The sequence below is a fragment of the Cebus imitator genome, unplaced genomic scaffold, assembly GCF_001604975.1.
Source record: "Cebus imitator isolate Cc_AM_T3 unplaced genomic scaffold, Cebus_imitator-1.0 Scaffold30, whole genome shotgun sequence".
NCBI classification, from domain to species: Eukaryota; Metazoa; Chordata; class Mammalia; order Primates; family Cebidae; genus Cebus; species Cebus imitator.
This window is the reverse complement of record NW_016107345.1, coordinates 5,192,228-5,264,316: the sequence shown is the minus strand read 5'-3', so window position 1 is coordinate 5,264,316 and position 72,089 is coordinate 5,192,228. Positions and strand designations below refer to the sequence as shown.

At 36.5% G+C, this 72,089-nt stretch overlaps 1 protein-coding gene across 2 annotated transcripts; it reads right to left on the bottom strand.

Annotated features, from left to right (window-relative positions):
• Positions 1-13,107: 13,107 nt before the first annotated feature.
• DIPK2A (divergent protein kinase domain 2A) lies at positions 13,108-42,441 on the bottom strand. 2 transcript variants are annotated; one of them, XM_017523776.2, is made up of 3 exons: positions 41,241-42,441; positions 19,608-19,911; positions 13,108-15,978 (listed from the first exon to the last, which is right to left on the bottom strand). In XM_017523776.2, the coding sequence occupies exons 1-3, from the start codon at positions 41,895-41,897 to the stop codon at positions 15,647-15,649; spliced, it is 1,293 nt and encodes a 430-aa protein (XP_017379265.1). In that variant the 5' UTR covers positions 41,898-42,441; the 3' UTR covers positions 13,108-15,646. The 2 variants fall into 2 exon arrangements, with proteins under 2 accessions (XP_017379265.1, XP_037592768.1); XM_037736840.1 differs by lacking the exon at positions 41,241-42,441 and adding an exon at positions 38,651-39,741.
• Between the last annotated feature and the right edge of the window lie 29,648 nt (positions 42,442-72,089).

The window sequence follows — 72,089 nt, the reverse complement described above, 5'->3', positions numbered from 1 at the left end:
TAGTGAAGGCAAGTATTGAGGATCACATCACAGACATATATTTTTTAAAACATCAAGTTGTCAGAAACTTGTCAAGAGAAAACAAAAATTATCCACAAAGAAAAAAAATCGTGCCAAAAATTTGAACAAAGCTAAAAAATCTGCAGACATAAATTTTTTTGCAAGTAGTACTGAATATAATAGAGGACACGTAAACTCAAAAGGTAATCTCATCGAGATAACTTATTTCCTAGTATTTGAGTTAAGAGTATTTTGAAAGGAAACATGAAACAGATATGAACACTACTTTTAGCTGTTGTCACACTTTAGATTTAGAATTTTTATTAAAATCATACATGAAGAATAAATAACAAACTGCTTGAATTCAGAATTTTTATAAAGACACTTTTTTATTCCCATAAGACACACCAAAAAGGCAGTAAGTAGATGCTTCTTAAACAAAATGGTATTAGTTCAGTAAAAGTACTTTGAAAAAATAATTTCTGGGAATTTTAAGTGGGATCAAACAACTAAGCTATTTACTTAATAGCAAAGGAAAGGGTTACTTATTCCAAAGACATGATATGAATTACTTTTTCTTCAGGGACTAAATTACCTAAATATGCTTTTGACAGCCTGGATAGCTTTTTGGAACTAAAGCATTGCTAAAGATCTACAGAACTTAACAATTTTCTCCATGATTGCCAAGATTCATCTAAATTTTCAAAATGTAACAGCATACTTATAGCTCAAAGCTTAGCTTTATGAATCCAGTAAAGAATGGACAAATCACTTCTCACTAAAATATCTGTACTTTAGAAAAGTATGCATTCTAAGAATGAGAATCAAGTGAAAAATTTAAGGATGTTTCTATATCTTCCAACTTAGATTTTTTATTGTGGCTACCATTAAAAATCAAATAAATCCAGCTGGGTGTGGTGGCTCACACCTGTAATTCCAGCACTTTGAGAGGCTGAGCGGGTGGATCACTTGAGGCCAGGGGTCCAAGGCCAGCCTGGGAAACATGGCAAAACCCCATTTCTACTAAAAATACAAAAATCAGCCAGGAGTCGTGGTGGGCACCTGCAGTCCCAGGTACTTAAGGGGCTGGGGCAGGAAAATTGCTTGAACCTGGGAGGCGGAGGTTTCAGTGAGCTGAGATCCTGCCACTGCACTCCAGCCTGGACAACAGAAGGAGAATCTATCTAAAAAAGCAAGAGAGAGAAAGAGAGAGAAATTCAATATTTACGGTTTTAAGTATTTCTTCACCCACTTCTTTTATTAACTATATCTTTTTAATATCCATCATCCCACTATGATAGATATAAAAAGCATATCCATTTTAAATAAATCTTAAAATGAGTAAGAGTTCCTCAAATATTGATGACTGGAATTACGAAATATTATTTAGTGAGAGGAGATTGAATAAGAAATAGGATGTACGTGAAAGAAGCCCTGAACTGAAGCAGGATACCAAGGTTCAAGGCCAGGTACTACCATCAGCTGCCCCAATTGCCTGAGCAGTCTGACCTTCACCATTCCTGATCTTCTTTCTTAGGTACCAAATGAAGAACTAGATTCAGTGAATATTTTTAAAACTGTTTTTCAGAGTAACAGAGTTCTGAGAAAGTGCCTATTTGGGGGCCTGCCCTAGAGGTGCACAAGGTGATGGCTACCACATCAGTGAGAGTAGGTTTGTATTTATCTGGCATATCTATTGGGAATTCATCAGAGTTTTTGTTTGCATACAAATTTTCCTCTGTCCACAATAATTTCAAAAGCTATTGGACTAAACTTCTCACATCCTTTTCCAGTCCTAACTTTGAAAAGAGCAGAATTAGTTATGTAGTTTTAAAGTTTCGGCAGTAATCCCTCAATGTGATTGAATTATCTCCACTAAACAGTGTCCTATGGCTGCCTTGCCATGGGTTTAAATACGGTTCTTAACCCAGGTGTTGCCCGGATTTTGGTGGTTCTTCACAGAGATGGACAGTCTATGTGTCAGAGAATGTAATTTTAGTACCAAAAAATAATCCCCAAGACTGGAGAGAAGGGGATGCCTTTCTTGTAAGTTCTGTGTCAGCACTGACATAGCAGGTCCCAGCTGACCAGGCTCACACCTGTGATCCCAGCACTTTGGAAGGCTGAGACAGATGGATCACTTGAGGCCAGGAGTTTGAGGCCAGCCTGGGCAACATGACAAAACCCATCTCTACTAAAAGTACAAAAATTAGCCGGGCTTGATGGTGGGCACTGGAGAAAAAGAGCAAAAGCATCAAGTGAAAAGGTGCAGAAAAAAATACACAATAATCCAGACACAAATTGAGACAAGAAAAAAAAAGATGACAGTAATCAAAAAGTATGGAAAATATCCTGGTTTTTTAATTAATTAATTATTTTTTTAGAGACAGTGTCATGCTCGGTCACCCAGGCTGGAGTGCAGTTGAACCATCAGGGCTTACTGCAGCCTGGCTCTCCTGGGCTCAGGTGATCCTCCCACCTCAGACTCCTGAGGAAGTGCTGGGACTAGAGGTGTTGCCACCATACCCAGCTAACTTTTGTATTTCCTGTAGAGATGGGGTTTCACCATGTTTCCCAGGCTGTTCTTGAACTTTGGGCGCAAGTGATATGTTCACTTCAGCCTCCCAAAGAGCTGCAATTACAGCACTTTAGGGTGAGCCATCACACACAGCCAAAAAGTTTCCGATTTTAAAGCTGAATCCAAAAATTAAAATTAAATTCACAAAGAAGCCAAATGGGGATCATGATGGTTGAGAAAACGCCATGAGGTGGAAGTTCTATCTAGTCACTTATTTACAAATGGAACCTCTGACTACCATCTGATATGCTAAAGATCCAGCATCCGGAATCTTTATGAAAACCACATAAGATTTAAATGTCTTAACACAATAAAATGGGTAAAATTAAACAAGATATTTTCAAATATAAATCTGCTTGAAATTCATATTTGAAATACATTCAACATGAAATTTTCAAAATTGCCTGACTTCATATTTGTATAAAGAAATAGTAGCATTGTTTATCATGTGACCTGCAACAGTTTTAAGTTGGCTAATCTATAGCCTTATTGGAAATATTCTAAAAAATCGTGTGGGGTGAGTTATAAGAACCTCCTTGAAAGTAAAAAATTCCTAGGCTGGGTCAGTGCCAAGATCATTTATATACTGCTACACCAGACCTTAAAGATAGAGATAGAAGCATAAATCAACCACTATTTTATATGCTCACAGTTCAGTGGGTTAGCAATTTAGGCTGCCTCAGCTGCACAGTTCTGTGGGTTTTGCCTGGGGTCAGTCATGTGGCTGCAGGTATTAGGTGGTTCAGCTATACAGGTTGGTCTACGATGGCCTCGTGGCCATCGGGCCAGTATCTGGCAGTAGATAGATGCTCCCTGTTGGCTGAGCCACATGTCTCCAGGTAGTGTGCTCAAGCTCCTTCTCAGGAGCAGCAGTGTGCCAAGCAGGCAAGAGCAAAAATTCCCAGGCCTCTGGAGGCTTAGGTCCACAAGTCACAGCATTCTGGCACATTCCATCTGCCCAAGCAAGCAACAAATCCAGTTTTAGATTCAAGGGCTGGGAAAACTCAATCTACCTCTTTATGTAAGAACAGTCACACTGCAAAGGAACCTGTGTATACATAAGATGGGCCTTCTATCTTTACAAACAATCAACTACTAAGTCTTTAGTGTGTATTTCCCCAGTCATATCTGGAGTGCCAGCTCCCAATAATATCAACTGGCGTTTAAAGAAAAGGTGCTGATGTAAGTCACCATGGAAAGTACTATTTTGACTGGAAACCCTAGGACAAAAGACTAAATGTACATAAACACTGTAGTTAGGTTGGTAAGCACATTCAAAATGCATACAGATGTATTTTGTGTATATACATAACACACATGTATAATCACTACATTGCACAAAATGAAAATAAATACACCAAAAGTAAACATACAACAGATAACCTTAGTTAATAGTCCTCTACATCTCCAATCAGGCTCTTCTGATATAAACATATACATATATTTTATTGTATGTAGGCATTTAAAACTAAGAACAGGGGTTGGGTACGGTGACTTCTGCCTAGCACTTTGGGAGGCTGAGGCGAGTGGATCATCTGAGGTCACGAGTTCGAGACCAGCCTGGGCAACATGGTGAAACTCCATCTCTACTAAAAATACACAAATTAGCCAGGTGTGGTGGCATGTGCCTGTAATCCCAGCTACTTGGGAGGCCGAGGTGGGGGAACGTTGAACCCATGGGCCGGAGGTTGCAGTGAGCTGAGATTGTGCCACTGCACTCCAGCCTGGGTGAAAGAGCAATACTCCATCTTAAAAAAAAAACAAAACAAAAAAAAACTAAGAACAAAATTTTACATCCTGTTGAGAAACGTACTTTCTTCATGAAGCATGTTTATTTATCAAGCTTAATCTTCAAAGCCCCAAGTATCTGAACCTATTTTTTTTCTTAAAGATAGTTTCTAAATTATGTAAACTTCAGGTCCTACAAAACCTGCATACACTCCTGTTTCTAAATGAATAAATATGTATCTGCATTATCATTTTAAGTGGCAGACAGTAACATACCATTTTACTGCATAAAGGGACCATCCTTTTTTTAATCAATCCCTTAGACAGATGTTTAAGTTTTCTAATTCTGTGAACTATTACTCAGCACTTCAGCCTGGCTGTTGAGTTAGCATCCTCTGAGACGCTTTCTCCGTGTCCTGAAGCCCTACACTCAGTCCAGGCTCCTTGCTACTGCTCCTTACCCTGGTGCTCCTGACCTGTAACAGTCTTGAGGGGAGAAAAGAGAGTAAATCTGGGACAGTAGAAAATCAATACAGGTTCTTGAGGAGAAATTAGTGTGAGGGAGCAGTGTATTGTAGAATGTTATGACAATCAATTTATCAATAAATAAGTAATAGGGTGTTTGCACTGTGCAAATGTAACTCTCAGAGTAGCAGGAAAAAGAGAAACAGTAAATCTGCAGACCCCTGCGGTGACAGTTGCAACTCAGAGGCAAAAGTCCCCTTGATATGGTTACTGGGAGACAAAATTTCTTTAAAATGAAAAATAAAGTAAAAAGAGAAATGGGGAATCTGCTGAGAGAATAGAGGTGGGGTATGTTGGCACTTTAGGCAGGCAGCCCTGCATGCCACCATATTTTTTCTTCCAGCAAAAACACAGGGCCTCCTTATGAAGCAAAGAGTCACAGCTTTTTTGATGAGGGAAAACTTCCAAGCTCAGCAGACATATCTCACACATTGAAGCATACCAAAAGTAAACAGAGAAGGTGAGAAGAAAGCAAAAAATCAGCAGCACAAGGGCCCAGTTTAAACTTGAGAATGAAGCTTTGTACCTCACTAATCAGACACTGGACACACAAAAGCACACTCTGGGTAGTCTCACAGCAGAAGAATGGCCCGTCCCCATGCAAACCTGAAAGGGAAGAGAGGACTCACTCTTCCCAAAACAACTGCACGCAGGAGAGTGGTGGGCAAAACCAAACTGCATTACTGGAGCTTGCAGGGTTTGTGTGGCACTGTAAAAAGGGCTTGGGAGCATGAAGAATCAGAGAACCCCAAATTCTAATACCATCTTCATAGCTTACTGGCTCTGTAGCCTTGGACACGTCCCTTAACCTCTACGAATATAGTTTCTTTATGTGTAAAGTGAAAATAGCATACCTATCTTGCTTTAAAGATCAAAGTATGTAGCACAATGTCTGTCACTTAGAGTATGCTTATAAGGAGTGGTATTCTTTATTTTTTATAATTTCAACTTTTATTTTAGATTTGAGAGTAAATGTGGAGGTTTGTTATATGGGTATATTGATGCTAATACATCTAAAGTTATTGTTCCTTCTCTCTCCATCTCCTCATACCAGCCTCTTCACTTTACAAGCCCCTAATGATACCTACGGTTTCTCAATCTCTCTCCTCTTCTCAAGCAGTCATTTAACACTTACCCACCTACCATTTCAAACCTTTAAAAAATGAATTGTTCACTATCTCTGGGCCTAGGCCTACTCCTTAGATTTACTTACAACAGTATCTTTGTTTCTAAAGTGTAAATGAAGAACCTCTGGCAGCTTTTACAACTGTTACGACATAAACCTGCATGGATACTGTTGACAGATGGGTCACTCCCAGTTCGCTCAGTCAGTACTGCTTCCTAACTAGCACTGTAACAAGGATGGACAACTTTCTGCTAATCCCCACCGTGTCAATCAAATGTTAAAGATAAAAGATGTGTGAGAGGTTAGTGGTTTCTCAAAAAGTTAAATGTATAATTGTCATACAACCTAGCAATTCCACTCCTAGGGAATTGAAAACAGGGACTCAGATACCTACACAACAGGATTCATTGTGGCATTGTTCACAATAGCTTAAAGGTAGAAACAAACCAAGTATCGATTAACAGGTAAGTCAGCAAACAAAATATGGTACATTATGCTAAGCGAGAGAAGCCAGGTAGAAAAGAAAAATGCTGTATGAGTTCACTCATGAAATATCTAGAATAGGCAAATTCAAAGAGGCAGAAAGTAGATTATAAATTACCAGGGGCTCTATAGAAAAAGGAAAAATGGGGAATTATTGCTTACTGGGCACAGTGTTTCTGATTGGAATAATAAAATATATTGGAAATAGACAGTGGTAATGGTTACACAACATGTGAATGTAATTAATTCCCCTTCATTGTATTAGGCTGGTGCAAAAGTAATAGCCGATTTTGCCATAATGGCATAAATTACATGCACAATGTCGTACTTTTAATGTCAAAACCACAATGACTTTTGCAACAACATAATACATTAAAATTGCTAAGATGGCAAATTTTGTTTTATGTATTTTACCACAAAATAAGAAAAAAAGACATACTGGAAAAAAAGCACTATAAGTCATCAATTATATTTTTTTTTTCAAATTTTAACATATACGAAACCAACATTTGTTTTACAATAAGTGGTGTCTGCTTGTTGTTACCCAGGCAGTAGTTGAGAGGCACCAATGCCTGCACATGTCCAAATCTGGTTGTTATTCCAGTTGTTACTGGAAAAGTACAACCCCTAACATTTCAGTCAACAAACTACTCAAAAGCCATTTAAGAAGGAAAATATTGGACCTAGTTCTTTTTTTTTGTCTGAAACATTCCTACATCTACTGGGAAGTTCAAGAATGTACCCACATCAAAGCTTCCACAGTTGGTGGCTATGGCGTGAAGAAAAGTTTTAAGAGAGTACTAGAGCAATCTTCTGAAAAACGTGGTTTCACTGGTGTTCTTGATAGCATAGGGATGATACATAGTGTTGAAAAACATGTACATGAGGGCTCTGGACAGAAAAGTGAGTCAAGAGCGTAGGTGAATTCAACATAGAATGTTTTGCAAATACCTTAGCCATTTTGATTTTGCTTTTGCTTTTATATTCCCTTTTCAATAAACACAAAGAAGCTTAAATGAGCTTTTTAAATAAGTATAAAATAAAAATTCTAAGTGATAAGATCTTATTACATCTGCTTTTAGGATGGGCAAACGATAAACCAAGCAGTTCACAAAAAAATTAAATGGCCATCAAACTCATGGGAGACATGGTGAGTCTCATGAAGGTTGGAGCTAATATTAGGGGAAGATACTGACTTTCTGCTTCTCAAGTTTTAGTGGAAGGACTTCCTATGAGTAGGACTCCCAGTCTGTATTTTCCCCTTCACCAGTGACTCATCTAAAGGGTGAAATTGAGACAAAGAACTGGGCATGTGCAGTCAGTCACTCTCTCTTTCTCTTCCCTTTTAGTATGACTGTCTCATGAATCACAAATTCTCTGCTTCTTTATGTGTGTTTCTCAAGGAGAGATTGCCAATGTTAGGAGGTCTCTGGTTTTCCCACTGTGACAAAAGCAGAGAGGATTATTTCTGGGACACAGCATTAAGAAAACTACTGTTACCTTGGACACAAACTACACTGTTTAACTTTTTTTTTTTTTTTTTTTTTTAGAAAGAGGTTTTCTTTTTTTCCTTGCCCCAGGTTGGGGGGGAGTGGAGTCATATAGACTCACTGCAACCTCCTCCTCCTGGGTTCAAGTGATTCTCCTGCCTCAGCCTCCCAAGTAGCTGGGACTACAGGTGGTGCCACCACACCCAGCTAATTTTTGTATTTTTTAGTAGAGACAGGGTTTCAACATGGTCTTGATCTCTTGACCTCATGATCCACCCGCCTTGGCCTCCCAAAGTGCTGGGATTACAGGTGTGAGCCACCGCGCCCGGCCTACATTGTCTAACAGTTTTAACATGGCATAGATGACATTCCCTAGCTTCTTTATTCCTACATCTGTTTCTTGTTCTAAATCAAGGAGGAAAGTAAGGGGATGTTATTAGATTTTTCAAGCCTCATGAACAAATAAAGCAGTTTCAAACTAAGCAGTTGCAAACAGCTGCCTGTTTTACAGGTAATATTGATAATACTTATAAAAATAAATAAATAAATAATAGCCAGTGCTGGCTTGGCCTAGAAGTAGCCCATTCTTATACACTGTTTTGGGAGTCTACGTTGGCAAAGATCTTTGGGAGAGAATTTGGAAGTAATTTACATGATTAAATATGCACACCTAATTGCAACTAAAGCAAAAATTGACAAATGGGATCTAATTAAACTAAATGGCTTCTGCACGGCAAAAGAAACTATCAACAGGGTAAAAAGACAACCTACAGAATGGGAGAACACTTTTGCAAACTATGTGTCTGAAGGACTCTAATATCCAGCATCTATAAGGAACTTAAACAAATTTACAAGAAAAAAAAAGCATTAAAAAGTGGGCATGAACAGACACTTTTCAAAAGAAGAAATACATGCAACCAACAAGCATATTAAAAAAGCTCAATATCACTGATCATTAGAGAAATACAAATCAAAGCCACAAGGAGATAACCATTTCACACCAGTCAGAATACCTACTACTAAAAAATCAAAAAATAACAGATGCTGGAGAGGTTACGAAGCAAAGGGAATGCTTATACACTGTTGGTGAGAGTATAAACTGGTTCAACCATTGTGAAAAGCAGTGTGGTAATTCCTCAAAGAGCTGAAAATAGAACTACTGTTCAACTCAGCAATCCCAAATACACATGCAGGAATATAAACCATTTTATCACAAAGACACACATGAATTTGTACGTTCATTGCAGCACTATTCAAAAATAGGCAAGACATGAAATCAACCTAAACGTCCATCGATGGTAGAGTGGATAAAGAAAATGTGGTACACACCATGCAATGCTATGCAGCCGTAAAAAAGAATGAAATCATGTCCTCTGCAGGAACATGGATGGAGCCGGAGGCCATTATCCTTAGCAAACTAAGAAACAGAGAATCAAATACTGCATGTTCTCACTTATAAGTGGGAGCTAAATTATGAGGACACATGGACACAAAGTGGGGAACAACAGACACTAGGGCCTACCTGAGGGAGGAGGGTGAAAGAGGAGCTGAAAAAATAACTATTGGGTACTATGCTTAGTACCTGGGTCACAAAATAATCTGCGCAACAAACTCCTGTAACGCAAGTTTACCTATGTAACAAACCTTCACGTGTACTCCTGAACCTTAAATAAAAGTTTGAAAAAATATGCACATTTTGACCTGTAAATTTTCTTGCAGAAGTACTCATACATGTGCAGGGTTATTTGCATAATGATATTCTTAACAGCATGTTTAATAGTGAAAAGTTGGACATTAACCAGATAAATGATTAAATGAAATATGGCATATTTTTATGCACAAATACTAGGCAATAATTTAGAATGCAGGTTGGCAAACTGTGCAGCCTGTTTTTCTTTTGGAGTTTTGTTTAGCATAGCCATCCAAAAGAGCAAAGTAGTATCTGGATCCACCCAAGGATTTCTCTCTTTGCCTTATAGCACCCTTGATCCCTCCACCACCTCCTTGCCTAAGACACGTTCTGCCAAGCCAAGGAGAAAAACTCAACCTGATTCTCTGCCATTTTTACTGCTACTGTTTCCTTCCAATGATGAGGGTAGAGATGGAGTGACCCATTATTTGATTTTTAATGAGCTTGCACAATTTACCATGTTAGCTTCTATTGTGTTTTCTCTTTGGAGAACATTAAGATTTAAGTTAGACTTACTCATTTCATATACCGTAACATATTTAATATAACATATATACACTTTAACATAAATTTATATATACCTAATTAAAATGTATATAAATTAATTTATAACATATTGTTAACTTATAGTAAAATGTTTCCTTTTGATATTTCAACTAAAGATAGAAACCTTAGCTTCAAGAATAATTTGACAAAAGTAATAGTCTTGGAACAGTCCTCTTCCCCTCCAAATTTATTCTTTTTCCCCCAGCTGATTATAATATGCTTATCCTATGAAATGCTAGGAAACAGAAACTTAAAATCTTCATGCCAAATCCTATCTTTGGCAAATTCATCTAAACCACAGAAAGTTTTCTGAAAGTATCTGCTGAATGCCTCTCTCCTGCTAAAACTAGTTTAGTCTTGAATTACAAAGAGGTAAACATCATTGGTGGCTGTGCCCTGCCAACTAGTAAGAAACCAATTATTTATTTCTTGAATAAAGTCCCTTCTTTCTCTCTGAGTAAACCATCAATGTTTATTTATTATTAAAATATTCTTGTATAACACTTCACAGCTTACAAAGTGCTTTCCTATACGTTACCCGATCTGTCCAATGACCCTGTAGTACAGTCAAAGAAGAAATTCTATGTGTGGACAACTGTCTCACAGATGTTAAATGATTTGTCTAGAGCCACAAGTGGCAAGTGTCAAAGAAGAGATTCACTCTCTCTCTCAGAAACATCTAAGTATTCATTTAAAGTAGTTCGAAGATATCTGTTTCCTCTTTTTACCTGCCTTTTATTAAATGGCATCAGAGAAATATTCTCTCTCCCTTGAAAACAAACGAGTATCAACTGTTTGAGATTTCTATTTATGGTTTTAATGACAGCAATGACTTTAACTAATAAGGAAGATACAGAAATATCCTCAAAACTGCATTATATCTCACAAAAAGTACACCAATCTATTTAGGTTTATATGACAAAAACCAGCCTGTAATCTTATTCTCCTTCCCCAAGTATTTGAAACTAATTTGTCTGAAGGACCTATTAAAGGACCACAGAATACAGTGTCCCAATGAGACGAAAAAAAAGTCAAATAAACTCTGCCCACGGTATTACCATAAATATATAAGCAATGTTTTATAAAGCAACTCTAAAAAAATTGACTTTCAGAATTGCTGATGACACTATTGAAAACACACCTTTTAAGGTAAGTCTCAGAAAATATATGAGTGGGTGTGTTTTCCTTATTACTCCTCCCCACTCAAAAATATTACTAAGTGATTCTTCAAAAAAAGGAAAGAAAATTTACATGGAGTCTTGGGAGTGGTATTTTACATGTCAAGATGCAAAATTAAAATGGATGAGCTTACCCAAGATATTCACCTTATCGTTCAGTTGTTCAAATTTCAACTTTTTCAAAAAGTTGATTTATTTGAATCAGGATACAGGTAACACTTGCATTTTTGTGTGTTTCTTATATATTGTAATATAATGGTCCCTCCTCTTTTTCCCTACAACTTGCTAAAGAAAACCAAGTCATTTATCCTGTAGAATCACCTGTTCAGAATTTTGTTGACTGCACCCCCATGGTGGCCTTTAACATGTTCCTCTGTGCCGTTCACTCTCCATTTACCGATAGGTGTAGGGGCTTGACTTGATTCAGGGTTTTTGTATTTTGGCCAGGCACTTCATAGGTGATGCTGGGTACCTGTTGAGTCTTACCAGAAGACACATTACTGTAAGATTGACCAGTGGGGTCCGGTGTTGCCATTCTCATTTATCCTTACAAGGTTTCTCATCAGCTTTTCAGCTAATAGTCTCTGAAGCCATTGATGATCGTTGCTTAGATTTGTCAATTTAACAGGAATTGAAGAACAGCAATATTCTAACACTCCTTCTGCACTTGTTAATTGAAATATTTCTAAGTATTCTACCAATGTTTCCCCTCATAATTTGGTGATCCGGAGGTATGGCAGGATAAATGTTTTTCTCCAATGTAGCAGTTTTCGGAATCCTTTCAAAGGTGACTGAGGTAGTTTGTTATTTTTGGATGCTGGTTTTAGTAGCATTTTGAATGCATAGATTTACATATTTATAATAGCATGTTGCAATAATTGCAGTTATGTCGTACTGATCATGAAATTGCTCCATCTGTACAGTCAGTGGTACTGAATCCCTGAAGTTGGATCCAGAGTTTTCGAGAAAAACAATGGTGTTTGAGAGTTTTCCTGCTTTGGTAATACTGAGTTTTTATTTTTAATTTTTTAGATGTAAAATAGTATTGTGAGGCTGGGCATGGTGGCTCACACCTGTAATCCCAGCACTTTAGAGGGCAGAAGAAGGCGGATCACTTGAGGTGAACAGTTCAAGACTAGCCTTGCCAACGTGGCTAGAAACCCCGTCTCTACAAAAAATATAAAAATTAGCCGGGTGTGGTGGTGGGTGCCTATAATTCTAGCTACTTGGGAGGTCTGAAACACAAGAATCACTTGAACCCAGGAGGCAGAGGTTACAGTGAGCCAAGATCATGCCACTGTAGGCCAGCCTAGGCAACAGAGTGGGACTCAGTCTCAAAAAAAAAAAAAAAAAAAAAAAAATTAGTATTGTATTTTGCTAGCGGAAAATGCCTAATATAAACCCAATGATACATCTCAGATTTGCTTCAAAATAAGCTGGAGGCAAGTTTGGCCACATGTTAACTTTTGAAGTTAGTATAATGATAGTTATACTATTGTTCATTATGTTATTCTCTTGCATACATTTGAACATTTCCATAAAGAAGTTTTTTTTAATTCCATTTAAATGGTAAAAGTTTTTTAAAATTCAGTACTACAGAAAAAGAAAACACACATAACCTTAAGCCATAAACATCCAATCAGATAGTTCCCTCAAAATTTTAATAAAGTGCATGCAAGAGGAAAAAAGTAACTTATCTACACAAACTCACTTTCCACTCAAGAAAAATGTGGATATCTGAAGTTAAGAAATAGTCTGAAAAGTGTGATTCTTAAAGTATTCTTTATTAAGATCATTAGAAGTTGTTGAAACAACTTTATATTATAAAGGCACAGGGAGACAGTTCGATAAAATATTCAAATTAACAGTAACTTACAGTACAAAAGACAATTTTAATGCACATACAAACCCCAAATGTCTGATTCAAAAATATTTTACTGCGTCTATTAATGGGCAATGATTAAAAATATAAATTGCTGCCATATAATAAATATCTGATAGTGAACATCTTGATAGCAAAGTGAACAAAATACTTATTGCTTTTTCACTTACACATTTTTTCCCTGTAATTTTAAATCCCTAATTCTTTTACTATCTTCTCAACTTTTCCCAAAGATAAAATAAATTTCACATAATTTCATGGAGGGGAAATGGTAGTTATAAAAAAACTACCTCAAGTAGCAATCACTGCTGGCAGTGTTTTCTCACTTTCTGTTCTGCAATCGCAATCACACTTCCAAAAAGAAAAGCAAATGTTCACTAAACCATAGACAGACGACCTCTTTGTGACTGGTATTGCAAGGTTTATAATGAAAACTTATCAAATATAAAAGGTGCTCCCTTTTGAAAAAGTGTATTTTATTTGAAGTTTTGAGTAAGAGGTGAGTGTCTGACAATTTTAACTACTCCCCTCAAAAATTTCCCAAAGTTGCAAAAAGGGTCAGTTTAGTAAATTTCCCAGCACTTATATGCTTCATTGAGGGCCAGTTGATATATGCAATGCACTAATGTGTAAAAATTAACATAATGCAACTATTTTATGACGGAAAGCTCTTACCTTTTCCTTTCAGTTTTTAAACTGGCATTAACTTTATTGACTTCATCCCATCCTATTTTTATAGCAACTTAATTTTAGATGGTACAAGTTGAATTTCCATCACAAGACAAAATAACATGAAAGCATTATCCTTGTTAATGCTATTTCAACTTAAGAAATATCTACATTGAAGTATTTGCTAATAATTGTAAAGTTACTTAACCGTATGTCATGTTCAGACAGTATGTAGCAGCTAGTAACGTGCCTGGCACAGAGTTGATGCTTAATAAATAGTTACTGAATAAACGAAAAAGAAAAACCTGGCTTTGGTTGTGCATACTTTAATCACTTTCTGATTTAGAATAAGATCAGTCTAGAACTCACTACCGCACACTACATCAAAACTTTGCTGTAAACAAAAGTAACAACTTCAAACAGAAAAATATTACCTGTTAGTGATAGTCAACTTATATACTATAACATTTTTTTAACAAGTCCACACATTTCCATCCAAATACTTAAATTTGATGTTTGGATGTATAACCATTAGGTAAAGAAGACCAAAATGGGCTGACTGGCTAACTTGTCTTCTTTACAGTAATAATGATTAGTTCATCAATAAATAAAAGGTTATGATGCCTGATTAAATTCAAACAATGGCTACCATGTAAATTTTGCAAAACTACCCATGAATAAAAGGTAGGATAACTTTAAATTACTTGAAAGCGGTAGTTTAACTTTCAACAGAAAGAATAACCAGGAAGATCTGAATTTAATAATGACAGAGCTAAAATACTGGAAGTAGAGTGGTAAAAATAAGTATGTGATCAACTCTATTTTAAATCCTAAACATGAGACTAGGTGTAATATTTCTTTGGCATATGCATTACTATCTTGGACTAGTTAACACTTTTTAGATACTGGATTGTATTTTTTTCTGAATCGAAATGAACATCAAGGTATAGATTGCTAGTATATTCTTAAAGCCTTTAGTAAAGGATAAAATGACATTTTGCAACATATGCCATACTTCATGTTTAGTGTACACTTGCAATTGTTGGCATTGAGGGATATAACTTTTAAATAACCTGAAATGATATCATGCAATGGTGAAACTACAGAAGGTGGTGAAAAGAAGTATTTACATAATATTTAGGTTTCTTTAAAAAAAAAAAAAAAAAAAAAAAAAAACAAAGCAAACCTGGGAATCCTGCCCTAACTGTAAGTAGCACTGAATGAGAACTAATCAAAATTTAAATGAACACCTACAGTAACCTGAATGTTCAAAATTTAACTTAAATAACAGAAATGGGGAAAAAACCCTACATATCAGAAGGAAAATGTGGCCTATAAAACAGGCCAATCTAACTTGACATTCAAAGTAAATGCAAGAGATTCACAAAATCATGATAGTAAATGCAAACTAAGTACCAAGTATCCTTTGATACACAAGCCAATGTACTATCAGACTCATTTCCAATAGCTTAACAATATTCATTAATCCACTCAAGCATTCCGGGGTAGGGGAGAGCAGCTGCTGACAGCTCAAGCCTCCAAAGTATAAGAACATACTTTTTTGCAGAAGCATCATGTGATTTTTGAAGTAATGTCTTATTTTGATGGATGTTAACATTAAGATCTATCAGTGCAAGTTTATCATCCTCTGAATGTAATACTTCCAAATTTCATTTTTTCAGATAGTTTTTGGTGGTTTAGTTTTAGCTAGTGCTGTTTAAATGGAGAAAAAAAGAAATGTTCACCATAGACTACCTCACATTGTTACTTAATTGTGCCAGATATTCACGCAGTTCTTTTGCAGCCTGGAATCTGCCATAGCGCTTCTTTGGGTTGGCACACTCATCCAGCAAGGCCTCGAGGCGGCCATCTTTGGCAATTTCACTTGGTGGATCATGAAGGAGTCCTCCAGAAGTGCCACGCCAGGTGGCATGTCTGGATAAGAGGTTCTGACAAACAGCATAGTAATTGTGGTCCACAGTGGCACGGGCACAAAGAATTTCTTTTGAAAATGATAAGCAAGCCTCCTTATCACAGTCATCAAATTTGCTTTCATACCACACATCCCAATTTTCAGGTTTATCTGTGAAAGGAGGAAAAGCAGAGGTAGAAAAAAAAATTAAAATATAGTTTTCATTGCTTCCAAAAATGGAATATTTCACTAATTAATAGTATTCGTTCTATACTTTTAGGCAAAAGTATAACTTTAAACATTTAAATATATAAATTCATACAAACATTCACTGGGAACTCATCAATGCCAGGCAGAAGGATTCAGAAAGGCCCCTACCACTTACAGGTTTAGCCTAGTGACTTTCCATCATACACAGAAAGTGCCATAAAGAAATAGGACACAATGTTACAGGAATAGTGGGGAATTAGCACTTTTCCCTGGGGCTGTAGAAAGCTGCAAAAAGGAGAACATCTTATTTAGGTCCTAAAAGATAACAAATCTGAAAAGAAACTAGGAAAAACAGCATTTTAGGTTCACACCACAGTGTTATACAAAGGCATGGACTTGAGAGATCAGTCCAGTTGGTTCACGAAGCAGTAAGTTCACTGTGCAGACTGTGAGAAAGGTGCTTGGCAAGGAGATACAGAAATTAAGTTGTAACTGTGTAATCATAACCATAATTTATTTTATAGAAAGATAATTCTGGGTTGAAGATTAAAAGGATTAAGATCATGACAGCAACTATAGAAAGCCCAGAATGAAAAGCTAGATTGGAGAAACATTTCAGGCAAAAATTAGTAAGTATATGACATATGGTATATGACATAAGCGTATGACATTAAGTATTTGACATCATAGTGTCAATATTTTGTATATAAACAAAATAAACATAAAGGAGCTATAAGGTGTCAGAGGGGCATGTCATATGTGCAACTAGAACTAGACTTGAAACTTATGACTTTGAGGTAAGAGGGATAACAGGCTTATAGAGAACACATAAGCACACATGTACTTGAAGGAGCCGAGGCTTGAAAAACAAATTAGCTAGCTGTATACAGAAGAAGGAAGAGGCATTTTTGGAAGAGGAAACTGCATATGGGAATGCCCAGAAGTGGGCCGATTCATTCAGGAAAACAAAAGGCCGTTGTAGCAGAAGCAGCAAGGGCAATAGACAGAGGGGTATTAAAAACGAAGCACTCGAAAAGGCTGGGCAGGGTGGCTCACATCTGTAATCCTAGTACTTTGAGAGGCCAAGGTGAGAGGACTGCTTGAACACAGGAGTTTGAGACCAGTCGGGGTACACAGTGAGACCCCATCACTACAAAAAATTTAAAAATTAGCCAGGCATGGTGGTGTGTGCCGGCAGTCCCAGCTACTTGGGAGGCTGAGGCAGGAGGATCACTTGAGCCAGGGAGGTCGAGGCTGCAGTGAGCTGTGATTCCACCACTGTACTCCAGCCTGGGTGACAGAGACCCGGTTTCAAAAAAAAAAAAGAAAAGAAAAAGAATGAGAAGGAGGCCAAGTCACACAGATTATGCCCTGGTTAAGGGGTTTGGATTTTAATTGAAGAACAATGGGAAGTCATTAAAGCTATTTAAGCAAAGGAGTAGTAAGATCAGATTTATGTTTTCTGAAGGTTATTATTTCAATAGAAGGAAGGTTACTATTCCAAAGGAGGAAAGAACTTCAAAAAGTTGATAATAATCACAATTACTTCACAAGTTTCCCAGTTAGGTGGTTGCTAATGGCAAGGCAGATGTCTAAGACAGGTTTTAATAGACTAAGGAATGAACAGAGGCCGAGGAAGCAGAGAGGCAATAAATACTTTTAAAAAAGTGGACAAACAAGGAGAAGCAGAAAAGTCTTACATATTCTTTTTATAGGAAGGCAAGAGAAGTTGGATATTAAAGGAAGGAGGTGGGGCATTGAAGAAGATAACGATGCAACAAGTTCTGAAGAAGAATCTATCTGAAAAAGAAAGATGAATGTGTGTTGTTTTAATAAGGATTAGACAATAAAGAAGGATACCGAGGGAGTTGCCACAGCAAAACCTCAATTTCCCTGTGAAGAAATAAAATAAAGGTCATTTACTAGAAAGTGGAAAGAAAAGAGAGTGAATGAATAGACAGAGGCTTTTGCAAAGTGGCTATTTAGAGGACCCATGAGACATTTGCAAAGAACTGACCAGAGTTAAAGTAGCACTAGAGCAATGCTCACTGTATGAAATGCAAGAATACAGAAGCTATATGGTTGGATTCATCTAAGGTCAGGAATTAATAACAATTATTCCAGGAATGTCTGCATAAAATGAATTATAAAATTATTTTACAAACACTGGAATAATTTTAAGTTTAGGACAACTGCACAAGTCTATGAATACACTAAAAGCCACCTGCTTGTGTATGCTTTAAAAAAGAAACCACAGTATATGCTGCTACGACATTCACAGATGTAGGAAGAGGTAAATAGGGAGTAGAATACTCCATCAAGGTGTTCACTTCCTATAGGAGGATCTACATGGCAAGACAAGAAATAATCAGAAAGTAGTCTGGTAAGTATAAAATCTGAACAAAGGAGTGGGAAAAATCAAGTATTTAACAGGGTCATGCTAAGATCATGCAAAAAGTAAATGTTAACTTAATATATGGCTCTCACATAAACTTTTCCCCAGGTGCCACAGATTTTCAACCTTTGTTTATCAAAAGATACTCATATCACTTTTATCGGAAGGAAAAGAGGGGATTAAAAAATGTTAAGACCCTCACCATGGAGCAACAACCCTTTGGTTTCTTTTTCTAACTGAAGTGGTTATAGACCTACAGGCTTTGTCCTTGATGCTTTAAAATTCTATGGCATTTAATTTTCAGACCACTTCAGACACTACCCATCTACAGAACTCAAAAATAAATGGAAAAGCAAAGTTTTCGGTGAGATGTAATAATCAGAATGTCAAACAAAACCCAGAGCTGCAGTGCCAGGAATCATCAAAATGGTCAAAAATAAAACAAAACCATTATTGTAGTGACCCCGCCACAGAACAACAGAACATCCCTGTAAGAGGTCCCATAGAAAAACGAGGCCTCTGTGAGAGCAATACAGTTACTGTGGTAGCCTGTAACAATATATTAAATTTATTTCTGCATTAGATTCTTAAACCACAGAATATAGCACACAGTATGCAAAAGACATATACATACACATAGAATATATCTGTGTCCAACTGAATACAAAGAATATTTTGCTAAACATGGAGAAACTGTGACTAAAAGTATAGAAATACAATGATTTAGTATAATTGGTTCCCAACTGCTAATAGTTCAACTTACGATTTTTCATTGTTGCAATGGTGCAAGTGATACTCATTCAATACAAACCATATTTCAAGAACGCATACAACCATTCTGTTTTTCATTTTCAGTACAGAATTCAATATATTACATGAATATAATTATATTCAATAGTTTATTATAAAATAGACTTTGTCTTAGACTATTTCCATCCTAAGCTATGATGTCCCATAGGTTAGATGTATTTCAAATTACAGTATTTCCAACTTACAATGATGTTATCAAGATGTAACCCCCTACTAAGTCAAAGAGTATCTGTGTTTGTTTATTGACAGTGGTTATATAACGCAAAGAAAGACGCTTAAAGTTGCCATCTAAGGAGGAAATTCAAAACTCATTTCATACGAGTATAAACATTATTTTCACATAGGAAAAAATGAGTATAAAAAAATCTAAAAATTATATACTTACTTTGTCTAATTAATCTTTTGTCAGCAACCAAAACATTTTCAGCATCCACAATGATTACCTTCCCATCTCTAGGACCAACTGCAAAATTGTCAAAGCTGACGTCCAGGAGGTAGAGTGCAAATTCAAAGTCATTGTTTGTAAGCTGTTCTGCTATTTCCATTAATTGCCAAGCGAGGTCAACTCGTTTCTCCCATGGCGCATTAAAGTAACTCCAAAGTTCTTCTCCAACATAATTTACAGCCACCATTCTTCCACAAGCTCCAAGATACTTTGCAAACGGCCAACCTTCATCAGACGGAAAACTCTACGAAAGAATTGTCTTAATATTACAAGAGATTCTGAAGATATCCTAGGTCTATCCTCAGATTCTTTAGTAGAGATTGCTACTAGTATGAATTTGGATTTTCTTATTCCATTCAACAATTTATTAGAGATTAACTTCATTTTTTCCTAACTCATACCAGTACTATGGACCTGAAAAAAATTTTAAATAGATAACTTTACATTATAAAGCTAAATCAGGATGACAAGTCTTTTTCTCAAAATCTAAGAACCAAACTGATCAATAAAAGGGAAGATACTGTCTTTATTACCAAATCTAAATGTATTCATGCTTTCCTTTATCTTCTTCAGTTTTGTAAATGTAATCAACCAATCTATTTATTTAGAAAGACAGCACTGCAGCCTATTAACCAGCAGTTATTTACCAGTTATCAGGGCACTGTGTTATGGTGGCAATTAAGGATGAACCAGTCTCCATTTAGCCACGGGGTTTTATTTTAAAAGAGCATGCAGACACCAAACAAATAATTATGAATATGAAAAGTGTTAGTTACTAAGCAGTGGTACAGGTCCGAGAGAAGCATTTAGTAGGGGCTTACCTAGGCAGGAAAGCAGGTGGTGGACTTCAGGGAAGGATTCTTTTTTTTTTTTTTTTTTTTTTTTTTTTTTTGAGACAGAGTCTCGTTCTGTCTCCAGGCTGGAGTGCAGTGGTGCCATCTCAGCTCACTGCAACCTCCACTTCCCAGGTTCAAGCCATTCTCCTGCCTCAGTCTCCCAAGTAGCTGGGACTACAGGAGCCTGCCACCATGACAGGTTAATTTTTGTATTTTTTACTAGAGGCGGGATTTCACCACGTTGGCCACGATGGTCTCGTCTCGATCTCCTGACCTTGTGATCCATCCGCCTCGGCTTCCCAAAATGCTGGGATTACAGACATGGCGAGCTACGACACCCAGCCCAGGGAAGAATTCTTGAGAGGTGTCTTTTACCCTACATCCAAAGGTTGGGAAGGGACAAACTGATATCCTATTAATGTAACCTCTACTCTGAGCATATTAGGTCCACGTTCATCTTTTTCCCCTTTCCCAGCCACATTTTCTGTTCTCCTTGGCCCAGCCTCAAAATTATTCTCATCTTAGCAAGGTTTTCTAATGGATTTTAAAACTACTAAGAGGATTATCATCCTAAATAATAATAAATAAAAGTCTTCCATGACCATGAACAGTCATTTTCACCTTAGGTAAAATAATAGGCTTTACCTAAGATACTTTCCACTGCTAAAATACATAACTAGAAAATGAACATTGGAGAAAAAAAGGAATCAATAAATGTGTGTGTTCTGACTGCTCTATCAACCAGCCGTTCCCCCATCTCTCCCCTCTTCCTGGGCCTCCCTGTTCCCTGAAACACAACAATATTGAAACTAGGCCTATCAATCCTACTATGGCCTCTAAGTGTGCAAATGAAAAGAGTTGCAGGTCTCTCACTTGAAACCAAAAGCTAGGAACAATTAGGCATAGTGAGGAAGGCACATCTAAAACTGAGATAGGCGGAAAGCTAGGCTTCTTAAACCAAACAGCCAAGCTGTGAATGCAAAGGAAATGTTATAGAAAGAAATTAGAAGTGCTACACCAGTGAACACACAAATATTAAGAAAGCGAAACAGCCTTATTGCTAATAGGGAGAACGTGTTAGTGATTTGGATAAAAGATCAAATCGGTCACAACATTCCCTTAAGCCAATACCTAATCCAGAACAAGAACCCAAGTCACTTTAAATCTATGAAGGCTCAGAGTTCCAAAGAAAAGTTTGAACCTAGCAGAGGTTAGTTAACACAGTTTAAAGAAAGATTCATCACCATAATATAAAAGTGCAAGGAGAAGCAGCAAGTGCTGATGTAGAAACCATAGCAAGTCATCCACAAGATCTAGGTAAGATAATTAATGAAAGTGACTAATCAATAGATTTTCAATGTAGATAAGACAGCCTTCTATTGGAAGAAGATGCTCCCCAGGACTTTTACAACTAGAGCAGAGAAGTCAATGACTGGCTTCAAAGCTTCAAAAGGGCAGGCTCTGATTAGGGGTTAATGCAGCTGGTGACTTTAAGTTGAAGCCAATGCTCGTTTACCATTCCAAAAATCTCAGAACCCTTAAGAATGATGCTAAATTGACTTGCCTATGCTCTATATATGGAACAAGAAAGCCTGCAAGAGAGCACATTGATTTACAGCATACTTTACAAAATACTTTAAGCCCACCATTGAGATCTACTGCTCAGAAAAGAAGGTTCCTGTTGAAACATTATTGCTCATTGACAATGCACCTAGCTACTCAAATGCTCTGATGGGGATGTGCAAGGAGATTCATGTTGTTTTCATGCCTGCTAACACAACATCCATTCTGCAGCCCACAGATCAAGGAGTAATTTCAACTTTCATGTCTTATTATTTAAGAAATACATTTTATAAGGCTATCACTGCCATACACAGTAATTTCTCAAATGGATCTGGGAAAAGTAAACTGAAAATCTTCTGGAAATAAATTGCCATTCTAGATGCTATTAAGTGTATCTGTGATTCCTGGGAGAAGGTCAAAATATCAATATTAACAGTGAGAGGTTGGAAGTAGTTGATTCCAAACACCATGGATAACTTTGAGGGGTTCAAGACTACAGTGGAGGAAGTAACTACAGACAGAGTGAAAATAGCCAGCGAACCAGAATTAGAAGTAGAGTTTGAAGATGTGGACACTAAACTACTGAAATCTCATGATCAAACTTGAATAGATGAGGAGTTGCTTCTTATGGATGAGCAAAGAAAGAGGTTTCTTGAGATGGAATCTAATGGTAAAGATGCTGTGAATATTGGTGAAATGACAACAAAGGCCTTGGAATATGACCTAAACTTAGTTGACAAACAGCAATAGAGTTTGAGAGTACTGACTCCAATTTTGAAAGAAATTCTACAGTGGGTAAAATGCTATCAAAAATATGGCAAGCTACAGAAGAATCCTTCACGAAAGGAAGAATCAATTGATGCAGCAAACTACACTGTCATCTTATTTTAACAAATAACCGTCCACCCACTCTGATCAGTCAGCAGCCATCAACATTGAGGCAAGACCCTCAACCAGCAAAAAGATTACAACTCACTGAAGATCTGGCTCAGATGATCATTAACATTCTTTAGCAAAAAAAAAGTATTTTTAACTAAGATATGTATATATTTTTTAGACATGATGCTTACATACTTAGTAGACTATAGTATAATGTAAACAGAACTTTTATATGCACTGGGAAACTAAGACATTCATGTGACTCACATTATCATGATGTTTGCTTTATTGAGGTGGTCTGGAACTGAACTCTTAATATCTCCAAGGCATGCCTGTATCAACATGGCCTACTCTATTGCTAGAAATTGAATAATCTACAATGTAGTGACTACAAAATGAGGCTCTTCTTGTAGCTCTTAGAAAAATGGGCAATATTAATTTTGCCCTGAGTTTTATAAAATTGTCCAAACGCAATAATATCCTTGCATTAGTTTTTACCAACTTTAAAACAAAAAACAAATTGAGAATTATACTTCACCCAGAATTACCCAATTTCAATTGCTCCCTTTCAACTACATCAATGCGCAATAACTGTACTTGTTCTTTGTGTGTATAACCTGTTTCTCTTAAATTTTAATATTGTAGCTTTGTGATGAAACCCTAATAATATAAATGAAAAACTTAGATATATATGAATCTTTAATTATAGTAATTTAATTGATTCCATTTTAGTTAGGCAATCGTATCTATTGGTTCTTTAGAAATCAGAGGTAAACACAGTTCTAATTTTGTACCTGAAAATTTTAAAATTTCTTTTGGGAATCAAAAAAAACGAGATTACTCGTGTCCAATGTGCAGGACAAAAACTGTTGAGGAACCAAACACCATTCTCAGCTATTTCCCCCAATTTAAAATACCTCCATGACCATGAAAGTTTTGTTAAACAATCACAAAAGATTTAATTATTTCCCAGAAACATTCCTATATAAAGACTCTGACATAAAAATAAAAGGACTAAAATAATATGGAAGATTACAGTTTTGTCATGCAAAAAGTGAAACAAAAAACTCCTCCATACATTATTGGTATATTATTCACATGCCATATTGTAGAACAGATACAAACATATCTTTGTGAAAATAAAATGGTCTTTGACAACAGGAGAAAAGGGGAACTTTGCCAACATATGCACATGTACAAATGCTTCCCTGGTTTTGGAACCTTTCCAACTGACAAACGACAGTCAAAACTATACTTCATTACCCAAGTCCCCCATAGAAGAGGGTAAAATATATGAACAAATGTCACATTGAGAAACTTTATATCTATAGAGTGCTTTCTGACAGTGTTAACTGAAATTCTGTTATGCCTCATTTTAGGAAGAGCACTATAGTTCTTTCATATAGTTTGCTACCTAATCTTCTGGAGGAACTTTAATAAATGAATTCACACCAATTGCTCAGATGACAAGAATATTTCATTGTCTAATCAAAACAGTCAAGATTTCATTACTAGTAATATAATTCTATCAAACACAGTGTAGTCCAGAGAAAATGCTCAAGGAAAGCCAAAATAATTGTAATTTGTACTTAATGCACTGCTGGCTTAGAACCAAATTACCACGGTCAAGCAGTTTGAGAGACAAAATTTATATACATTAGAACTTCGGTTTATTAAATATATCAAGCAGTAAGAAAACAACTTATTCCTGATTACCAAACTCTCACAGTACATAAAACACATTAGGTAGGATGGAAAGTTTACTGCTAAGGTCTACATTTTTCTATTTAAAACAAAATTTAAAAATCAGATTTTTCAAATTGTCCAGCACAAGCATGTAGTTTAAAGTAATCTGAAATAAAATGTGATTTTAATAACTTATTTACAATTGAAAAAATGTACAAATACTTTCTAATTGAAGAAAGGTATATTTAAATTTAGAATGATACAATCCTAAATGCATTGAAGACACTTCACTTAATTTTGCAAGGCTTTTAATCAGGATTGAATTTATGTCATAAAGTGTAATATGTAAAGTTCGTAAAAGTAAATATTAGTTTAAGGTTGTTGTTACAAAGGCCCAAAACAGTTATATATTTACTTTTCTATAATTGAATTTTTTAAAATTAAGTTAGTAACAACTAAAAAAAATATCTTTGGAAAAGCAGCACGGTGGTTAGGCGCGGTGGCTCATGTCTGTAATCCCGGCACTTTGGAAGGTCAAGGTAGGCAGATCATGAGGTCAAGAGATCAAGACCATCCTGGCAAACATGGTGAAACCCCATCTTTATGCAACATACAAAAATTGGATGGGCATGGTGGCACATGCTTGTAGTCCCAGTTACTCGGGCAGCTGAAGCAGGAGAATCACTTGAACCCAGGAGGCGGAAGTTGCAGTGAGCCAACATTGCGCCACTGCACTCCAGCCTGACAACAGAGCGAGACTCCTTCTCAAAAAAAGAAAAAAAAAAGCAGCATGGTTAACTGCTGAGAACTGAAGAAATATTAAATGCTTTCACTTTTAATTTACAAAGCAAAATTTGTTTTGAATATGAAACCTAATACAAATCACCACGACTAGGCATCTTTTTAAAATTTGGTAACAAAACCACAGCCTACTTCTTAGATGGCACACAACTCAAATAATACTAATAACAATATTGTATGAACTGACAGTATTTTAAAGCCAAGATTTCTGGAACAAAACCACTAAGGTAACCTTAAGAGAAGATGATATATAATATACAGAATGAATATTAAAGACTGGACAATTTAGCTACCTTATTCTTCTTATAGGAATGTAAAATTTCATAAAATTTCTATATTTAAAGGCCAATATACTATATAAGTAGAATAATGAACTTAAAATTACAATGCTAGATTTTGAAGTCCTTTCCACCCCCTACCTCTCACTAGCTATAACCGTGGCAAAGCAGCAACTTCTTTGAGCTTTGGTTTCTTCCTCTGTAATAAAACTGGAATAATATTTGTATCACCAAATTCATCAGGGCAATATAAGGATCAAAGAAAAAAGAGGTGAAAGGTAATTTGTAAATTTAATACTACTGAGAGTAAGGAATTGTTTACCAAAGTATTTATACGTTCTTTTTTAAAAAATTATATTTTAAGTTCTGGGATACATGTGATGAATGTGCAGGCTTGTTACATACGTATACCTGTGCCATGGTGGTTTGGTGCACCCATCAACCCATCATCTACATTAGGTATTTCTCCTGATGCTATTCCTCCCCTAGCCTCCCAATCCCCCAACAGGCCCCAGTGTATGATGTTCCCCTCCCTGTGCCCATCTGTTCTCACTGTTCAGCTCTCCATTATGAGTGAGACCATGTAGTGTTTGGTTTTTTGTTCCTGTGTTAGTTTGCTGAGAATGATGGCCTCTAGCTTCATCCATGTACCTGCAAATCATCCTTTTTATGGCTGCACAGTATTCCATGGTGTATATGTGCCATATTTTCTTTATCCAGTCTATCACTGATGGGCATTTAGGTTGGTTCCAAGTCTTTGTTATTGTGAATAGTGCTGCAACAAACATATACGTGCATGTGTCCTTAGAGAAGAATTATTTATAATTCTTTGGGCATATACTCAGTAATGCGATTGCTGGGTGAAATCGTATTTCCCGTTTCTAGATTCTTAAGGAATTGCCACACTGTCTTCCATAATAGTTGAACTAATTTACACTGCCACTAACAGTGTAAAAGTGTTCCTATTTCCCCACATCCTCTTCAGCATCTGTTGTTTCCTGACTTTTTAATGACTGCCATTCTAATTGACATGAGATGGTATCTCATCGTGGTTTTGATTTGCGTTTCTCTAATGACCAGTGACAATGAGCTTTTTTTCATATGTTTGTTGGTTGCATAAATGTCTTCCTTTGAGAAGTGTCTGTTCATATCCTTGGCTCACTTTTTGATGGGGTTGTTTTTTCTTGTAAATTTAAGCTCCTTGTAGATTCTGAATATTCACCCTTTGTCAGACAAACAAATTGCTAAAATTTTCCCCCATTCTGTAGGTTGCCTGTTCATTCTGATGATAGTTTCTTTTGCTGTGCAGAAGCTCTTTAGTTTATAGATACCATTTGTCAATTCTGGCTTTTGTTGCCATTGCTTCTGGTGTTTTAGTCATGAAGTATTTCCCCATGCCTACGTCCTGAATGGTATTGCCTAGAAGTTTTCTTCTAGGGTTTTTACGGTTTTGGGTCTAATTTTAAGTCTTTAATCCATCTTAACTTAATTTTTGTATAAGGTGTGAGAAAGCGGTTCAGTTTCAGTTTTCTGCATATGGCTACCCAGTTTTCCCAACACCATGTATTAAAATAGAGAATCCTTTCCCCATTGCTTGTTTTTGTCAGGTTTGTCAAAGATAAGATGGTTATAGATGTGTGTCATTATTTATGAGGGCTCTGTTCTGTTCCATTGGTCTATATATCTGTTTTGGTACCAGTCCCATGCTGTTTTGGTTACTGCACACTTGTATTACAGTTTGAAGTCAAGTAGGGTGATGCTTCCAGCTTTGTTCTTTTCACTTAGGATTGTCTTGGCTATATGGGCTTTTTTTTTTGGTTCCATATGAAATTTAAACTAGTTTTTTTCTAATTCTGTGAAGAAAGTAAATGGTAGCTTAATGAGGATAACATTGAGTCTATTAATTAATTTGGGCAGTATGGCCATTTTCACAATATTGATTCTTCCTATCCATGAGCATGGAATTTTTTGTTCGTTTGTTTGTATCCTCTCTTATTTCCTTGAGCAGTTGTTTGTAGTTGTCCTTGAAGAGATCCTTTGCATCCCTTATAAGTTGTATTTCTGAGTATTTTATTCCCTTTGTAGCAATTGTGAATGGGAGTTCACTCATTATTTGGCCCTCTACTATTGGTGTATAGTAATGCTTGTAATTTTTGCACATTAATTTTCTATCCTGAGACTCTGCTGAAGCTACTTATCAGATTAAGGAGATTATGGACCAAAATGATTGGGGTTTTCTAAATATACAATCATGTCATCTGCAAACAGAGACAATTTGACTTCCTTTCTTCCTATTCGAATATCCTTTATTTCCTTCTCTTGCCTGATTGCCCTGGCCAGAACTTCCAATACTATGTTGAATAGGAGTGGTGAGAGAGGGCATCCTTGTCTTGTGCTGGATTTCAAAGGGAGTGTTTCCAGCTTTTGCCCATTCAGCATGATTTTGGCGGTGGGATTGTCATAAATAGCTCTTATTCCATTGAGATACATTCCATCAATACCTAGTTTCTAGAGAGTTTTTAGCATGAAGGGGTGAATTTTATCAAACACCTTTTCTGCACGTATTTAGATAATCATGTCCTTTTTCTCATTGGTTCTGTTTATGTGATGGATTACGTTTATGAATTTGTGTATGCTGAACCATTCATGCATCCTAGGGGTGAAGCTGACTTGATCATGATGTGCTGCTGGATTTGGTTTGCCAGTATTTTATTGAGGATTTTCACATTGATGTTAATCAGGGATATCAGCCTGAAATTTTCTTTTTTTGTTGTGTCTCTGCCAGGTTTTGGTATCAGGATGATGGTGGCCTCATAAAATGAGTTAGGGAGGAGTCCCTCTGGTAGAATTCAGCTGTGAGCCCGTCTAGGCCTGGACTTTTTTTGGTTGGTAGGCTATTAATTGCTGCCTGAACTTCAGCTCTTGTTACTGGTCTGTTCAAGTTTTCAACTTCTTCCTGGTTTAGGCTTGGGAGGGTGCAAGTGTCCAGCGATTTATCCATTTCTTCAAGGTTTACTGGTTTGTGTGTACAGAGTTGTTTGTAGTAATCTCTGATGGTAATTTGTATTTCTGTGGAGTCAGTGGTGATATCCCCTTTATCGTTTTTTATTGCATCTATTTGATTCTTCTCCCTTTTCTTTTTTATTAATCTGGCTAGCCGTCTATTTTGTTGATCGTTTCAAAAAAACCCAGCTCCTGAATTTATTGATTTTTTGAAGGATTTTTTTGTGTCTCTATCTCCTTCAGTTCAGCTCTGATCTTAGTTATTTCTTGTCTTCTGCTAGCTTTTGAGTTTTTTTTTTTTATCTTACTCCTCTAGTTCTTTCAATTTTGATGATAGGGTGTTGATTTTAGATCTTTCCTGGCTTCTCTGGTGGGCATTTATTGCTGTAAATTTCCCTGTAGACACTGCTTTAAATGTGTCCCAGAGATTCTGGTATGTTGTGTCTTCGTTCCAGTTGGTTTCGAAGAACATCTTTATTTCTGCCTTCATTTCATCGTTTATCCAGTTGACATTCAAGAGCCAGTTGTTCAGTTTCCATGAAGTTGTACTGTTCTGAGTTAGTTTCTGAATTCTGAGTTCTAATTTGATTGCACTGTGGTCTAAGAGACTGTTTGTTATGATTTCTGTTCTTTTTGCATTTGCTGAGGAGTGATTTACTTCCAATTATATGGTCAATTTTAGAGGAGGTGCCATGTGGTGCTGAGAAGAATGTATATTCTGTGGATTTGGGGTGGAGATATCTGTATATGTCTATTAGGTCCACTTGGTCCAGATCTGAGTTCAAGTCCTGGATATCCCTGTTAATTTTCTGTCTCGTTCATCTGTCTAATACTGACAGAGGAGTGTTAAAGTCTCCCACTACTATTGTGTGGGAGTGTAAGTCTCTTTGTAGGTTAAGAACTTGCCTTATGTATCTGGGTGCTCCTGTATTGGGTGCCCACATATTTAGGATCGTTAGCTCTTCTTGAGGCATTGATCCTTTTACCATTCTGCAATGCCCTTCTTTGTCTGTTTTGATCTTTGTTGGTTTAAAGTCCATTTTATTAGAGACCAGTATTGCAACTCCTGCTTGTTTTTTGCTCTGCATTTGCTTGATAAATCTTCCTACATCCTTTATTTTTAGAGGACCTGGTACCATTCTTTCTGAAACTATTCCAAACAATCCAAAAAGAGGGAATCCTTCCCAAATCATTTTATGAGACCAACATCATCCTGATACCAAAACCTGGCAGAGACTTAACAAAAAAAGAAAACTTCAGGCCAATGTCCACGATGAACACAGATGCAAAAATCTTCAATAAAATACTGGCAAGCCGACTGCAACAGTACATCAAAAAGCTTATCCATCACCATTAAGTAGGCTTAATTCTGGGGATGCAAGGCTGGTTCAACATATGCAAGTCTATAAATGTAATCCACCACATAAACAGAACCAAAGACAAAAACCACACGATTATCTCAATAGATGCAGAGAAGGCCTTTGACAAAATTCAACAGCATTTTATGCTAAAAACTCTCAATAAACTAGGTATCAAAGGAACATATCTCAAAATAATAAAAGCTATTTATAACAAACCTACAGCCAATATCATACTGAATGGGCAAAAACTGGAAGCATTCCCTTTGAAATCCAGCACTAGACAAGCATGCCCTCTGTCACCACTCCTATTCAAGACAGTCTTGGAAGTTCTAGCCAGAGCAATTAGGCAAGAATAAAAAAATAAAGGGTATTCAATTAGGAAAAGAGGAAGTCAAATTGTCTCTGTTTGCAGATGACATGATTGTATATTTAGAATATTTAGAAGACCCTATCATTGCGGCTCAAAATCTCCTTACTGATAAGCAACTTCAGCAAAGTCACAGGATACAGAATCAGTATGCAGAAATCACAAGCATTTCTATACACCAATAACAGACTAACAGACAGCCAAATCATAAGCGAACTCCCATTCACAATTGCTACAAGGAGAATAAAATACCTAGGAATATAACTAACAAAGGATATAAAGGACCTCTTCAAGGAGAACTACCAACCACTGCTCAAGGAAATAAGACAGGACACAAACAAATGGAGAAACATTCCATGCTATGGTTAGGAAGAATCAATATCGTGAAAATGGCCATACTGCCCAAAGTAATCTATAGATTCAACACTATCCCCATCAAGCTACCAATGACCTTCTTCACAAAACTGGAAAAACCACCTTAAACTTCATATGGAACCAAAAGAGAGCCTGCATAGCCACGACAATCCTAAGCAAATAGAACAAGGCCAGAGGCATCATGCTACCTGATTTCAAACTATACTACAAAGCTACAGTAATCAAAACAGCATGGTACTGGTACCAAAACAGAGATATAGACCAATGGACCAGAACACAGGCTTTTGGGGGCAACATCACACATCTACAATCATCTGATCTTTGACAAACTTGACAAAACAAGCAATGGGAAAACCATTCCCTGTTTAATAAATGGTGTTGGGAAAACTGGCTAGGCATGTGCAGAAAGCAGAAACTGGACCCCTTCCTGACACCTTACACTAAAATTAACTATAGATGGATTAAGGACTTAAACATAAAAACCCTAGAAGAAAACCTAGGCAAAACCATTCAGGACACAGGCATAGGCAAGCACTTCATGGCTAAAACACCAAAAGGGATGGCAACAAAAGCCAAAATAGACAGATGGGGCCTAATGAAACTTCAGAGCTTCTGTCCAGCAAAAGAAACAATCATTAGAGTGAACCGGCAACCAACAGAATGGGGAAAAAAATTTTGGCAATCTGCCCATCTGACAAAGGGCTAATATCCAGAATCTACAAAGAACTAAAACAGATTACAAGAAAAAAAACAAACCCATCCAAAAGTGGGAGAAGGATATAAACAGACACTTTTCAAAAGAAGACATATATGAGGCCAACAAACATACGAAAAAGTGCTCATCATCACTGATTATTAGAGAAATGCAAATCAAAACCACATTGAGATACCACCTCATGCCAGTTAGAAGGGCCATCATTAAAAAATCTGGAGACAACAGATGCTGGTGAGGATGTGGAGAAATAGGAACACTTTTACACTGTTGGTGGGAGTGTAAACTAGTTCAACCACTGTGGGAGACAGTGTGGTGCTTCCTCAGGGACCTAGAAATAGAAATTCCATTTGACCCAGCAATCCCATTACTGAGTATATACCCAAAGGATTATAAATCATTCTATTATAAGGACACATGCACACATATGTTCATAGCAGCACTGTTTACAATAGCAAAGACCTGGAACCAACCCAAATGCCCATCGACAATAGACATTTCCTGGACAAGGAAAATGTGGCCCATATACACCATGGAATACTATGCAGCCATAAGAAACGATGAGTTTGTGTCCTTTGTAGGGACATGTATGAATCTGGAAACCATCATTCTCAGCAAACTGACACAAGAACAGAAAATAAAACACCCCATGTTCTCATTTATAGGCGGGTGTTGAACAATGAGAACACATAAACACAGGGAGGGGAGCATCACATACTGGGCTCTGTTGGTGGGGACAAGGGAGGGCCAAAGGTAGGGGGTGGGGAGGTCTGGGAGGGATAACATGGGGAGAAATGTCAGATGTAGGTGATGAGGGATGGAAGTACCAAACCACATTGCCATGTGTGTACTTATGCAACAATCCTGCATGATCTGCACATGTACCCCAGAACCTAAAGTACATTTAAAAAAAAAAAGAAAGAAATAGAGCCAAGAACCACTAAATTAGAGAAACATCTTTACTGACCTCTAGTAGTTTCTAATTCATAATGGAATATATAGACTAGTCACCAAACTTTTAAAATAATTGATGCTATAAGAAATGTAGAGAGCATCCACAAGCACTAAGAAATTTAAAAATTGGAAACATGAACACACACATTGTATTTTAACTTGCTTTTTAATTTATTATTGATAAGCACAAAACAAATTCCAAATGCTGATATAACCTATAATCTACTCAAGATCAAAATCAAATATTATATTTTATGTGATCAATAAAGGAAATGTAAACTCAAAGAAATTTAGAGTTTAACGGTACCTCAATTGTAAATCCAGTTCAATCTTATCAGTACAGTGTTAAATGATTTACCTAAAGTCACACAGGTAGTAAGAAGCAAATTCAGGCTAAGCTATAATTATCTTTGAAAGAGTTGAAATGGATTCAATACAACCCCTCAAGCCAATATCCTTCTGTTGAAGTAAAGGCTTACAATCTTTATTAGTTTGGGGCGTTTTTTTGTTTTGTTTTGCTTATTTATGATTTGTTTAAGAATTTTTCAGATTTTATAAAGGTAAAAGTTTATATACTACATAGAAGCATTCCAGAAGCAAACCTCATGCTGGAAAAAATAATGTAAGATTACGTACCCTAAGTCATCTCCATCTAGGATGACTGGAGACGGGGCAGTTTAGGCATATGTTAAAGCCAGAAAGCTATCTCCTCAGAAATGAATAAAAGACCAAAGTAGCTTCAGTGAAATAAATGAAGAAAAGGCTTGAGGTAATGGAATCTGGAGATTGAAGCAAGGGCCAGATCATGCTGGGACTTACAGAATCAAACAGAACTCTTCAACACATATAGCATGGTCTATATGGCATGCGAAAAACAAATATATGTCAAAATCTTAATGTTCATGATTATTTTTACGTATTGAAATCAACCAATATACTGTGGTATATTATGTTATTCTAAAAAAAAAAGTTTTTAAAATATCAAAGTTACACCCTTTGATCAATATCCATCATCCTACAGTTAATAAGGCCATTTTATTCTATCATGTCATAACACAGTCATGAAAAAGGTGGACACGTAATATAAGAATAAAGATACATAAAAGAATACATTTTGTTTTTATTTATTTACTCATTTACAAACAATAAATGACATGAGACTAACAGATTAAAATAAAGTCTATTTAAAAGTTCTTGTATTCTTTTTTCTCCTACATGACTAAAAATATTGTATCCTAAATTTAAAAGATCAAAATTCCTTTTATACAGGAAATATAAAATAATTTATAATAATTCATAACCTCATAATATTTCATTAAAAGGAACACAGCTTTGCAGTTTACCTTAAGAGAGTAAATAGAGATGTGCTACCATGAAAGACTAATTTTTTTTTAAAGTTCAAAGTTCTTAGTATAAACAAACTAACTTCAAAAAAAATCTATTAATAAAACATACAATCTAAAATCTGAATAGCTATTTTCTATATAACAGGCATTTTTACAAAAAAAAAAAAAATACAAGGTTTAAGCTTGGACACACTCTTAGAAAGTGTATGTTATAAAGCATAGAAAATGTTTACAGGTTTAACTTAAGTTTTAAAGTTATTTTTTAAAGCCCAAATTTGAATGAAATCCCATTGTAGTAACGCATGTTGTAACAGCTGTTCATAGAGATTAGTCAACTGTACTGGTGACAGATTAATGTGTTCACAGTTTGGCAAACTGTCTGGAGGGGAGATATAGTAAAATTACTAGAATGATTTAATGGTTACTGAATTTTTGCTAAAATTTCTATAAGATCGTAGTTTCTTAATTTATACTGCTAAATAACATCCAAAATCGATTGCAAATACTGTAGAAGCTTAACAATTTCAAGATTTCTAAGGCCTAGCATATGTCCCATTTATTTCACGAAATAATTTTCTGAATGCCATTTTCCACCCACCTCAAATTCCAACAATATTAAGCAATGCCTTGAAAATAGTAAGGTTGTGTTATTTTACTGAATATCGTGTCCAACAGCTATATCTAAAATTGGAAACTGATGTCAAAACACATTTTAAAAACCTAAATTTAATAGAAATAAATTATCTTTTAGAATAGCTTAAGAAATGCTTCCCCTTCCCCCAACCCAACCCAAACAAAACAAAACAAAACAAAAAAACTACACTTGGCCAAAAGTTTTAAATATACATAAGTGTACTAGTCTCAACTGACCCTTACTGTGTCCCAAGGGTGTACAGATCAGTTCCTGGCACTATTGACCAATGTCACATAATCAGTGTCAGATCTTTTCACTTCAGAGTTAAAACCACAAAAAAGCACTAGAAAGAAAAAAATATGAAGACACCGAAGCATCATACTTACTTCAGATTATAAATCTTTTAAGATTCTGTCTCAGAGTCTAAGGTCCATAAACAACCCAGACTTAACCTCTGCTTTTTTTTTACTACCATTTACCAATGTACTAAACAGAATTATTAAACTATAATAATGACTTACAGAGAAAAAAGTAAACTATTTGCTTTTTCTTAATCCTTATCTAAACCCTTTCCTACCATATTCATTCTATTCATTATACTTTATATGAGACAAATCCCTAACCCCCTTTTAAACTGCTCTTCTTAAAATCTACAGTCTGAATAGCTGTAGGTACATATACTATATGTAAGGACGGTGACATTTGAATGTCTACAATAAGTATAATTTTTATATTTCTAAGACAAACCATCAGCATAATGTGCTAAAGAACTTGCAACTATTATAGCTGTCTAAAAATGGAATAAGCTGATTTTCAAAGAAATAATACATTGTAAAAAGCTTTACAACTGAAAACATTTAACAGATATTACTTGAATAATCCTGTCTCCTTTAATCTTTAAAACAATCCTGTTAGGCAAGTATTAACATCCCCATTTTACTGATTAAAAAAACTTAGAACCTGAAACATTAAGTGACTTGCTCAATACCATCCAACAAACTTGTGGTTGTACAGAATGTGAACTGGATGCTCTATCAATACTGTCCCCTCCACCATACAATGAGATGTCCCTCCCTAACTATCTGACAGTGTATATATATACCTTTTATATTGGGCTTATTACATTATATTGGTTGAATAATAATTAGTCATTTGTGTACCTACCTCCTACACAGTAAGCTATTTGGTTCCTAGGACCGTCTTTCCATCATTTCAATCTAAATGCCTTGTAATAGATTGTAAAACAAACAGCCAAATTCAGTTCTTTTGGCTATAAATCCAAAGAGCTCCCAAGAATTTCACAGATAACTTCCTATCACTTTATACTACCCTCACCTTACCACTAATAATTTTCCATCATTTTACAATCATTTACTAAAGTTCATCAAACATTATTTGAAGAATGCAGGATTTAAATTCTAAGGCCGTAATTTAATATATAGGTAATGAATGAAAGCTGAAGAAAGAAAAAGTCAGCATTCTGTGAAGAGTCAGCAACAATGACAGAAATACAGGAAGTAAGCCAGAGACCACAAACCAGAAAAACAGAATAAAAACCAGTCTGACAATCCCCTGGGAAACTGAACACCCATGTTCAGAAGACCTATAAAAACAAGCTGTTTCCCAACATGTGTGAAGATTAAGTGCTAACTCATGCAGTGGAAATATAAAGAATAGTTCAAAGACTAGATAAAAGTACAGAAAGGACAAAATTACAATGGTCAAAAGATACAGATGTGTCCAGAAACTAGACCAGGATGTCAAATGACTTTGCTTTACTGAATCTGAAGTGATACTTTCTTAAGGGCGATTGTCTGTCTCTAGGGTCTTTCTAAAATAAAAGTCCCCACCCCCTTTTTGGACTTTAGGTACACAGAATTGTTGTATTATTTTTGTTTGATTATCTTGAAGGACGTTCAAATGTCAAAAGTGTCAATAGACTCTCAGATGAAAAGTCACAAAAAGTTCAAAAACTTTAAAAAATTATTAGATTAAAAACTGCTCTACTAAGAACCATCTCTAATGTGTTATGAAGCCAAAATCTAGGAAGGCAGTTACTAAAGCAATAGCCAGTGAAAGACAAGTAGGTGGTTCCCTAAGCTGTCATTTGAAAAGAAACTCCTGAGACACAGTGTGGAACATCCTTTTGCACACTATTGCTTCACAAGAGCCTTGGCCACCCTTAACTCCACATATTTCCCCTGAAAAGAAGCTGTTGGTTTTCGGTTTGTTTTAATCTGATTTCATGTGTGTAAAAATTTGGGGGTAGGAAAAAAGGCTTGAAAGAGAGCATCCAACTCCCAATCTTCTTTCAGAAGAGCTTAATTAAAACCACCCATTAAAGTCAAGTTCAAAAGAAAACAACAACAAAAACAAAAAAACCCAGAGTTCTCAAGTCAAGGGTTTGGAAACCCCAGAACGTTGGCACTGAAAAGGATCTAATCCAATAGCCTCATTCTATAAAGAGGGAAGTGAGTCTAATAGTAAAAATCGATCAACTTTTCTAACGTACCATTAGCTAAACAGTCATAATCTTTTATTTACTTCAAAAACTGTATTTTCATCAGTGAACTTAAACATGTTGTTCCCTATATAAATTACTTTTAAAGGCAAAAACAACATTAACTAAAATTTTTCTACAAAAAAATTATCTCAAAGCAATGGAAAAAAAATCAGTATAACTAAAGTACGGTCGATACTCAAAATCACCATTAGTTTTAAGGTGATCCATACCCAAAACAAGCTTCAAAACAGCTGATCAAGCACCAGGCAGTAAAAGTTCCTTTATTCAATATCTAACATTTATTGAATGCTTATAATTTATCAGACACTACGTGATGTGCTTTGCACATATTATATCATTTACAAGAATAGAAAAGCAAGCTTAAGAGCCACAGCTTAATGATAGTCATATACCATAACAATAAAGTAAATCCTATTAAAATCATGATTTGGAAAATTTAAGGCAAATAAAGTTCCATAAATAGTTAAATTTTCAGCTCTTCCCCCTAAACAACAAAGAGTTTTCTTCATTTCCTACAAACAAGACCATCTTCACTACTTCCAGGTTATGAAGTCAGAGATTCTGTCTGAACTTCAAGAAATCCAGACAGTCTTTCTTTCTCTATCTCTCTCTCTCACACACACACACACAAACACACACACACACACACACTCTCTCTCTCTAAATTCAATACATTAAATACAAATACTGATAGAAAATTTACTAGTTATAACTTATCTTACCAGTTACTTCAATATCTCAATTTTGAATACTTCAAGACTCCTGTTACATGATATAAACACCAACATAGCTCCTTGCCTCCAGTTTTCTTCCATAGGATTACGGCATAATTGGCACCAAAATACACCTCTTAGTGAAGTAAAAATGTGAAGATGAAAAGAGGCTATCAGAGTAGAAGACAAAAGTACTACTCGCATTATCTTATTGCTTGGTGTATATAAATATTTTTTAGAAGACAATAATTCTATGGATAAACTGTTGCAAACTAATGAAACTATCCAACAATAGGAAGAAAGCGGTACTCTCATGCCTTTTCATACGGGGAAACTTATTTTACAAATCTATGTAGCCTTAAATAGATAGAGTATGTGTGTATACATCTTAAAGACATTTAATACCTTTCACTTCTCCTTTCAAGGCATAAAACTTCAATTTTTTATTGTATTTTTCAAATAAGAAGAGGTGAGTTTAACAGATTAAGTGCCTATGTATTTTTCAGCTCTTTCTTAAGTACCTTATCGAAAGAAATTTTTACATGCTTAATTTGAAGCATGTTTACTATACTGGAAGTTTTGTTAAGAATACTTTGATGACGTCAGTTCAAAGACTTTCTTTCCCCCTAAAGTTGTTAATTTTTGGACAATATAAGAAAAATCTAGTTTGTCACCAGCTGTCCAAAAATTCGACAAGTAGCTCCCCCTCCTGGAGGAAAAATAAAAGTGAGTTCCTCTTCAAGTTGTAAAACACTAGTACAATTAAAAATTTTTTAAAGACATGAAGCAAAAACACAGCCAAATCTGAGTATTTCTATAAGTATCAATATTCCAATACTACTGTAAGCAGCTATAAACAGTTTTATTGAAACATGTATAAATACTAAAAATGCAGTTTCCTAGCTAACAGTGAACATCATTATTTGACTTACTACACAGCAACCTTTTTACCTGATCACTGAATACTGAGATTCCTTTCATTTTGGTGGTTGTATACAATCATCAATCCTCAAGTATATTGTTCAGACTTTCAAACTCACTAGCTTTTACCAAAGATCAAGTGATTATACAAAGAAAGTGGCAGCTCTATGAAGACTCTTAAAAATATCTTCTTACTCTACTTGCTTGTTAATCAGGTTTTAAAAAGATAAGATGCCTATATGACTGAGTGGTACTACTTACATACTGTGAAATTATATTTCACAGTATGTAATTAGCTATAATTATGATACATATATTAGTATTAGTACTATTCCTGGGAACTGGGTTGTGTAAATTAAAAACGTAATTTACAAATCTTACACTCTAAAACGTGGAGACGTTTTACAAATATTACACTCTAAAACGTGGAGTATGTTTCATCACATACTAAAAACAAATTCTTATCCTGTGACCCATCTATTTACCCACTCAAAGCAATTGTGTCATTGTGTGTAATATATAAGAAAATAATGGTGTTTTTTCAAAAAAAGCTGTTCCATCACTAAAGATGAGAACAGATAAAGAGTAAGTTTGAGGGAAAAGTTAAACAGAAAACAAGATACAAGCACAACTTGACTATCTCAACTACAAAGTAAACTAAGAATGCCAAGAGAACTTCAAACCTAAAAAAATATAAAACCTTTCTACACAAAGCACAAATTTACCTTAGTGTAAATCAGATACCAAAGTTTCTCAAATTCAGATGCTATGACTACATTTATAAAGAACTGGCTACATAATATTCTTAAAATATCGATTCTAATATTAGTTGTTACTAATACACGACTATTCAAAATTACCTAATAAAAAATCTTTCAGTACGGACGCCTGTATTTTACATACAATAAATGTATATTACCAAAATAGCTCCTTACTAACTTTTTGAGTCTTAGAGAATTTGTCAGGGTACCTACTTCAGCAAACTGCTAACACGATCTCCATGAACCAACCTTGCTAATATAAACAAGGCTTTTTTTCTTGAAAAGATAGCTTAATAAGAAACTTCAGTTCAAGTGTACGTACATAATAAACATAAGCTAACCTTTAGACATTGACTAGTTTGGGAACTACTGAATTAAGCAAATTTCTTCAAGGAAAGTTTAACCAGTTTTATGCATCCATTCAGTTAGGAGATGCAGCAGTTTTAATACACACTCTGACTTTAAAATTAACCCAATACACATAGCCCCTGATGTCCTAAAATTTACTAAGACCCACACTAAAGTTTCATTTGAGGCAAAATATTTGTGTTACATTATTTGGCTAAACTAATGAAACGAAGCTGATTTCTTTTAGCTAAAATGAACAGTGTAGAGCTTGAGAAAAGAAATATAAATAAATCTGCATTTTCCTGTTCATGTCTTTTAGATTTTAAAAAAACACCAAAAAAACCACCCTGTATAAACCTCCAGCTCTCAATGGCATTCTTAGCAACTCAGAAGGAATGGAAGTATACCAAAATTACTTGTGAACTTTAATTTTTCTCTCTTGTATTTGAAATAACAGCAAAAGTGTCATGGAAAGGAGCACAGTAACTTTTCTGCAGACAGAAGGAGAAATCACAACCCCACAACTGTAAATCACTGTCCAAGGACACCGCACTGAAGCCGGGTGGGAATGTGCAGAAACAAGTAAATACTCCGAAAGTAAACAGTGTTTTTGTTTTTCGTTCTCTTTTTGCTGTCACCAGTAAAAAGATTTCATCCTATTCCCCTAAAACCACATTACTTTTCAAAATAAAGTCAGACGAGAGCAAATAACGCAATTGGCAAAAGGCAAGAATCTCCTTCCCTGATACTCGCCCTGGCCTAACATTTCATCTCCCTTCAATCAGATTACCAGATGAATAGGGCAGGTCACAGGATCAGGATGAAAATGTCTGTCTGGCCTTAAGTCCTCCCTGCCCCAAGTCCAAAGCTGCCTTACTTTTCCTGTTTCTTTGATTCTAATCCAACCCAAAGTTCGGCTCACGGATTAGCCCCACCCCGACCACTGTCCCATTCTCCGACTTTATCCTTCCCAACCCGTCCCCGAATTGGCTGTCCAAATGACTGCCAGGTAAATAAGGGAAAACAAAGACTCTGAGACCTAAGTTAGGCCAGCCACTAGCGCCAGAAAGGGAAGAGCGAACACGGTGTAAAACACTTCAGAAGAACTAAGAAAGGTCCAAAGACTCGTGAACAGTCTGAGCCACGGACCTGCAAGGCCCGGCAGATAAAAGCAGAAAGGCAAAGAGCAGAGCGGAAGGAAACTCGCTGGAGAGACATTTTGGGAAGGGTTAAGAGACGCACTCCCTCTGGCGTTGAAGGATCTGCAGTCAAATCCGAGATAAGCTCGAGTCTAGGTGACAAAAGCAGACTCTCCATCGGCCGGGTCACCCTCGGCCTCCCTGCGCAGCCCCGGGGCTCCCCTGGAGCCGCCCCTTCCCAAGGTGCAGCCTGGCCCAGCCCGGGTCGGGTCGGAACCCGCAGCAAGCGCGGGCGGGGCCACTTCTCCTTACTCCGGTTCCCACGCGCGGCCCCTCCCGGCAGGACGCCCCCCGCCCTGGCTCTGCGCCTACCTGTAGCACCAGCGGCTCAGGGTTGAAGGCCAGGGTCAGCAGCAGCTGCATGCGCTCCGAGTCCTTGAGGTTGCGGAGCAGGAAGCTGCCCGAGTCCTTGGTCTCGGCGTAGCGGCGCACCAAGCGGTCGAGAAGGCGCTGCGAGGGGCAGTGCACCAGGTCCGACCAGCCCTCCACCGCCTCGGGCGTGAGCAGACGCACGTCGCCGTTGAGGCGCGCGAACTCGGTCCGGGGCATGGCCTGCAGCAGGTCGCAGCGGGGCCGGCCGGTGGCCCGCTTGCAGATGCTCTGGTCGAGCTGCGCCAGCTCGCGCTGCGAGCCGAGGCGCTTGAGCACCACTCGGCGGCGGCCGCCCTCGCGGGGCTCGCCGTACTGCGCGAAGTACACGTTCTTCACGTTGAGAAAGTCCAGCAGGCGCAAGCGGCCCCACGCCTCGAACACCACCTGCCCGTTGAGGAAGCGGCGGCACCAGCTCGTACCGAAGCACGCCGGGCACTTATTGAGCTGCAGGAAGCGCCGGTCGGCCAGCTCGTTACGCTGCCAAGAAGCGAGCAGCGACGGCGAGTGCAGCACCATCAGCACCAACAGGCTGCCCAGCGCCGCCAGCTTCAGCGAGCGGGACAGGCGGCCCAGCTTCGGGGGCACCAGGCGCCACATACCGCCCGCCCGCCCGCAACGGGAGGGCGAGGGCACCCCCGGGGCGCCCCCGCCGCGCCAAGATCCGGAGAGCGACCAACTGGAGAACCGGGCGAGAGAAGGAGCAAGCGCGCGGTCTGGGTCGCAGGGCGGAGTAGGTGTGTGAGAGGGAGACGGAGAGCGACAAGGCGCGGGCCAGAGCAGGCTTCGACTTCTCCCAGTCACTAGTCTCCACAACTCTCTAGCTCCCTCCTCCGAGCTCCCCGCCCTCCGACTCCGGCGGCGCCTCCTCCTCGCCAGCCAAGTTATAGACGAGAGGGAGGGGGAGGGAACGCAGGGACCCGACGGCCGCGCGCCCGTGCCCGCGCGCACGCGCAATGTGGGCACGAGAGCTGCGGCGGCAGCCAGCCACGGCGAGTGGGGTCTGCGAGGAACGGAGGGACTCGCGGAAGGGGAAGAGTAGCTGGGTGTCTCACACCCACAAGTAGCAACGTGCGCCCCAGAGCCACACGCCCTTGCCCGTACGCGCTGGCTCTCCAGAGACAGGGAAGGGGGCTGGGGCTGGGGCTGGGGCCGGACCGGCGGGGCGGAGCGAGCGCGTCGCGCGCCTCCCAGAAAGCGTAAGCGCGGGCTCGCGGGAGCGGTTGTGGGGGCGGTTTAATGAGGGCGGAGCTCGAGCTCTTGAGGTGGAGGCCTGAACTCGCGGGCTCTGGTAGCAGAAAGACTTTATAATCATCTTTAATGAGTGTTGTGGTTTGCTGGTGCCTGCCTTTTGGAAACGGTCCTTTAAGGAAGGCGGGAAGGAGAAGAAATGAACTGCGAAATCTATTGGAGCCCCTTCTCTGATGGCGCGGCCGCCTTCCCTTGCCTTATATGGATTGGGTGCGCGCCTGGGGGCGGGGCGAGGCCCCGGAGTGCCCGGCGAGGGCTCGCGTTCCCCCTAGGCTCGCGCGCCTAGCAGTAGGGGGTGGGGCCTGCGGAGAAGACGGTGGGAAAAGCGCGAGTGGTGGCGGGCTGGTTGGAGCTTCATTTTTGAGGTTGTATCTGTAAAAGCATTTAGAATTTTCCGGAGTGGGCACAGAAAAAAAGTTCTCAAGCCACGATGTTAAAGTGAAAATAGGATGAAGGGGAAATGACGCGGCCTGATGTCGCCAGGACGTCTGCCCAAGCGCCGCGAAGAAGTGGGGAAGAGCTCGCCAGGCTTGCCTCTGCTCCGCAAAGGCTGTCCCAGCCCGGCCGCGGAGCCCTGCGGTTCCTCTCCGCCAGACGGATTTCCTGGCGTCGCCCCTGAGAGTCCCTGAGGAGCGGGCGTCGAAGCGTTGCCTTGGCGGTAATCGTGGAGACCCGGGGCTGCTTGGTGCTCCGCAGGGTCGTCTTGACTTAGTCACCCCAGACTGCAAAAGTAAGGTGCAGATGCTGCACGAAAGCACCGTGTTTAGGTATAAGTTTCAGGGGACCCAGATTGTTTAGCAGTAGGGCTAGTAGATATCTTATTATCATGCTTTTGACTTTTAGCACTTAGTTAAAATAAGACGTCGTTTTTAGCCTGAGAGGACGGGTGGTTCCTGATACGTTAGTAAACATCTGTGTCTTTACCGAGTTAATTTTAGGGATTGAACAGTGCTTTTAGAAGATCATGGTAACTGGCATGTATAGATCAACTCTTTACAGCGAGTTAGTAAGAAACATCTATACCAAGTTATCAAAAGTAGCAATACTTTCTGTATTGTTTGATTGTAACAAGCATTTCTTACAAATTCTTATAAGAATTAAGATTTTGAAAAAGAAAAGTCTTTGAGAAATTTAATAAACTTAAAATAGGCGTGATTTTGTAATGATTTGCATTGAATACAAAGACAAATTGGAATAATTTTGAAAGCTTTGAAGAAATTGACTTACTGTACTTAAGTTCGGCTTCTTCTGCTGAGTGGTTATACCATCTTTGGTGGGAATTTTATTTAACTTGCTTTCAAGTATTCCCAAACTCCACACAGTATAGAGTTAAAAGCTCAAGTGAAATTTTCTTATGAAAAGGAGTTTGTTGTGGTGGTTCTAGAGACCTGTGCTGTAGTTCAGCTGTGAGGCTGCTGCTGCTGAATTGTAAACAAAGCACATTATTACTTAACTGCAAATTTCTTCTTTCTGACATCTTTTCTATCTGTCTCATAAATTTATTCGATTAATAGACAATGTATAGTAGACAATATGTAGAATTGATTTAAAACAATAAAAATGCTATATAAGTTGCCATTGAGCTGAGAGAACTGGGGCATAGCGAGACTATTTAGGTAACTAGGAGCAGGATTAAGGAGATAACTGTACAGCTTTGTGTGGAATAGGTCTTGGAGTTCTTAAACTATTCTCAGCTTCCAGATGCTTGGAATTGTACAGGCATCATTTGAAACACGGAAATAAAACACACTTACTAGTTGACACAGGTTGAATTTTGAAAAATGTTTGCTTTGCATCTAAGCAGTTTACATTTGTTTAAAAGCTCTGATATTTTCAGTTACATTTTCTAGACATTTATCAAGAAAGATAGTTTTCAAGAACTTAATACATTCATCAAAAGAAAAAAGTCTTAGAACTACATGAGATAAACGTATAGTGTTCTAAAGTTTCATATTAGCGTTTGTAAAAGATCTCTAATTGGGGGTGGGTGCGGTGGCTCAGGCGTGTAATCTCAGCACTGTGGAACGCCAAGACGGGCAGATCATGAAGTTAGGAGATTAAGACCATCCTGGCCAACATGGTGAAACCTCATCTCTACTAAAACTACAAAATTAGCCAGGCGTGGCGTTGCACACTGTAATCCCAGCTACTCGGGAGGCTGAGGCAGGAAAATTGCTTGAACCTGGGAGGTGGAGGCTGCAGTGAGCAGAGATCACACCACTGCACTCCAGCCTGACGACAGAGCGAGACTCCATCTAAAAAACAAAAAAATCGAAGTGAAGGTTAATGTACATTACTCACCTTTCCTATAAACTGCAGGATGCTTTTCACCAGTGGATCATCCAAAGTTCTTGACCATTATTTTAAATAATGGCAAATAATGTAATTTCCAGTGCCTTGTAAAATGTCATTTTACAATAACTATCACTGTTTTAAATGTATCAGATAGAATTAAATACCATAGTGGTTTGATACTAACATCCATTTTGATAGTCAAAGTTTTCCATTGTATTACTTATTCTATTCTTTACAGCAGTGGTTCTCAGCAAGGGACTGTTGCCTCCCAGGGGACAGTTGGCAATGTCTGGAGACATTTTTGGCTTCATAAACTAGGGAGTGGGGTACTACTGGTGTCCAGTGGGAAGATGCTAAGGATGCTGCAAAATATCCTACATTGCAAAAGACAACCCCCAACAACAAGGAACAATACAGGTTTGAATTGTGTGGGTCGACTCATAACTCAGATTTTTTTTAACCAGATGAGAATCAGAACTATAGTAGTTGCTGGATATGAAACCCAAGGACAGCTGACTTTTACTGTAAGCAGATTCTGCAGGACTGGCTGCAGAACTTGCATATGAGAGGGTTTTGGTATACCGGGAGTCCTGGAACCAATCCCAGGTATATACCAACAGACAACTGTATTTAATTTTTTTGCATATCCTGTGATCATAATTGTCTGAATGTTAACATAGGAATTTTTTATCATTTCAACTATTATTGATGTTCAGCTGATCAAAAAAACATAAATATCCCAATTTGAATAAATAAATATAAAAAGTAATATTTTATTGAAATGTATTTCTTAATAAGCTTAGGCATTTTATAAAATTAGATTTCCATGAACAAATACTATTTATTGCTAGAATCAGACAAAGTCAATCAGTTTTCTCTTTTTTTTGTTTTTAGAGATGTAAGGGCCAAAATATCTTGTTCATTTATGTTGAAGAAAAGAATGTTTATACAGCAATTTTATTTATTTCATTTTATTCCTTCTGACTAGAATCGTTTACCGATAGTAATCTGTCATCACAATATTCTTAATGACATACCAATTAGGTTTTCCAAGTTAGTTGGATTTAGAAGCAAAGCATTGGAAATCCATCTTGGAAAATGATTTTTTTTTTTAACTTGGTTACTGGAATTATTTTCTCATATTGACTCTATTTAGTGCCCTGGAAGTCATGTCCTGGGACAGTGCACTATAGTAAGATTCAGGATGGGTAAGAGTTATTCCTTCTGTAAAGGCTAGAAAGACAATTTCCTGTGTACTAACGAACCCAGAACAGTGTCTGGTTTAAATGGTTTGTTCCAGTAGTGTTTGCCAGGTGGGTAGATGAACAACTGAAGGAATAAACATTTTCAGATTATTATTGTAATAATCTAAACTAGAAATGATGGGTATTAAAAACCTATCACATTCTGGATGTATTGTAAACATAGAGCTAACAAAATTTAATGTGAGAGAAAGGCAAGCATCAGGTATCAAGGCATGGTTTTTGTCTTAAGCTATCGTAAGAATTACCATTTGTCTAAGCCTGTTGGGGCTGCCGGAACAAAAATATCTTAGACTAGGTCACTTATAAACAACAGAAATTTATTTTTCACAGTTTTGGAGCCAAGGCCATGATCAAGGTGCTTGCAAATTTTGTGTTGGGTGTTTTCCTCATTCATAAATGTTTCTGGTGTGTCTTCACATGGCAGAAGGCAAGGGAATCACTCTGGGTTCTCTTTTATAAGGACACAAGTCACCTCCCAAAGAATCCACCTTCAGATACCATCACATTGAGGATTAGGCCTCAACATATGAATTATGGCACAAGGGGTTGGGGGTGCAGCTGACACAACCGTTTGTATCCTAGCACCATGTGCTGAGATGGAGGAGACAGAGAGGAAAAGGATGAGAAAGATGCAAGTGCAGTTCACCTGTCCAGATTCTTCAGTGTCACATTTATGTTCCAACTGCCTCATGTATGTGTGTTAGGAGATGTACCTTAAGGACAGATTTTGTTAAAGGGTTTTTTTTTTAAAGCTGTTTAGCATTTTAATAGAATTTTAAATATATTTTATTGCATTTATTGTATTTTAAATCCATAATTCTACATAGATATATTTTCTAGAACAGATTCTGGATCAAACAATTGGCTTCATTGGTTGTAAATATAGAATTGTCAAACGTATACACTAAAACCATGATTTTGCTTGAAATAATTGAATCATATAGTTTTCTGACCTTGTCAGAATAATGCACATTAGCCCAAATGCAACTGTAACATTATAATTTATGATTTATATTAATTCAAAATATCATGCAGTGTTATAGAGTTTTCCACATTGATGAGGATCATCCTGAGAGGCACATTTTTCTTTTGCTCAGTAAATTTTTAAAACTTGGTTTTTGTTTCCAGTTTGTTTCAGCACAGAAAATAATATGTGCAAATATTTTTAAAATTAACACATCACTAAGAGGGCACTTACATACCCACTTGTTAAGATCTTTTGAAAAGTTAACGCAAGTCATGTATACAGGTGTAAATTAACATTATTATCATCTATTTTAAAGGTTGGCATACATTCTAAAAGTGTGGTTTATTCAGTTCCAACCAAGTACAAGATTCTGGGTGTGTGGGTTCTCAGAGTCCAGTGAAGGAGGCATATATATGCATACCAAAGCTCATTACATGTTTGTGAGCAACAATGAGATAAAAGTACATGTGAAAAGAGCACAAACAAAAAATTCCTATAGCTGTAGATGTTATCTTTGCATTTATATGACTCCCTTCAGGAGAATATGCTATATACACTAGGAGAATTTTGCTTTCTTTGTCAACTGTTTTTCTCTCAAGCCTCACATCCTCACATCCTTTCCTCATTCTGACTTGTGCAAATGGTGTTCCTGCCACCTCTGTGGATGATGGAAACTACACAGCTCTTCTCTCTGGGCAAGCATGCCAGAGATCTCAGAGAACAGCAGCTGCCTGTTCAGAGCAAAAGCATCCTTCTGGATAACAAAAGTGCTGCCTTGTTTCTGACTCAGTTATCTTTACCAGGTTCCTTTCATGGAAACCACTTGTATGGGTAAAAGACCTGCTATAGTCTTCAATCTAATAGCTGTGCCAGTTTTAAAGGTCAGCCATAGCTAGGAGAGAGGTCAGGTAAGTGTTACACTTGGGTATCAAATACAATGTGTATTTGATGTTCAAAATGATATAGTCCAGAACTGTCAATTTTTGTTTTTTTCTTACAAAAGGACTTATAAAACTCTGTAGATAAATACGTAAGATATCTAACTTTAGGGAACCAGCCATAGAGATGTCTTATTATCCAGTGTAGTCTATTTAGAGTGTGGCCAGTAGAATTGTGTCTTCACCAAAGAGAGTCCCCCATCTTTGAGCTGTAACTGGTACACTGGTCTATCTGATTTGAATCATCTCCTACTCCTCTGTCCTTTGCAGCTCCATGCCTTTCTGTAGATTGATAGTCAGGACATTTTTCCTTTATAATTTGGAAATAATAAAGCTCTCATTATTTTTTGAAAATCAGGAACTAAAATTTAAATCACATCAAATGAAATAGAAATATGACATACTGTTTTGTTATAATTAGGCTTCCTTGAAGATTTGCCTGCTACTTAAAAAACTTGAATAATTATAAATAAATGAAATATATTTTGTGCTGACTTAGTCATAAGATGAACAGACGGTAAGAACTTGTCAGCAAACTGAAAGTAACAATTTCATGGATTAAACTGGGATGTCATAGTATATTTAACTGTTCTGAGATACAGTGACCCCCTAATTGCCATCATCAGTATGCACATTAAATAAATACAGTTATTGGAGTTCTAAAAGGAACTCTATAAAAATTATTACATCATTAGATAATGTGTATGTCTGTCCATTTTTTAGAATGTATCTTCCCACCAAAATGACTACCAATGAATTGCATTTTTACATTGTTTTCTCACATAACACTGGGAATGAATTACAAAGGACATTTCAGGGAAAATTCTAAGAAAATAATTATTTTAAAAATTACTTTCCTCCAGGCATGGTGCCTGATACCTGTAATCCTAACTCTTTGGGTAGCCAAGGCGGGCAGATCACTTGAGCCCTTGAGTTCAAGACCAGCCTGGGCAACATGGTGAAACCCTGTCTCAACAAAAAATACACACAAAAATTAGCCAGGCATAGTGGTGCACACCGGTTGTCCCAGCTACTTGGGAGGTTGAGGTGGGAGGATCACTTGAGTCCAAGAGGTTGAGGCTACAAATGAGCCATGTTCCTACCACTGTTCTCTAGACTGGGTGACAGAGCAAGATCCTATCTCAAAAAAAGAAAAAAATACTTTCAAATTCCACAGATCTTTTAAGTTCTATATTAAAAGAAAACTATTTTTCAAATAAAACAGCCTTTTTCATAATTTTTGTTGCTGGTATATAGACATAAAATTTCTTTTTTAATATTATCTTTGCAATTAGGAAAATTACTATGTTAATAGTAATAACTATTAACTACTGCAGTAGTTTCTTTTGGGTTTTCCATACAAAAAATTATGTAAATTACAATAGGCCAGGTGCAGTGGCTCATGCCTGTAATCCCAGCATTTTGGGAGGCCGAGGTGGTTGGATCACAAAGTCAAGAGATCAAGACCATCCTGGCCAATATGGTGAAACCCCGTCTCTACTAAAAATACAAAAGTTAGCTCAGTGTGGTGGCGCATGCCTTTAGTCCCAGCTACTCAGGAGGCTGAGACAGGAAAATCACTTGAACCTGGGAGGCAGAGGTTGCAGTGAGCCAAGATCATGCTATTGCACTCCAGCCTGGGCAACAGAGGGAGACTAAAAAAAAAAAAAAAAAAAAAAAAAAAAAAGCATTACTTTTATACATTTCAAATAACTAGGAATAAATTGAAGGAAGGGTGTACAATGTCTATGCCCTGAAAACTACAAGTCAGTATTGAGAGAAATTAAAGATCTAAATAAATGAAAATATATATACTATGTTCAAGGATTCCTGGATTTAATACTGTAAAGATATCAGATGTAAACATGTTAATTTATAATTCAATATAACCCTCCTCAAAATTCCAGCAGGTTAAACAATATATATTGACAAGCTGGCTGAGCACAATGGCCCACACCTGTAATCCCAGCACTTTGGGAGGCCGAGGTGGGCAGATCACTTGAGCTCAGGAGTTCAATACCAGCTTGGGCTATATAGTGACACCCAGTCTCTAAAAAAAAAAATAAAAAAAATAAAAAATAAAAAAATAGCAAGAGGTGGTGGCACCTGCCTGTAGTTCCAGCTACTCAGGAGGCTGAGGTGGAATGACTGCTTGAGCCTGAGAGACAGAGATTGCAGTGAGCCAAAATCACACCATGCACTCCAGCCTGGGTGACAAAGCATGACTCTATCTTAAAAAAAAAAAAAAAATAATTAAAAACATTAAAAAAAATTCACATAGATATACAAAAGTCCACAAATAGCCAAGCCAATATTGAAAGAGAACGCAGCTGGAAGATTTAATGGATTTGAAGTACCGTTATAAATAATTAGTAATAAGACATTTGTTCAAAACAGAAAGATGAACTAATAGAACAGAATAGAAAATAATATAGAAACACATACAGATCAGCTGATTTATGGCAAAAGTGACATCAATGCAGTGAGAAAAGGTGGTGTTTTCAATGAATGATGCAAGGTCAAGTGAATGTCACATAGGGAAAAAATGTATCTTGACTTCCAATTCATATACCACACTGTACACAAATAGTGCGTCTAGAGTGATGGCACAACCAATGTGCATAACAACAAAGCCTTAAAATGACATTTGCATGACCTTTGATAGGCAGCAGTTCCCCCACCTCAGGTTCAGTAATTCACTAGACAAACAGAACTCAGGAAAGTTATACTCATAGTTTGCTATATCAAAAGGTTATAGATTAAATAGGAGGAAGCATATAGGGCAGGGTCCAGGAGAGGCCAGACACAGAGCTTCCAGCTGTCTTCTCCCAGTGGAGTTGCATAGACAGTGCTTCTCCTAGCAAAGATGTAATGGAACTGTGTGGCAATGGAACCAGGGAAGCTCAACCACACCTTGGTGTCCATTGTTTTGTGGGGGCCGAAGGTGGGGTGGGGAGGGTATCAATGGCATAATTATGGCTCACTTCTCACATTGCTGACCTTGGAGCTACCAGTCTCTCCAAAGGTCAATGTGATACCACATTACCCAAGGCCCCAACCATAAATTACAGTTTTAGCATAGACTGGTGATAGAGTTTGGATATTTGTCTCTATCCAAATCTCATGTTGAATTATAATCCTCAGTGCTGGAAATGAGCCTGCTGGGAGGTGTGTAGGTCATGGGGGCAGATCCTCATGGCTAGGTGCTGTCTTTGTGATAGTTCTCACATGATCTGATCATTTAAAAGTGTGTGGCACTCTGTACCCCAACTTTTGCTTGCTCCTGCTTTCCCCATCTGTTCACTCTTCTCCTTCCATGATTGAAATCTCCCTGAGGCTTCACCAGAAGCCGAGCAGATGTCAGCACCATGCTTCCTGTAAAGCCTGCAGAATCATAAGCCAATTAAACCTCTCATCTTTATAAATCACCGAGTCTCAATTATTTCTTTATAGCAGTGCAAGAATGAGCTAACAGCTGGCATGGTCCAAGGCATGCAGGTAAACAGAGATACACTTATGAAGCAGGACATTCCAAGGGTTTCCAGATTACTTGCCAGGGGTAAGGGCCATAGCTTTCTTTGGACAAGCTCAGTGCTTTACTACATGTAGGCAAAGACAAAATACTCTAACAATAAATATTTTTAAAATGAGCAACTGGCCTGTATTAACCTTTATTCATTAAAAGAATGATTAGGCAACTCAGAGCAAAAAAGTATTTCCAATACATGTCTTTGACAAAGGACTGGTATCCATCCAGATTATATAAAACACTCCTCATGTAAATTAAGAAACCCAGTTGGAGGGTCAGCAGGTAAACAACAGGTGAAAGATTTTTAAAGGCACTTCAAAAAAGAAGATACCAAGTCTCAACTTCTTTAGTTATCAGCCTAATGTAAATTAAAACCATACATAATACTACTGTGTACCTAGCAAAATGGCTAAAATGAAATAGGTGGACAGTAACAGAGTTGGCAGAGATGTAGAGTAATCACAGCTCTCATACACTGCTGGTGGGAGTCTGAATTAGTGCAACCATTTTGGACAACTGTTTGGCAGCATTTACTAAAGATGAACATATGCATACCCCATGGCTCAGCAATTCCACTTCTAAGTGTATACCCATGAGAAAATGCATGCATTTGTTTACCAACAGACATATATTAGAATGTCCATAGAACACTTCATAATAGCAAAAAACTAAAGACTATTCAAATGTTCATTAATAAAGACAATAAATTTAATATTTACACAGTGGAATACAATACAATGAAATGGTCTACCACTATAAAAAATACGGATGAATCTCAAAATGTTAAGATAAAAGCCAGAACCAGTAGAATATCTTATTATTCCATTTATGTAAAGTACAAAATCAGTAATTTGAAATGAGTATAGCATTATCCTTGGGCAATACAGGAGGCATGTAGTGAGTGGAGGGTGCACAAAGAGAGTTTCTGAGATGCGATTCAAGTTCTGCTTCTTGAGCTATATATTGGTTATGCAAGTGTTTTCAGTTTGTTAAAATTAAGCAGTTCACAGGTTTTAAGATTTTCATTAGTTAAATTTACATCTATCAGATAATATTATCAGAAACATACTCTAATGGAAACAGTAGGAGTGATTTACTCTGCAGCTGATAAAATTTAAGTTTCAGGTCCCCTCACTTTCATGAGACCTTGTAAGTGCAGGGAGTTTCTGGGAGCAGTAACGGGTCCTAGGTACAGAGTAGAAGCCAGGTTTCAGTCTGAAGTGTTTCTGTGTAAACATGTCTGGTTAAATTGCCTAAAGAGACCTCAGAAGAAAGGTATCTGAATTATTTCACTGATGTTTTCTCATTCTAAATAAATACTCACTTTGCGCCTAATTTTGTATTTATTTTGTATTCTTTTTCTTAAATATGAACCACTACCACCACCATCCTCCCTGCTTAACACATAAACACGGTGTAAACTTCAGGTCTGGCAAATCTAGATCTATCTATAAGGAGTCAGAAAAGTTAGCTGTGGTTTGATTTTTTAAACACTGTCATCAAATTATTTTTGTTATTTTTCTTGCAGTAATAGACTTCATTTCTGTTCAAGAAAATGTCTTAAATAATCAGAATAAATAATCATACTTACTGTTTCAACTAAAACTACGAGAAAGCCCCTATTTGAGCTTGCAACTCAAAAGATTTACACAAATGCTTTTCCTAAAGATACTGTACTTCAGCATTACTCATATTTCCGATTTGTCACAAAAAATATTTTTGAAATGTGTACTCAATAAAATGAATATTTATTTTTGTGTCTTGTTCTGTCACTTAAGCTGGAGTACAGTGCTACAATCATGGCTCACTGCAGCCTCAAACTTCTGAGCTCAAGTGATTCGCCCACGTCAGTCTCCTGAGTAGCTGAGACTACAGGCATGCAACACCATGCCCGGCCATTTCTTCTTTTCATTTTTTGTAGGGACAGGGTCTTGCTATGTTGCCGAGGCTGGCCTTGAAATCCTGGCCTCAACGGATTCTCCCCCATCGGCCTCCAAAGTGTTGGGATGGCAGGCATTAGCTACTGTGCATGACCAGTAGATCTTAGTAAGCTTTTTAAAATACACTTTTAAATGAAACTGTCTTTTTTTGTGTTTTTTAATTAGCATGTATGTTCAAGGAAAAATACAATGACTTGATTCATGCTAGCAGTTTTACTCACTATTACTTTTGAACCATTGATGCAAATATCAACACAAGAGTTCAAAATATTTATTTAACATTTGAATATGTTAGTGCAACTTGCATTTAATGCCAAGTATTCAAATAAAAGATCTTTGATGATTACTTGTGTTGCTACTAGACAAATACAAGCAAAACAGGAAGTCCAGCAAAATCTGTAGGCTTGTCCAGTTTTTAGAAACAATTACAATTCTGTAGACATCAATCCAGTCTTCATTTTTGCAATTAAATATTTCATTCAAAAAGTTAACTGTTTGGAGCTTTTATGATTTCTTTTACTGACTTCTTATCCAGCAGGCATTCAACAATGTAATCTGTACACAGCTTAATACTTGTTGGGCTCCAGCCAATGCTATGCAATAATTCACCCTGTAAAATGTTTCAGTAGCTTTTTCACTTGTAATTTCAAATTCCATAGTAATTTTTGGCTTTAAGGAGCTTATCTCTGTTTAAATATTAAATTTCTTTTTTATAAAACTATGATCTCAAAATGAAACTATAATTTATCTGAAAAGGTTTTGTTACATAAGACACAATAGGATAATTTATTAATATCTACAGGGCCAAGGAAAATAGAGCTTTCCTCATATTTTTTATTTTTTATTTACATTGTACCCAGTTTATTTGAGTAGATTACTGTCTTCCATGAGTCAGAGGACTCTTATATCTGAATTTTATTTTATTTTGTTTTTTTGGCATCATTAGACATAATGCAGATGTAGGATGAAATGGCAATTCTTCTAATCTCCCTTTTTAAATCAATGACCTATTTCCCATGCTCCTCATTTCTTTGTGTAAATTCCAGTGTCCATCTGGTGCCATTTTTCTTTTCTATTTCTTCCTTTACAAGTTCTGGTATGGTAGTTTATTAATGACGCTATCTCTCAAGTTTTTAGACTGAAAATGTATATCATCTCAAGTTTTGACAGATATTTTCTCTAGATTTAAAATTGTAGGTTGACTTTTTTCAGAAAAAGATTGTTTCATTGTATTCTGCCCTGCGTAGTTTCTAAGAAGTTTGCTGTCATTCCTAGCTTTATTCCTCTGTATGTTATGTGACTTTTTTTCTCTGCATTTATATTTTTTTCTTTATTACTGGTTTTCATCAATATGATTATTATATGCTTTGGTGTGGTTTTCTTCACAATTCTATTTGGGAAGTATTGAGCTTCTTGAATATGTAGGTTTCTACTTTTGTTAAATTTGGATTTTTTTTTTACTCAATATTTCTTAAAATATTTTCCCCCATCTCTTCCTGTGACTCCAATTGCACACAACTTAATCTTTTTGAAATTTTCCCACAAGCCACTAACACTGTTGATGTTTTCTTCTCCATCTGTTTTTATGTTTCATTTTGGATAGTTTATACTGCTATGACTTCACATTTACCAGTCTTTTCTTCTGTAGTGTCTATTCTGCTTTTAATCTCATTCAGTATATTTTTCATTTCAGATAAGTATTTTTGAACTCTAAAAATTCTGTGTGGTTCTTTTAAATGCACATAAAAATGAACACGGAAAAACTACTGAAGTAAAATACCATGCAAGTAACTACAAGAAAAGATGGCCATAAAAACAGAAAAACCCTGTAGACAATGAAACAATACTAGAAAGACATGCTTGACATTTTTCCCATGAGAACTTCTGAGGGAATCTGCCAGACAAGCAAGCGTTAGACATCCAAAATGACTTGATATAGTAATCCAAAGAATGGAAAAGGGCATTAAAAATACAGTTACTTTTAGAAGCAAGAAGAAATAAAACCTAAAGGGAGAGATTATAGTACGTAATGGCTATATGATCTGAAAGAATAGATATTATTTTTTTAAATGGGGGAGTAGTAAAGAATAGCTATAATATATGCAAAACCATTTTTGTTTAATATTCAGTAATCATAATTAGTAGTTGTGTTATTAATAGTGTTATTCTTTTTTTTTTTTTTTTGAGACAGAGTCTCCCTCCATCACCAGGTGCCAGGCTGGAGTGCAGTGGCGCAATCTCGGCTCACTGCAACCTCGGCCTCCCTGGTTCAAGCAATTCTCCTGCCTCAGCCTCCCGAGTAGCTGGGACTACAGGTGCCCGCCACCAAGCCCAGCTAATTTTTTGTATTTTTAGTAGAGACGGGTTTCACCATGTTGGCCAGGATGGTCTGGATCTCTTGACCTCGTGATCCGCCTGCCTCGGACTCCCAAAGTGCTGGGATTACAGGCATAAGCCATGGTGCCCGGCCAATAATGTTATTCTAAGCCTGTTATATTATAAAATGGGATGAAGCAAATGAGTAACTGTATTCAAAATCTATCATTTCTGGTGACATTGAGAACCAGGATTCTCAGTGTGAAAGAGAGGTGATACAGATGTAAAATAAAAGAAGTAAAAACCCTGTAGAAAAAAAATTCTACAATTCTAGAAAAAAATCTAGAATTTATAAAATTAAAAAAAAAAAAAAATTCACCAAACAGTAGCAAACAGCAATCCTAGCTCCCAAAATTGCTACAGGAATATGATCTTGTTACTGGATCCTGGCCAAAGTTATATGGTAAAAGTGATAGACCCACTTCCAGTTCTGGCAGTAAAATGTTTCATGAGATCTTCCACTTTCTTGACAAGCTAAAATCAGGATACAAAAATTTCTGAGGCGACCATAGGAGATAGCTTGAACTAATTTGTTCTTTTCTAGATATGAATATATCTAGTTGATAGCTTATATTTATTACTCTAGAGGGCATAGCCTTTTATACCAGAAGGTAGCTGCTTCAGGGGTAATGTTCTAGTTTCTGACACCTGGGTATGCTCAAATCCCATCAAATATCCTTAAATTTCAGGTAAAAGGTAAAACTGAAGTATTGCTGGATAGTTCAAATATAGAACATTTTCATTTGCCTACCTTCTACCATGTAGTGATCCTGAATCATCAACACCTTCCATCTATTAATATTTTCAGGTCAGCCCAATCGTTTGATAATAATCTCATTCTAATCATGTCCCTTTGGATAATTTCTTTTTCTATGCTGTGTACTGGCTCTTGACATAGGATTATTGTTTCTTGTTCTGGATAAAAACTCAGCTATCTTTGCATCCTCATGATATTTTAATTGTAAACTGATTGCTGTCTCCTGGTTACCACTTTCTGTTACTAAATATATCTCATTTATTATTGTTTCCTGAAACCACTTTTGACATAGGTTTTTGTTTTTGTTTTTTTTCCCATAAAATGGAGTTTTCTGGTTTTTCTCTTAAACATCTAAAGAATTTGTGGCTATGGCATTTATATGTATTTTTTCATATATATAATTCATATTTTTCTGGTTGTTGTAACTAGTGATGAAGTGCTGAATTACATCGATGTATTAAAATGTGCTTTAAGCAGTTAAATAACACCACATTTTAAATTTCAAAGTTCTATTGAACTGCTCTAAAATCTCAGGCTTAACCAAATCACTGTTGACAAAATGATGGATGTTATACTTCTTTAAGAGTTTCCTTATGGGATTATTTAAAATTTCCCTGCCTCCTCCCCCATCTGTCTGGAGTGCCTGTACTACCTTGGCCCAAATCAAATACTGTTTTAAGAGTTTGGGTAGCATAATAACCTCCTTTGTCTTTAGGCCCTTGGCTCTGGTAAAGTTTTAAAGGACATCATTGCATGTTAAAGCATTCCTTGTTACATTTTTAATACTGGCCCATATTCTCCAGGTTTGTGTGTCTGTATAATTCTTTATCTAGAATCACCCTATTGTTCTCTTAAAGTGGAAAAAAATGTGCTTTATTGTGGAGAGCATAAACATTTTTTTCACTTAAAGACTGTACTATCCAATTCATATTTACCTTTCTACCCTTCCTAACTGCTTCTGGAAAACAGGAGACATAGCCCCTTATCCAAGAAATCCTCTGAAAGAGTAACTTTTCCTAAACAAATACTACGCCTTGTTTACATCTGGAGAGTTTATTGAAATAGTAGCTACATTCATTTCCTAGGCTGTCTTAATAAAATGTCACAAACGAGGTGGCTTTAAAAAATTACCCAGAAATCTATTTTCTCAGAGTTCTCGAGATACCTAAAACCAAGGTGTTAGCAGTCCTCTATTCTCTTTCTGAAACTTGTGGGGAAATCCTCCTTTACCTCTTCCTAGCTTTTGGTGGTTTGTCAGCAATCTCTGGCATTCTTTGGCTTGTAGATGCATCACTCTAGTCCTCTGTGTTTTCACATGTTTCTCTCCTGTGTCTCCTGTTAGAAGCATTCCTTGCTTTGAAACTTGAAACTCTGGACCAGCAAAGCATAAGGTGCAGGAATTGCTGTGCTTTCAATGTGTCACCTCCAAGATTCAGGCATTGCCAAGTGATAGTATTAGGAGGTGGGGCCTTTAAGAGGTAATTGGGCCATCAGGGCGCCTCCCTCATGAAAAGGATTAGGTGCCTGTGTAAAAGAGCTTGAAGAAGGGAGTTTGTCCCTCTTGCCCTTCCACCTCCTGCTATGTCAGAACACAGTGTTCTTCCCCTCCACAGGATGCAGCGACAAGGTGTCATCGTGAAAACAGAAAGCAGCCCTCACCAGACAACTAAACCTGCCTGCGCGTTGATCTTGGACTTCGAAGCTTTCAAAACTGCAAGATATAAATATCTATTCTTTGTAAATTGCCCACTCAGTGGTACTCTGTTACGGCAACACAAATGGTTGGTGGCAGAAAGAGAAGGAAAAAGTTTGCTAGTGTATCACTAGAAGTAACTGGTGCCACTTGCATGTTCTCTAGGAGGGTGCTTATATCTAAATCAGTGTCCAATATATGGTGTCTTTTTCTTCCATAGCTAGGATTCACAGGTCCAGGAAACAAAGGGTAGAAATGGGAATTAATGCTACTACTGTTTAGTGCAACTGTTTCCATACTCTAAATGTTGACCAATAATAGAGCTTTGCTAACTAGTTAAAATTAACTCTCATTAAAAAACCTCTCAGCCATAAATATATCATAGTTACTAATATAAATATATAATTTTGTTGTTTATACTGTTGAATTTAAAGGACACTTGAATTGCAGCTTATTTGTGCCTTATCAGATGTCTTTACAGTTATTTATTTCTCCCATCAGTCAGTAATTTTTAGTCTGTCCACCTCAAATACATGTGTTATTTCTTCATGAGAGAGGAAATAAGGATAAAACCAATCACATTAACAGCTCAAAAGTAAACAATAAACTTTCACAGAAACAACTACAAAAAGAAAACAGGTGAGACTTTTAGACTTCATGCTCTTGAGTTTAAAATGCTTTTCCACAAATGTATCCTAGTGAGGTAGCATCATTGCCATTTGCCATGAGTTCTTGAGTACTAGATACATGACATTTACTAATAGAAAAGAATGGGAACAGTATTCCTTGATTTATTGTATCTTTCTTTCATATATAATTTTGTTGTTTATAAAATACCTTTACAAGACTCTTTTCCTTATAATCACAGAAGACTTTTAAGATAGATTGCCTTTTTACAAATAAGGAAGTTGAGGTTCAGGGCAGTTAAACAATTTGTCTTCAATCACACAACTAGTTTAGTGGCAAATTTGAAAATTAAAGTTCTGGTTTTTTCTACTATAACTCAGCTTTTCAACAGTTTTACAAACAATACCCTCTTGTGACTATTGTAATAGAATGTACTTGATGTATTAAAATTATTCATTGAAGCTATCAAAACTAAGGCTACTTTTATAAACTCATTCTAAAAATACAATAGCTTAAAAATTAATTTTTATTCATAATTTACTTATTTAAAATACTTTTAGATTATTTGAAAATTAAAATATGGGATAAAACCATTTTAAGAGAAAACACAGTTATAGCTGAAAATGATCATTTCTTTGTCATAAGGAGACCTTTTTTGTTATAGTTTAAAAAGACCCCATGTATCATCCAATATACTTTTCACAGTTGCTTCACATGTGCCTAGCAAGAACATTTTAAAATTGTAGGGGATAATTTTTTTTTGGGGGGGGTATATTTTCTGTAGTAAATGATTGTAAGTTATAAAGTGCTAGTATAATTAAAGGTCACAGATATAACTCCTAGAGAAAGTAATTCACTTTAAAAGGAAATGAGGGCCCCACTTTGTTTAAAAACAGTCCAATATGTTAAACTTGAGGACAAAAGTACTCATCTCTGTATAACTGACCTAAATTTACATCTGCAGCCCTGATTGCTTCTCTGAACTCCAGAGGTACATGTCTGCCATGTGGTCCTGCACACTAGGATGATCATTAAGCCCCTTTAATTTAACATAGGCCTGCTAGAACTCATGTGTCAGCTTGTTATCTCCATCTTGGAAGATGGCTAAAATTCAAGATATTCTTATTTCTTCTTTCTTTTGCATCCACATTCAACCTATCAGCAAGTACTGTTAAACACTTTCAAGGTCTATCTAAGTCCAGTCATTTTTTGAAACCTCGACGGCTACCAACCTAATCCAAGTTGCAGTTATCTCTCACCTGACCTATTGAAATTGTCTCCTAAATGTCTGCTTGCTTCTACTCAACACCCAGTCTCTAGATGGAAGCCAGAGTGATATATTTATTATGTCAATTAGAACATATCTGTTACTTCACTGCCCAAAACTTTTTAATGGTTTCCCATCACATCTGGAATATGGCTCAATGCCCTTACCTTGGCCCAAGTGCCTACACACCATTCTTTCTGGCCTCATCTTATGCTGCTGTCCCCTTAACACTGGCCAAACCATACTATCCTTCCAGTTCTTAATAGGAACACACCAAGGCCTTTCCACTTGCTATTTCCTTTACCTGTCTCTGGAGATGGTTGCATGATTCAGTTTTTCACATCATTCATGTGTCTGGTCAAATGTCCTCTATGAACCTTTTTTCTGATCGCTTTATTTAAAATGCAGTGCTCCCCACCACTCAATTCCTTTTTACCCCTTTATTCGTTTTCTTCCTTGCAAGTATTTATTTTCTGTTTTCATATGAATTGTCCCTCCTACAGGAATAGGAGCTTTGCCTTTTTCGTGGCTCCATCCCCAGTGCCTGGTACAGTGCCCAGTGATTAGATAGAAATAAGCATTTTTGGGTAAATGGATGAATGCATTTATTTAAATAATTCATAGTTCTAAAATTGAGGCAAAATGGTTTAATTTTAAAATGTGTAATGCTAGCTTAATAAAGAGTTATTTTGCTTTGGAGAAATTTCAATCAGCTAAAATTGTAAGCCAATTTGCTTCTCTGAAAAGAGTTGATCTGCTCAGTGAAACAAGCATTAATTGGCACATCTGGTGGCAGGTGCAGGCATTACAAAGATAAAGCCTAAGAAAACCTAATTTGTCTTCATATACAGCAAGTGGCTCTCAACTGTGGCCACACATTAGAATCACCTGGGGAGGTTATAAAATCTGATGAGTAGGCAAAACTCAAGAACAAGTAATTCAGAATATTTAGGGGATGCAATTGAGACACCATTAGCTTTTTTTTTTTTTTTTTTAAGTTTCCCAACTGATTACAATAGACAACCAAGATTGAGAATCACTGATGTTCTATGAGATATAGGGTTTGTGGAAAACTATTCCTGATGCTATCACAGTTCAGAAGGTATTCAAATACTTGTTAAATGAATTAATGAGTGAGTGAATGTAAAAAGTGTTGATGGTCAGCTGACCTCATGAACCCTACTTGAAAAACCGTTAGACATTAGCCTACTGATGGGGTTGCCAGATTTAGCAAATAAAAGTACAAGACTACCAGGTAAATCTGGAATTTAAATAAACAAGAAACTCTCTTTAGTAACATATATCTCAAATATTACATGGGACCTACATATACTAAAAACCGTATTCATTATTTGCCTGTAATTAAAATTTGACTTGGCATTTGTATTTTATCTGGCAACTCCACATGCTGATGAGGGAGCAGTTAAGGCTCTCCTCTAAAAATCAGCATGTTATTATACATTTTAAACAATCTACTGAGGTATAGTGTTGAAATATTAATTTAATCTCTTCTATCTTCAACTATACAAAGCTACTATAAAAACAGTCTCTGCTTAGGAATAAATTTAATTTTGCCTTTTAAAGCTTTTAATGTAGTAATCATATAAATGAGTTCTTGTGCATTATAAATTATCCAGATGAATTTGGAATTTAAATTCTTCAGAATCTGCTTTTGAATTGTCAAGTCTCATACCCTAGAATGGCAAAAAAGAGGAAAATTCAGCGTCCTTAAGACCTGTGAAATCCACTCTCAATGCTACCTCTGAATCAGGAACTGCATTACAGATACTGTGTCTCCAATTCTCATTATGCTCCTAGACAATGTGAGAAAGACAGGAGTCTCTTAGGCTGTAGAACTTTACCTTAGTTATTTTAGGGTTATTATACTGACCAGCTAAACAACATTCACATGATAATAATGAATAAGACCTGACTATAATGCTTAAAAACTAAAACTATTGGAACAAATCAGTTTAATAATTGATAATGCAAGCAGAGCCTCAAGGATACTGCTTTTTCTTAAAGGACCCAAGAAGTTTCCATCAATTCTTTGCAAATGTCTGGTAACCTATCCACCACCAGGTGGCATGCTCACATATTCAGAAATTCTCTGATGAGTGGGTGACTTATGAATGTAGAAAGAATGGAATTATGGGAATGCAAAACAACAAAAAAAGACTAGTCCTTAACTATTTACGTTTCTAACATTTTCTTTCCAGGTCGCAAGGTATAGACTGGTCTTGTGCGCAGAATATGCAAAGTGGCTTGCTCAGGACGGGTCAACAAATATGTGATTTTATTTGAACACTGTATTTTATTGTTTGAAGACATATTCTTCAAAACTTGTCCAAATGTAATAAAAACCAAAGTTCTTCAGCAGTTTTCCTGCTATATGTCATTTACTTGCAGAAGTTTTAGCAGCCATGCAAATAAACAAAAAATCAGAAGAGAAAAAAAGATCCCTATTCAAACTGAAATTCTAATCCATCCATTCCATAATATCAGGACTATTTGGGTAAAGGCAAAATCAGGCAAGCTATGTATTTTCTGCATATCACTTGGGCTGACAATCTGCAGTGAGGTTACAAGAACACAGGAAATCAAACTGATTTTTCTGACATTAAGTACATCTAGCATCATGTTCTTTCATAAACATTACTACACCTTATTTTTTCAGTGCTTGAGAATTGACAAAGCCCATAATAGCTTTGGGCTTTGTCAGTTCTCAGCAGCACATACTATTTAAGATGTTTGATGTGAATGCAAGCATAACTTTAGAATAAAAATTTCAAATTTTGTTCCTCGAAGGCTTAGGGAAGTGGATCCAGGGGTGGAGTGTTTATTCTATTTTTACTTTTAGAAGTTGTCTTCATATCTACTTTGCAATTCGGTACCAAGTTGGTTGCTCTCAATTCAAGAGATTATACTTAAGATTATTTGGTTCCCTAATATGTCAAATTTCAAACAAACACATCACTGCAGTTTTTTAGTGCACTGATACCTATGGCAATAATAATAATGCCCATGCCTTGCTAAGGCAGTATAGGAAAAGTTAAAGGCAAGGGACCTGGGAATTTATCTTCCTGGAATCTGATCCTAGTTCTGATTCTTACTAGCCATGTAACCATGGCAAACTATTTAACCGCTTTAAATCTTAACTTACTCATTTGTAAACTGGAGATGATAATAAAATCTACTAGGTATGCGAGAAAATATATACAACTCCCTCCACCCCACTATGTAGTAGGCACTAGATGATCAATAGCTGTTCTTTGTAAAATAGAAGTTAACACTTCAATTAACTAATCGGTGAATTAGATATAATAATGGTAAAGTAAATAACACTTAGCTTAGTGGCTGGCACATAGTAAGTTGATAAATAAGAGCTCTTATTTTATTATTATTTTTCAGGCACTATATATACCATGTCTCCAAGAAAAATATTATCCAATATTATCTCCATTTTATTGGGTGGAAATTTAGGTTCAGACAAGTTAGAAAGTACTTGGGCCAGCAGTCAAGCCCCAGTTGGGTCCAAAGTCCCAGATCATTTCAAGATAATCTGTTTGGCTCTAATGATATCTTGAACCAAACACCATTCTGACATTAAAAGAACTGACATTGAAAGACCAAGCAATATGTTTTATTTCAATTTAAGTACTCAGAATGCTCTTCATACCACTTGGCTGTACTCTAATATATAATAACTGAAAAATACATTGTTTATTCTGAGTTTTGAAGCCTTTTGTAAAACATCACAATTATTTCTTCTATCATTCACATAATTAAAATGCAATTGTGTCACCAGAGAAAGAAAAGAAAAAAGATAATATCAAATTTTTTTTGATTTTCCAAAATCTCTGAAAGAGTCATATAGTTGTTGATACCTTTTGGTGCACTTTATAAGAGCAAGAAAGCTTATATTTTAAATTAGAAATATTTTTCACAAAGATGTTACATGAAATTATTATTTTTATCTCTAAGGCTTTGGTTTTATGTAAAGTATTTATAAAATGCACTTGCCTAACTATAAATGATTTAATCAGGTGGTGTTCTATATGTCTTGGGAAACATCCAGATGTTTGTGGTCTTAAAAAAAAAAGATATTTTCAAAAGAAACATTTTATTTTCCCACTTTTCAGCAGCATGTGCTAGCCTCACTATTACAAACTTAACAATAATTTGATTTTTAGTGTAAAATAACCTGAATCGTTTCACAGAGCAAATCCCATTCAAAAATTACAAATTTTAAGTCACTTTGAAAACATTCTGGTAAATTAGAATGGAAAAAAAAAAATAATAAGTTCTGTCTAAACCAGGGGTTAGCAGTCATTTTTTGTAGAAGACAAGATAGCAAATATTTTAGACTTTGTAGGACATATGGTCATTCTTCAAACTACTCAACTTTGCCTTTGTAGAGTAGGCAGGTGTGGCTGGATGCCAATCAAACTTCATTTACAAATGCAAGCAGCCAGCCATGAGCTGCATTTCTTTGACCCGGTCTAAAATACTAAAGATATCAGACACATTTTATTTTGGGTAAATATTTGCCATAATCTATTAGAGAGAGAAAATTTCAAAATGATGGCATTAATCACAACTTAATTGACTTTGAAGATACGCTGATTATTCTTCATTTGCTCCTACTCCCTACTCTCCCTTTTCTACTCCCCAGTGTCTCCTGGAAGGCTGACCTTAACAGAGAGTATCACCCTTAGGTTTTTGGTTGGCATCAGTAGGAAATGAGAAGTCAGGAGGAGAGAGAAACTTCAACTTTTGGATGCCTCATTCAGACACAGATTCTTCACTGCTTGCCAAACCTGGACTGCTGTCTCCTAAGGGAATCACGTATTGTGCACAAATCTTTCCCCTCTCTTCCGAACTAAAGCTTATTGCTTCTCTATTTCTCCAGGACAAGTTGCCTGCTGATTCTCATTTAGAGAACATCTGATAAGTCTAAGTGTTAACTAACCCTCAGGGTGGAATTTCTTTTTTTAGGAGCCTCCAAGAAATGCCTTAAAAAGTAAGAAAGGAATTTATAAAGGTAGTACCTAAAGCTGCTCTGCAGAAAGTGAGGGAAGAAGAGCCATTCTGGCAACTCTTACCATGGAGATAATTGTCTTTAGAGTCAACCTTGATACTGTCAGTGAACCAAGATTTGGGGCAAAATTTTGTTTTATCACCTTACCAAACAGCATTATATCTTTAAAAATAAGTTGTGTGATGTCTATTCATGTTTGACAGTACTTTAGTATTCCAGAGAAATCTTTAAATTTCTCTGCATTGTCAGGTGTTATATTACCCATAATTGAGAAATTATAAAATGGAACTCAGGTGTAGTGATTTAGTTTCGTGTTTTCTTAAAGACAATTACAGATGTTTCTGGTTTGACTAGATATGTGTCTCCAAAGACTCTGCTCTTAAAAAATTAAAATTCTGTTATTGAGCCATTTGGACTTTTGCTTCCTGAAGTGTGCTTCTTATAGCACTAATTCTATAAGTCTCTGTAAAGTATCTTGGACATATAGCCTGCTCTGAAAAAATCACAATGCATAGGAGCAGAGTAAATGCCCTAGGAAGAATTTCAGTAACTTAATTCACTTTCCTCACTAAATGTTTTCAAGTTTACTTACCCAAGAAATCTTGATTTGAATGTGATATTAACATTCCATGGAAATTACTTTGGTATATGCTGTGATATGGTTTAGCTGTGTCCCCACCCACATCTCACCTTGAATTGTAATAATCTCGAAGGGTCAAGGATAGGGCCAGGTGGAGATAATTGAATCACAGGGGCGGTTCTCCCATACTGTTCTCATGGTAGTGAGTAAGCCTCACGAGATCTGATGGTTTTAAAAATGGGAGTTCCCCTGCACAGGTCCATTCGCCTGCCACCATGTAAGAGGTGACTTTGCTCCTCATTTGCCTTCTGCCATGATTGTGAGGTCTCCCAGCCATGTCGAACTGTGAGTCAGTTAAACCTCTTTCCTTTATAAACTACCCAGGCTATGGTATGTCTTTATTAGCAGCATGAGAACAGACTAATGATGCTGGCATAAGGTATTAAATGTTTGGTTTTGATCACTAGCAAAAAAAGTTACGATTTTACTCAATTTTTTGGCATTTATCGATTGATTTGAATATGGATACTTATTACTTTAAATGTTTGTCTTTGAAAGATTATAAGGAAGCAAGAATAATAAGATATTTCCCCAAACGTCTGTAAACGCAGCTTTTGCCTAACCCTAAGTGTTAGGTCTGCTAAAGTCAAATCGCCAGTACTGCTTGACAATAAGCACTTCCTACCCTGTTCAGCATTGAACTCAATTATCACCACTTGGAAGCTTTTTGAAGCCATTACCACGTGACTTGCTACCTCTTTTATGTTTCGCGTATTGTAACAGTTAATGGTAGTGTTTATAGTTAGTGATTTACTTTTCCAATTGCACTCCTACTAGACTATAAAATATGAAGGCAGGGACTATAATCATCTTTGTGTTTCTAATATCGACCACAGTACTTGCTTTTAGTAGATGCTTAATAAAGTGAATTCTGCAAACTCTATAGAAATAATTTGTAATCTCACTAGACATTTAAATGGTGGTGTTCTGGAACTGGCATGTACCAGATCATGAGAGTGGGTTTTTAAAATTTGAGGAATTTTGTAAGCCAGTTAATTTCACATTAGTACCTTGATAATGGGCCATGATAAAAGCATTTACATTACAGAAATTGGCAAAAGATGCGGAGCTTTTATTTTTCCTAGAGCATCAGTTGTTAAACATTTACCAGCATACCACTATATGTGATTATCATATATATTGTATCCATATATTAACTATATAATATATATTATGTATTGTCTTCTATTTTTTGTTAGATAATAATTTAAGAATAAAATAATGTTTATGTGTTTTACATTAAAAAAATAAGTTGTCTGGTCTCCTCATTTAGATTGCAAAGTATCTGGGGATGGGGCTGGTACTTTTATTTTTTTAATTGCCTCAATGCCTAAGAATTTATAGACACTCAGTAATTGAATGTGAAGGGGTTGATGTCTTAAATAGTCTCTGTTTTGAGTAGCAGATGCTGGTAGAGAGTCAAAAAAATTGAAAAATACAACAAAATGATTTGAGTTGACCCCAACACTGAATTTTATACTCAGAACTTTGATTATACCATATATTGCTTTTTTCTTATACTTTCATATTCTCAAATTTTCTATATATCAAAACAGTTGTATGAAAATCAGTGACATAACCATAGCCACAAAATTACAATCTGAGATACAGGATTTTGTTATGGTTGAACTTGAAAGATATACTTCTACTGCCAGAAAAGTGCAGCACAATTAGTTGGAGTTACAGAATTCCTCTAACTTTACGTTTTCAAAATTTGCCTTAAGAAATCATTGATTTTCAGGAATAATAATTGACCTTATAAATCAGTTAATTGTATGTAATGTGATATTCCTGAATAATTTCAATACAAGTTTTTGTCCATACACAAAGAAAATATAGTCTAGCTTCATGCCCAGCTAAAACTTGTTTACTAAGGAAGAAAGAGAAATAGATTTAGGAGGACAGCAGTAACCTGTGACAATTTGGTTTTCTGTTACATCCAACATTAAAAGTTCTGAGATATTGTTATAAGAAGCGACATCCATAGTAACATTTGTATGCAATGAGGTACTACAGAAACACAAAAGTGAAGCATGTTCCCCCCTTAAGCATTTTTTTTAATCCTTAGGCATTGCCTTAAGGATTAATTGCAATCATACAGAGTTATTTCTATCAATTTTTGCATGGCAAATTTAAGCCACTGTAAGAGGCTTGGGGGAGGAATATAATAATTTTCTCTGTTGTCTCACTATTTCCTCTAAACTGATCTATTATCTGATTTTCATGCAGTCTCCGGTTTTACTTCAAAGCACAGGCTCCAAAATGGCCTTTTATTGAATATGGTGAATAATTGACTTTTTGAGTACACTCAAAACTAAAAATGTTTCTCAGTTAATAATTACTTTTATTTATTTGAACAAGGGTACAGAAATAGGAAATGGCATGTATAGAAAAGTTCTTCAAGCAACCAAAAGTTGGTCAATATTTATTACATTCATTGGATTATCTATATGTAAATGGCTCACTGAGCCACATAATTTTAATGTAAAATTACAGTAATCAAATCTTTTAGTTAAAATCTGAGGAATTGATATTACCATTTTACTTATGAAAAAAGACTATTTGCTACCTATTTTTTCTCTAAATATTGATAGAGTTAAATTGTGTTGCCAGAAAGAATAAAAGCAGGTACAGTTAAGGACCACTCATTTCTTATTTCTTGGCCTTAACATACTCTTCCCACCAACTCTCCTTTCCCTTCCCTGGGAAAACATATACCTGAATGTTTTAGACTCAAACATATTAAAAGTAAACAGTGTTAAGCCTGCTCCTATCCTGGCTCTTCTTTGTAAGCCCTTAATTTTAGTCTGTCACTCCTCTCAGTTATTAAATGTTTAATAGTCATAATTAGATTCATCTGCAGAATTCCAGCATTTCTTATTAACTAGGTCTCAAATCTGCATATTGAACAAATGCTCTGGGTGACTCTAGTGTGCTTGACCCTAGAACCGTTCTATGAAAAGCACTTCAGTTGACAGAAATCCAGCCCAAATTAGCTTTGTTAATAACTGGTACTACTGCTTTATACTGAAGTACCCAACCCTCAAACCCCAGGACAATAAAACTACAGTGAGGCCACAGGAACAACTCAAAGCTTCTAAATGAATATCACCACAGCTCCTTCTCTGTCCTTATTTCTGTCTTTATAAAAAATACAGGCCTGACGAAGTATTCATTTGTGCACCTTAGCATTGGCCAGGCTGAAGATTTAAAATATCTCGGAGAGGTATTATTGACCCTACCTGGAGCTATGATCAGGAAGGCAGAGTCATGTAGAAACAATAAAGCTTCTAGGGAATGAACTGATGGAAGAGAGGCAATTGCTAGAAACAAGAGATTGTTGGTAGAGAGCAGTAGCTGATTGGGTAGAAGTTGTCATAGATACTTATGGCAACTATATTTAATGTAATTCTATTATAACTTCACAGTGTCTTTAAACCAATAACACTGAACACCTTGGCTTTCAAATAGCACTTCCAAGTTTAAAAATTTCCTTCCAGAACTATGGTGATGTTATAAGATTATATAAAAGCAAAGTCAGTGTGCTATTAGATAAAAATTATAAGCAAAAACATTTAGTGAAAAAGTATATAGTAGCCCAGTAATAATTATTTCCCCAAGTTACAATTTTATGGTGATTAACACTTCCCAAAATGCCTTCATTAAAGCCTCCTCATGGATCACTCTTAACCCTCTGCCAGTTAGCTAACTGCATACATGGCATGATATCAGGGATAAAGAAATGTGGTAGCTGTGAAAGACTTCCCAAAATCTCTCTCTCAGATATGGATTGATAACTGAAACTTTACCTTTAGAGATTTATTTCTTCATCTTCAATGCAATTGCTCCTAAAACAAAGCACAATCATCTTTAGTAACCATTTATACCTCTTTGTGAATGAACTGAGCATATCCTTCCCTGAGAAGGTTTTGATGGTATAAAAGGAAAAATACAAAGGTATAAAGGAGGGGAGTAGGAAAAAAAAAACTGTCCAGCAGGGAAATGTTGAGAAGAGAGAATCCTGGATTGGTAATGACAAAATTCTCCCCTGTCAAAAAATGACAGCAACTTGGCCATTTAGTACTATCTATTCAAATACATTCTACATTGAAAAGAAATTGACCAAAATGTTCATCCCTTCTGATTGGGACCATATTCATAAGATAAACATCAATGACCCACCTCTTCATATCAATTTTCTCCATCATAAAGATGTGAAGTTCAGTACTTTTATCAAGATATCTTAAATACAGGCATCCCTACTTTTTAAAATATTCTAGTTAATAATTTTTACTTGAGACAATTTTTTTCTTTTTTCTGTTTAACATATTCTTATTCTGTATTAGATCTAAAGCAAGGTTTTTGAAGGCTCTGAGGAGTAATTACTGAGGTACCTAAAGAAGCTGATTTCTCCCTTTTGACCTCAAATTTTTTCTTTTCATCCTTAATCTTGAAGATTTGAGTACCTACTACAAAAATTTCCTTTGTAGAATCACTTCTTTCCTTTTGCAAACCCTGTGGTTTACAGATTGAAACATATACATATATACACTTATTTACAGATATCTATATGCTTTAAAACATAAGATTTTAAAATGATAGGACTTTTTTACCCAATGTATCTTCAGCAACTGGGTCTGTTGCTCTTTTTGTTCAAAAAGTTTTCCTAAAGAATTATTGTAGTAATAAGATAAATTATAACCATAAGAAATAAGACATTCATTACTTTTAAAGAAAAATTAGTAAATAATCACAATTATTCAATATTTTATTAACTGCATAGTAGACACTAATACCTATAGTATGTGTATTTTGGCGTGTCATTGAATTTAATTCATATTGATTTGTACCAAGATAACTAGAACAATGAGATAAAATATTTATATTCTCCATTAAAGTTCCAAACTTGGTTACTTATTTCATGTTATATATTATTTCAATTACAAATCTAAAATCATAACAATTTTGTTTCAGGTAAATTGAAGAAGTTTGAGGAAAAATATATTCTTCTTAAGTTGTTTTCCTACATGGACATGTATTTATTAAATTCACATTGCATTTTGAAAGACACTTAGTTCATCTGTAAAATAGTTCAATGAGTATACTTTCACTTTACAAATTCATTATTTAAATATTAAGGTCAAATGCATTAAACATTGGTGAACAGGTTTGGTAGTCTTCAAAGTACTGTGCACATACTTTATTGCTATGCAAATGGATTTAGTGTGATGCAGGAAGAAACTAGAATATAAGTTTCTTGTTAATTTTTTAAAGGTTCATTAATTTAAAATGGCTATTTTTTATGAATTCCCATAATGTATATTAGTATAGAAATGCATGTATTTAATTTATAAATAAGTTATATTAATGGATATATTGGTACACAATTTAATTTCCTTGTAGCATTGCACAATTAAAAAATTTGTAGTTTTATTTTAAACTTTGAGGAAAACTTATAGCATTTTTCATAATGGCTGTACCAATTTACATTTCTATCAACAGTGTGCAAGCATTCTCTTTTCTTCACATTCTAGTCAACAATTTTTTTTTTGACAATAGTAATTCTACAAAATATGATGTGATATCTCATAGTGGTTTTAGTTGTGTATTTTTCTGATGATTAGCAATGTTTAGTTCCTTTTAAAATATCTGTTGGCCATTTCTATATCTTCTTAGAAATGTTTACTCCAATCCTTTGTCCATTTTTTAATGGGGTTATTTGTTCTTTTGCTATTTAGTTGAGTCTCTTCCCTATTTTGGATATTAACCTTTTATCAGATATATGATTTGCAAATATGTTCCTTCATTCTGTAGGTTGACTTTTTACTTGATCCCTTCCTTTTTTCTACAAAAGATTTTCAGTTAATGCAATCCCGTTGGTCTATTTTTGCTTTTGTTGCTTGTGTTTTTGGTATCATAACGAAAAAATTGTCAAGACCAATGCCAAGAAGATTTTCTCCTATCTTTTCTTCTAGTTTTGCAGTTTCAGGTGTTACAGACTGTAATACATTGTGAGTTGATTTTTGTATATGATAGGAGGTAAAGATCCAAAGTTATTCTTTTACATGTTAATATCTAGTTTTCTCAATACCAATTTATTGAAGAAACTATCCTTTCCCTGATTATGTATTTTTTGGCATCCCTATCAAAGATCAGTTGACTGTAAATATATGATTTATTTCTGAGCTCTATTCTGTTCCATTGGA

Excerpts from the sequence above, each read along its gene's own strand:
- DIPK2A (XM_017523776.2), bottom strand. The coding sequence starts at position 41,897 with ATGTGGCGCCTGGTGCCCCCGAAGCTGGGCCGCCTGTCCCGCTCGCTG. Across the intron at positions 19,912-41,240 it reads CTGAGCCGCTGGTGCTACAG|AGTTTTCCGTCTGATGAAGG; the intron begins GTAGGCGCAGAG and ends ATTCTTTCGTAG. Across the intron at positions 15,979-19,607 it reads CAAAAGATTAATTAGACAAA|ATAAACCTGAAAATTGGGAT; the intron begins GTAAGTATATAA and ends CTCCTTTCACAG.